This window comes from Scylla paramamosain, chromosome 5 (genome assembly GCF_035594125.1).
Source record: "Scylla paramamosain isolate STU-SP2022 chromosome 5, ASM3559412v1, whole genome shotgun sequence".
In the NCBI taxonomy this organism is placed as follows: Eukaryota; Metazoa; Arthropoda; class Malacostraca; order Decapoda; family Portunidae; genus Scylla; species Scylla paramamosain.
Genome location: NC_087155.1, coordinates 6287088 through 6359176, shown reverse-complemented (window position 1 = coordinate 6359176; position 72089 = coordinate 6287088). Strand labels below are relative to the sequence as shown.

General features: G+C 38.2%; 3 protein-coding genes and 1 long non-coding RNA gene across 7 annotated transcripts in view; 1 reads left to right on the top strand and 3 right to left on the bottom strand.

Moving 5' to 3' along the window:
* The window catches only part of LOC135100461 (uncharacterized), a 291394-nt gene extending 287293 nt beyond the window's left edge, over positions 1-4101 (bottom strand). For both annotated transcript variants that reach the window (XR_010268716.1, XR_010268715.1), the window contains exon 1: positions 3752-4101. This is a non-coding gene — a long non-coding RNA (uncharacterized LOC135100461). The remainder of the gene's footprint in view (positions 1-3751) is intronic.
* Positions 4102-5597: 1496 nt separating this feature from the next.
* Positions 5598-7450, top strand: LOC135100458 (uncharacterized). Its single transcript, XM_064003376.1, has one exon. It carries the CDS (start codon positions 5734-5736, stop codon positions 7303-7305), a length of 1572 nt encoding a protein of 523 aa, XP_063859446.1. The 5' UTR covers positions 5598-5733; the 3' UTR covers positions 7306-7450.
* A 6122-nt stretch (positions 7451-13572) lies between these two features.
* Positions 13573-37813, bottom strand: LOC135100457 (zinc finger CCCH domain-containing protein 14-like). Of its 2 annotated transcripts, none has more exons than XM_064003373.1 (17): positions 37665-37813; positions 34724-34766; positions 34254-34454; positions 28989-29582; positions 28138-28436; positions 27615-27818; positions 27079-27258; positions 25394-25462; positions 22855-23019; positions 22270-22642; positions 21519-21633; positions 19643-19778; positions 18578-18728; positions 18394-18478; positions 16049-16179; positions 14778-14884; positions 13573-14382 (listed from the first exon to the last, which is right to left on the bottom strand). In XM_064003373.1, exons 1-17 carry the CDS (start codon positions 37701-37703, stop codon positions 14188-14190), a joined length of 3087 nt encoding a protein of 1028 aa, XP_063859443.1. In that variant the 5' UTR covers positions 37704-37813; the 3' UTR covers positions 13573-14187. The 2 variants fall into 2 exon arrangements, with proteins under 2 accessions (XP_063859443.1, XP_063859444.1); XM_064003374.1 differs by having other exon boundaries at positions 22864-23019.
* A 5934-nt stretch (positions 37814-43747) lies between these two features.
* LOC135100456 (dnaJ homolog subfamily C member 21-like) lies at positions 43748-62107 on the bottom strand. Of its 2 annotated transcripts, none has more exons than XM_064003371.1 (12): positions 61959-62107; positions 58914-59038; positions 57859-57990; positions 56952-57060; positions 54568-54670; positions 54235-54348; positions 51663-51779; positions 50895-51038; positions 50307-50494; positions 48840-48964; positions 46796-47277; positions 43748-44142 (listed from the first exon to the last, which is right to left on the bottom strand). In XM_064003371.1, the coding sequence occupies exons 1-12, from the start codon at positions 62090-62092 to the stop codon at positions 43987-43989; spliced, it is 1929 nt and encodes a 642-aa protein (XP_063859441.1). In that variant the 5' UTR covers positions 62093-62107; the 3' UTR covers positions 43748-43986. The 2 variants fall into 2 exon arrangements, with proteins under 2 accessions (XP_063859441.1, XP_063859442.1); XM_064003372.1 differs by having other exon boundaries at positions 61978-62105.
* Positions 62108-72089: the final 9982 nt, after the last annotated feature.

Sequence of the window (72089 nt, the reverse complement as noted above, 5' to 3'; positions counted from 1 at the left end):
TATAAAATTAAGTTCTAATCATCTATCACAAAAATAATGAAGCAGCGCGCCAAAGATCGTTCAGCATTCTACATCAAATACTGGCCCCCCCCCCCAGCCAGTCTTCCTCTCTTCATAGTAAAACAACTCACGGCTTGAACATCTAGAAACTGCTTGGCCACCAGAACAATAAGTTGGTGGGTAGTGCTGGCGTGTTACTTGTTGATATATTTATTTATTTATTTATTATCTAGTTTTACTTACGTCTTGTCAGGGATCACCACAAGGGGGATCATTTTCCTGACAAGCTTTTTTATTATACTTTCCTTTGTTGCTATATGTATACTGTATTTCATAACCAGACATTGGCATGCAGGGTTTAGTAAAATTACTGAAGACAAGACACTAGATTAGCGGTGTCAAACTCAAACAATTTCGAGGGCCAATTGTACACTTGGTTATGGTCTCGAGAGGCATCAATGATTTAGCAAGTGTTGTAATAGATCAAAAGGAACAGCAAAAAACGAGTACACCCACGGCGACGGCGATGACGAAAACAATAACAACAACAACAACAACAACTACTACTACTACTACTACTACTACTACTACTACTACTACTACTACTACAAGCGCAAAAGCAAAAGGAGGAAAAGTTTTATGGTGACAATACCACACAACACCAAACTACATCACACATCACATCCAGCCACACCATACGCCACAATTACATCGCAAAACACACCAGACTAGCCACACAACAACCCATATCACACTCAAGTCAACCACACGAAACCACACCACACCCAGCCACACCACAACCAACATTACATTTCACAGCCCACATCTCACCCTCCACACCACATCACACATAACACAAAGCCACATCATGCCACACATCACAGCACCCACACAACAGCCCATACCACACCCAATGACACAGCAAGTCATATCACTCCAGTGACATACCACTTGCATCACATGAGCCACACAGCAACCCATTTCACAGTCACAACATGCAAACTGCACATTACACCAAGCCACATAACAACCGATGACACAGCCATGCAGAAAAAAAAAAAAACAGCCACAAAATCCATATCCCTCCCAGCCAAAGTGCATAACCACATCATTTTTTTTTTTCGCCTTAAAAGTTTCGTAGTTTCCTCAGATGTAACAATTACAGAATCGAGTTGAAAAATCACATATCACCTCGCGGGCCACTTCAGATCATCCCGCGGTCACGAGTCTAACATTCCTACATTTGATAAACGAATGCGCTGCTCATTTGCTACTGACACATGACGTCGCAGATCAGCAATACCTACTTCAGTACACAGGTACAGTCATACATTAAAATTGGCGGGGATCAGTGTGTGTGTGTGTGTGTGTGTGTGTGTAAGCCTGTGCATCCCATCCCCTTTCTATATGGCGAGTGTGTCCTAACGATGTGACAACGCACAGACCCATACACGCGCCGGAACTGTAACTTGATAAAGTAAGAAATGATTGTTTGTTAATCATATTTTATCGGTAGTCATAATCAGTTACATATTCACCATCGTATGATATAATAAGAAGATTAGAGCCCTCTCGATATCTAAGTTTTCATTAGGCAAGTGAGCAGTGAAGACGGTAGTGCAGGTCGAGATGCAGTCGAATCATTTCGGAAATACGTTTCGTATCCACATCAGTAATGGTATAAGCCAATAAGAACTAAACGCACAAAATATCTAATATATATATTGTATCGCATATATCTGTCATATACAGTATGCCTCCATATATCCAATGAAAACACATCTGAAAAATAGGTAATAAAACATTGTATGTTGACCAAGACCTGAAGCAGTGAGCAATGAAGCACTCTGCATCTATGCGTCGTCACATCGATTCATTAGACAGACTTGCCGTATAGAAAGGGGAAGGGAATGAACAAGCCCACACACATAGACCCCCACCAACTTTTATGAGTGACTGTAACCAATGAAGAAATGGTTCTCACGATCTTCCACAGTGATGGTGAAGCACGTGGAGATACCACACACCTCAAGAACCTGAAGCTGGTGGAGGTCTTGGATTTTATTGTGCCATCACCGATTTGGAATCCAGTCCGCACTCACCAAGGACCCACCGGGATAAGGGTGATCACGAGAAACAAATAATCGCACACGCCAGCCACTCACGCAGGGAAACAGGCTAAAATACAATCATGTACGAATGAAACAACGTATCATTATTTACTGGGACGAGAAGGAAAGAAGGCACCCATCTTTCACTGCACTAACATGATGGTAGATCGCCATGCAGTTATAAATACCAAACAGTGAACTGCCGAGCCTCCGCACACATCCTCCCCTAATTAACTAAGGGAAGTGATGCTCATCACTGATCGCGACACGAGGTCCATGACATTTTCTGATCACTAATACACTAAATTGCTTCTTCTACATGCTACACGCCAGTTCCGATTGTCAGTAGTTGTTAGCTGACCGATCCTTTCGTTAACTGAGCAGTTAACTAGTTACGGTCAAATAAAGTCTTTCTGGGGCAAGTACGTACTTGTACCAATAGGCATCTAAATACACCCGAGTTAACAGACTACAGGTAGCAGGCTCGGCAGCGAATGAGCACGGTAAGGTGTGTCCTGCTTATCTATCACTGTGGCAGATGGCTCCTGGTGGGAAAAGCCTACTTAACAGCCAGAGGGCTTGAGAGACTCCAGATATCATCACAGCATAAAGAGAATACTCATAATAGGAAGACTCGTATAGTTGACTTCCTGTAGATATGACGTCGCCGCCACCTGCCACGTCACAGCTAACCATCTACCCAGCAGTGTAATTTAATAGCATCTTGTTACCTATCAATCTTGCAAAGGCGTCAGTACAATTATTTACAATATATTTTTTTTTCTTCGTCCTTGTCTTCTTGGTCTTAGAATAAAGAGAACATTTATTAATCCTTGCATCTTCAAACGTAAGGAAAAGTAATTTGTGTAATTGCAATTTTATATTGGCATAATACAATTTGTGTCCATTTCTTGGATTTAACGACCTGTAGGCTAAATCACCACTTAACGCAAGCCAACAGTATGCTGTGTTAGGAGACATAATACACAGGTATCAATATTATTTATCAGCCTCTTCAAAATCATATATAAATGGGACAGTAAATAGATCAGACAACTTATACATGAAGAAAATAAACAAAATAGACGAGGAAAGACCAGTTTGCGCTAATAAGTGGTGAGTGTGTTTGTGTGATGTGGTAATGGCAGGCAGTTCAGACACGCCAACACAGCGACACTCAGACACTCACCTCACACAACTCCAGCCTGCATTTACCTAGAAGCCTGATATCCGTGTCTCAATGAAGATCTTGAGCAGTAAGTAATGAATCACACACACACACGCACGGTGAGGGGTGAGTGACACACACCCCACATACACACACGCCGAGACTCTTCTCATAATTTTGGTTAATTTTACTGTATTCTTTGAGGAACAACATCTTCAGTGGGCCTTTATTCCTGCTTTTATGTTGCCCTTGATCAGAGGCCCTCTTACATAGAGATGTAAATAAATTAAATTAAATAGATCAGTAGGATAAACATAATATCGGAGGAAGTTGCATGTCTCATTCACAGTTCAAAAGAAAACATTATTTAACAATATAAAAAGCTGGGCATAGATCCTTGACTGAAAAGAATAAATGCAGTGAGAAAAGAACACCTAAGCAAACCATAAGCTACCAACACTTTCCTACATACCATGGCTTCCTGTCAGGCTTGCTACTCTCTTTCTTTCGTTGCTTCATGATCCTCGGGTACTTTGGTGCTGTCACAAAACATAAATTAATCTGCAATTTTGAGTACCTTCAGTATCTCACTCCACCTTAGCTAGCCACAGTCCTCTCACGTGACGTGGCTGGACCTCGACTGATGGCTTTCAACAGTACTAGTTCTAAGATTCTCGTCCACCATTCAGTTATATTATTTTTCTTTATTTATAATAACGAAAATAAAAGTTGAGATGCAATATTGTCATCCTCAGCACACTTATATTTGTTGCAACAATACTAGAAAGATTCTACATTCTAGTGTCAGTACCCGCATGCGAAAGAAAAAACGCTGATGGTAAACTATTGTTGATCACGAGTGATTTTCATTTCGTTTTGTATTATTTTATTTATTTATTTATTCTATTGCTTATTTATTGATTTATTGACTGATTTACCTTATTTATTTATTTTTATTTTATTTGTTTTTTTATTATATATATATATATATATATATATATATATATATATATATATATATATATATATATATATATATATATATATATATATATATATATATATATATATATATATTTTTTTTTTTTTTTTTTTTTTTTTTTTTTTTTTTTTTTTCCACATGGTACAGGTACAATGCTATTATTTCCCATTAATCTAGTTTCATACCTGCATGTATCCACTTGGGTTAACACTTCCCAAGAGCCAAAACCAAGATCATGTTGCACCATCTGTTCCTGTTTAACAGTATTTGACCATAGAATATTTATGACTTACAATGACCTGATCTTTCATTTCTGGGAATATATGACTCCTGGAACACCCAGTGTGTGTGTGTGTGTGTGTGTGTGTATAATATATATATATATATATATATATATATATATATATATATATATATATATATATATATATATATATATATATATATATATATATATATATATATATATATATATATATATATATATATATATATATATATATATATATATATATATATGTAAGAAGTTGAAGTGGGCGCGCCTGCGAGAGGCTCACAGACTAGTCAGCGAGTCCCACCAAAACGAGTCTTAAGGCCCTGAAGGTTTGTTGTTGTGGGGATTTTGGCGGGAGAGGCGAGCGAGAGAGAGACAGGGTGCAGAGTAGTGGTGGATTTGCCATTTGATTTGCAGGTATGTTATTGGGATTTGTTGTATTCTTTCATGGTGAAAACAGTGTACATTGGGGGACATTATTGGGAGATAGGGTGGTGATTTGTACGCTTGGTTGGCAGGAGTTTGGTCTTGGCAGTGTGCTGTGGGACGTCAGTGAGGTGGCACCGTAGCAGATACTGTGAACTAAGGAGGCTGCAGTGAGGAACTTGCTGTCCCTGGCTGCTATGGTGTTAGTACCGCCGTGCATGGAGGAAGAGCTGCAGTACTTCAGGGTAGTGGTAGTGGTGTACCTTCAGCGCGTTGGGTCGGTGTGCGGTTGGGCCTATAGGGTGTGAGGGTCCTGGGGGTACTGGTTAGGGTGGGACAGTGTCAGTGGCATATAACATTTCTTGTGTTGGTGCGTGAAGTGTTTATTTCTCCTGTTTATTTGTATGTGGATTTACCCATTTTCTCATGGGATCAGGTATTTTGGAGTGCCAGCAGTGTGGCCTCTAAGAGTGTTAAGCACTCATATTTTATTTGTGTTTTCTTTATTATGTACTCAACCATTAAATTTTTAAATTGTGGCCCAGGTTTCTGTGAACCTAAGTAGTAGGTTTAAATTAATCAGTGGGTTCTTGTGGTGAGTGCTTGGTGAGCCTAATTAAGGTAGGTTAACTGTGCCCTAGTTCTGCACTCATTACAATTGGTAGCAGAGCGTAGTTCTATGCCCTTTTGGGGAAATTGTTTCAAACTCCTGCTTGGTCCAGTGCTTTTGGCAAAATCCACTTAAGTGTTAGTGTGGCACTACTCCTGCACAATGGAGGATTTGTTGTGTTTGGGTGATGTTGATGGCCAAGGTGTAGCTGGGGTTAAAGTTGAGTGTAAGGAGGAGAGCAGGGAGGTGGAAGTGACCCCAGAGGTAGTTGATAACTTAATCAGTACCAATGCTCAGTTATCTCAAGCAGTGGCACAACTGTGTAATAAGTTTGACCAAATGGGGCACATGCAAAACATGGTGTGGTCACGTCCTGTCCCCACTATTGGAAAATTCTCTGGAAGGGTACGGAGGGCCAGTGAGTTGGATGACTGGATAGAGGATGCCACAGAGAAAATAAAGCAGCTGGGATTACAGGGCTCTGAGGGAGTGTCATACCTGTGTGGGTTCTTGGAAGGCCCAGCCCGTCGAAGGGTCCGCAACAGTACTGTGAAGACTGTGTCTGACCTTTTTGATTGTTTGAGGTCTGCTTTTGGACCAGAGCTGAATTATACAGACTTAGAAAAACAGCTGCATGCTCGGGTTCAACAGCCGGGTGAAGGAGTGTGGGAATTTGCTGATTCTCTGGGTGTTATTGTGGATAAAATGTACAAAGTGAGAGACAAGGGAGATAAAGAACGGCAATGGCTGCTAACTACATGGTTCTGTAGGAATTTGAGAGACAGAAAAGTAGGAGTGAAGTTGGGAAAATGGTGGGAAAAGCACCAGCCTGTGAAGTGGGAGGACATGGTTCAGCAGCAGCAGCAGCCACCGACACAGCCGTCCAAGCCAGCTGATCCTTTTGCTGAGCTGGGTAACCTGGCTGGCATGGGAGGCTGGGGAGGATCCAAGCCCACCACACCCAAAGGAGGCACTCCTGCTGGTGGCACTCCCATGGGGGGCAGCACCCCCGTCATGGGCTCCCCCCAGCACCGGCCCCAAGCACCAGGGACCTGGCAGGGACACATGCCAGGCACAATGGGAGGCCAGGCTGGAGGCTGGCAGCAACAACAACAGCAACAACAACAACAACAACAAAAACAACAACCTCCAAGACCCCCCTACACACCACAGCCACAGCCACAGTTCCAGACCCCCACAGGCAAAACCCCCACTGGCACCCCCCACCACCAGATGAAGTCTCCGTCACAGCCCAACTACGGCCGAGCCAACTTTGATGCCGACAAGAATTCTGGCGGTGCGGGCAAGGGCAGAGTGGGAGAGGATGCCTTTGGTGACCTTCTTGGCTCTCAGGGCTTCAGCTTCAGTAGTGGGAAGGACACTGGCCCACGCACCATGGCACAGATGAAGAAGGTGGAGTTGGCCAAGAACATGGACCCAGAAAAGCTCAAGGTAATGGAATGGACGGAAGGGAAGAAGAAGAACATCCGGGCGCTGATCTGCTCACTGCACACCATCATCTGGGACGGGTGTAAGTGGAATGAGTGTGGCATGCACCAGATGGTCCAGCCCAACGATGTCAAGAAGATGTATCGCAAGGCTTGTCTGGCTGTGCATCCTGATAAGTGTACGGGGACAGAACATGAATCTCTGGCCAAACTAATCTTTATGGAGCTTAATGACGCATATTCTGAATTTGAAAATGACCCGAGCCAGCAGCAGATATTCAAGTGAGGAGGAGGAGGAGAAGGAAGAGGAGGTAAGACAGGTGATCCAGAGAGAGTAGCTGTGAGGCTTTACCACTGTGCATGTGTGGGCAGTGATACAACCTTGCCTGGCACATCCCTGGCTTGTACTCTGCCTGCCACCATCACAGTGCTGGTTATTCAGATCTTCCTTGTGTTGTAGAGAAGTGTCCAGGTGTGTGTGAGAGAGTGTAAGAGAGAGAGAGAGAGAGAGAGAGAGAGAGAGAGAGAGTTGAGTGTATAATGCTATTTGATTATTCTCATTATTCATGTTATAGTGGGCATGTCTAAAGGTTGATAGTAGGTGTGTCAATCTAGCAGGTGCACTGTCAACCATTAAAACTGTGTGTTATATAAGTGTGTGTGTGTGTGTGTGTGTGTGTGTGTGCGTACACCAAACCTACCCTCACAAGTGACATGATGTGAACAGCTGTTTGTGGCTGTATGCTTAGTTTCCGTTATGTTTAGTAGCTGCCAGTTTTAGTTGTGTGCCTGAGTCCCTCTTAGGATGGTGGGCATCTGACCTGGGTCATGTCGAAGAGATTGGCTCCCTGTGCATACATTTGGTGGCTCGGGGAGGTGGACAGATGGCGTTGCTAAGGATTGGAAGTGTTCTTTGTTCTGTGACAGTTGCTTGAAGTCAGTGTGAGTGTGTCGGCAAGCGGATGGATTGTCGAGGAGGCCCCAGGAATTGATTGAGGGAGGGGAGGAAGAGAAGGAGATATGGGAAACCAGTCCTAACACCTCGGTGAAAGGGGTGGCTGTGATGCAGGTATGGCGTGGTGCCAGTAAGGAGCAGCTTAGGGATATGCAACAGTCTTGTCCAGTTGTAGGGAAGTTGTGGAGACAAATGATTGGTAGAGTGAGGCCAGCAGAACTAAGGCAGTTGCTACAAGTAGAGGAGTTTAGGCAATGGTGGAGAGTGAGAGGGTCCCTCATTATGAGGCATGGGGTGATCTACTGGCGTGGAAGGGAGACAGATTCTAGGAAGTGGAAAGTGGTGTTGCCAGTGAATCAGAGACAAGAAGTGCTTAAAGCCGCTCATGATCAGTGGGGTCATCAAGGGGTTGCTAGAACAACGTCACTAGTGAAGGATAGGTTTGCTTGGCCAGGACTACATGAAGACATCAAATTGTATGTGGCAAAGTGCAAAGTCTGTGTCATGGGGAAGGAGGAGGGTGTGCGGGCCAAGACTAAGTTGGGTACGTTGGAAGCCAACCGCCCCTGGGAAGTGTTGGCTGTTGACTTCACTTTGCTGGATCCGGCCAGGGATGGCAAGGAAAATGTATTGGTGGTGACGGATGTGTTTAGCAAGTTTGCCCTGGCCTTTCCTACTAAAAACCAAAAGGCAAGCACAGTAGCCAAGATCTTGGTGGAGGAGATTTTTCACCATTTTGGTTGCCCAGAAAGGGTACATAGTGACCAGGGTAGGAATTTTGAGGGAAAGTTAGTGCAGGAACTATGCAAGTATTACCATGTAGCCAAGTCTCGTACCACCCCGTATCACCCTCAAGGAAATGGGATCTGTGAGAGGTTTAACCGCACCTTACATGGGATGTTAGTTACCCTTGGTCAGGAACAGCGGGAGCATTGGCCTAGGCACTTGTCAAGCCTCACTGCCATCTATAATACCACACCCCATGCTGTCACTGGTTTTTCACCCCATTATTTGTTGTTTGGTGTGGACCCCCATTAACCTTTGGATAGGTTCTGTGAGGAAACTGATTGTGAGCCTACTAACCATAGCATGTGAATTAGGAAGCTCAAAGAGACACAGGAGGCTGCTTGGAAAGCAGCTAAGTTGAACATCAAAAGTTACCACAATACCAATAGGTGGAAGCGTCAGGAGCAAGGAAAAGCAGAGCCATTGAGGGTGGGACAAAGAGTGTTGCTAAGGGACAATGCAGTACTAGGTAGGAGGAAGATTCAGCCTAAGTTTGCAGCTGAGGTGTGGGAAGTTGAGGAGGTGTTGGATGGGGTGAGTGGGGTGTATAGGGTCAGACCAGAAGGTGAGTCCGGCTGTAGTAAGGTGTTACATCGCAGTAACTTGCGTCCTTGGAATGGCAGTAAGGGCCATGCAGGGACAAGTAAAGAAGGGCCACCAGAGGAGGAAGAAGTAGAAATGCCAGATATGACAGAAGTGTTAAAGCGCTTTGGGTTTCCAGAACCGGACTCAGAGGAACAAGTGGACTCAGTGGTTGAGCAGGAGGGAGGGGATGCCCTAGGGCCTGGTGAAGAGCCAGATGAACAGAGTGGTGAAGGCTGAGAGCAGGTTAAAGGGGTTCAGGCCCCTCAACTCAGGAGGTCTAGTAGGATTGCTGAAAAGAGTGCAACGGGTTCGTCTTGTGTTGGCTGTGGGGATTGTGCATGAGGGCATGCACAAAGTTCAGGGGGGGTGAGTGTAAGAAGTTGAAGTGGGGGCGCCTGTGAGAGGCTCACAGACTAGTCAGCGAGTCCTGCCAAAACGAGTCTTAAGGCCCTGAAGGTTTGTTGTTGTGGGGATTTTGGCGGGAGAGGCGAGCGAGAGAGAGACAGGGTGCAGAGTAGTGGTGGATTTGCCATTTGATTTGCAGGTATGTTATTGGGATTTGTTGTATTCTTTCATGGTGAAAACAGTGTACATTGGGGGACATTATTGGGAGATAGGGTGGTGATTTGTACGCTTGGTTGGCAGGAGTTTGGTCTTGGCAGTGTGCTGTGGGACGTCAGTGAGGTGGCACCGTAGCAGATACTGTGAACTAAGGAGGCTGCAGTGAGGAACTTGCTGTCCCTGGCTGCTATGGTGTTAGTACCACCGTGCATGGAGGAAGAGCTGCAGTACTTCAGGGTAGTGGTAGTGGTGTACCTTCAGCGCGTTGGGTCGGTGTGCGGTTGGGCCTATAGGGTGTGAGGGTCCTGGGGGTACTGGTTAGGGTGGGACAGTGTCAGTGGCATATAACATTTCTTGTGTTGGTGCGTGAAGTGTTTATTTCTCCTGTTTATTTGTATGTGGATTTACCCATTTTCTCATGGGATCAGGTATTTTGGAGTGCCAGCAGTGTGGCCTCTAAGAGTGTTAAGCACTCATATTTTATTTGTGTTTTCTTTATTATGTACTCATTTGTGTTTTCTTTATTATGTACTCAACCATTAAATTTTTAAATTGTGGCCCGGGTTTCTGTGAACCTAAGCAGGAGGTTTAAATTAATCAGTGGGTTCTTGTGGTGAGTGCTTGGTGAGCCTAATTAAGGTAGGTTAACTGTGCCCTAGTTATGCACTCATTACATATATATATATATATATATATCATTATGCAGCAATCTTTCTCAATAATTCATGAAATGGTAAGTTGATGGGATGAGCATATAAGTTAGAGAAAATCCGACATTTACCCTATTCTTGTTGTGCTTCTATTGAGATTAGATAATTGTGGTTTGAGAGAACACAAAGAAACCACTGATTCACACAGATCTTAGAAAGAAATAACCAGTTGCAGACAGAGAATATGCAGTTCAAAAGATAAACAATAACTTGACAAGGGAAAATTATAATAGAGCAAGAAACAACTTAAGAAGGAAAAAGAACTACAATGAAACAAATAAAGTAATGTTTTCATAGCACTATAGTGGCAAGATAATTAAGTCTGACTGGCACTCACTAAGGCTTTGGTAGTCACATGATTTGATTGGCAAGGCAAGGAGTCAGTCATGAACTTTAAGTGGCCTCTCAGGGTTCCATCCTCAGCTGCTTACTATACATGGGATTTTCAATGTCATGTGCATTTAATCAACAATAAATACTATCTATATTGCTGTGTAGGATCCATTTTTAAAAGATTATGAAAAATTAACAAAATTATTTGGAAAGAAATGACACAAACTTCTGAGAAATTGACTGTACATTTTAGAAATTAAATCCAAGACCATAAAGTTCTAAGAGCATTACTAACCACTCAAAAATGACATTGCCAATACCTACTCCACTAGGCAGACTTGACTTACATACAACCCACTCATCACACTGGCCTATCCTTTCCTGAGAGTAATTTGTTAAGTTCCTCAATCATGCATACATTTTAATACTATGGCCCGATTTTCTTAACGTGTTAGTATTTACTAATACCAATGTAGCTGATTCTCAATACATCCCGTTTTTAAACCACTTTCAGCCATGGAGTTTGTGTCAACTCCTTGGAGACACCACAGGTTTCTCAAATAAATGTTGGTGTGTCCTACCCCTCCCCAACAATAAACACCAATGATATTCATGATTCATAAGCAATTGAAAGTTATATTAAAAATATGATAATATATATCAATATACTTCTGTGCAAATAGAAAATAGTATCCATCATCATAAGGAAAAGATTAAGGTGTTTATAAATGTGCGCATTTGGGTGCCTTCACCCATGTGAGTTATATTGGTTCATTACATTGTGCGGATCACCCACCAGATCGAAAAACCTGTTTATTTCCATCACCTCTCCAAGGTTTATGGCATCTTCACATGATACTTACAACATTAAAGTATTTTTAATGCATAAAACATGATTTTAGTTATTTTCGGTCAGAAACATGTTATATGCTCTAACTAGGCTTTATCAAGCTTGGGCTAGCAGATAGAAACCTAGATGGAAAAAATTGTAGCTATTGAGAATCTGAGATTTTGGACAGGATTGGCAAATAAAAGAAAGACAGGCTATATATGATACAGGTGTAGGAGATTGTAGGCTACGTGGTGACTGGCAAGTTGGTTATTAATAGCTGGTACATATGTTTATCTCACCAATTTCAATATGAAGCCACTATGGTAATACTCTAGAGACCTTTCCCACCGTTATTACCGATTGTTTTAGTTCCATTCTTTCACAGACACACTTGAAGAGTTTTTTGGGGGTTACAGGGAGGTGACGTTTCCCCCACTCTTTTATGTTTCACATCTATTCAAGTGTGTTTGCAAAAAAATGGAACTAAAACAACCAATAATAATGGTTGGAAAGGACACTAAAATATTACCACTATTTCCAGAATTATTTTGATACTCGTCAATTAATCTCGTAACCACAAATACAAGAACTCCATAACATAGGCTGTTTAATAACATGATTCTAAACAAACTATAGTAGTTGGCAGCTAAGAAACATTTCTAGTATAGTTTTGAAAATTTTTGTAAACAATTATTCCACTGCAGACATTTGCAGCATATCTAAAACTCCTTGATTTTATGCATCAAGCTGAGGAGTTGATGCTTCCCAGAGTTGTTCACAGAGACCGGCAAAATCCATTCACATGCCTCTCTGAGGAGTAGGTCTCACCTGCTTGTACACTCCAACTACTAGAGAATGTACAGCCCCAACTAGCAACACCACCACATGGAAGAGGTCAAAATAAATAGAAAAATTATAAATAAATAACTATATATATATATATATATATATATATATATATATATATATATATATATATATATATATATATATATATATATATATATATATATATGCATTGCTCAATGTAGACTATTCAGGCAGGAAACCTGTAAAGCATTGATCAGCTGATCACTTTGGCAGGCACATGAGACTCTTTAGAGCTGCCAATCTGTGTGGAGAGTGCTGTTGGTGTTGGATTATTCTAATACCAAGTCGTGTCTCCTTCCCTGAGTTTAAAAATTCATTTGAAAAGTTAGCAAGACAAGATACGATGTGGGATTTACTGTTGGGATTTATTAACACCAACGTTTAAAAAATCAGGCCTATATCTTAATGACCAAAATATTTCCTTTCACAAGAACATGGATGACAAGTCACCATATATGTAACATTGAGTTTCATCCTTATGCAACCAATCCTATTGCTTCCACCAATATAAAGTTAGTTTTTGAGATACTTTGACAAAATCAGTCAAAATGAAAGCCATATGTAGTGCGAAGCTGAAGCTACACATAACAGGAATCAAACCTGAGACAATAACTTGCAGGCACAGTACTTTAACCACTCAGCTAAAGGTAACACCAACAACCATTGCCCATGACCTTATGTACAAACATCAGTACAGTTGCTTAACATTTCCTTTCACCTAAAACATTCTTTAATTAATATATCAGTGGATGCTAAAGATACATCAAAACAGGTACTTATCTAATTCCAGTTTGTCATCCTACTGTCTGGTATGCACCAACACTTTGTAACTATAACAAGAACAATGTGTCGGGAACAAGGGTACTATTGATAAGAAACAATGACTTACAAACCATGGCCTGAGAAAATAAACAATACATAAAAATTTTCTTCTTTAGTTTACTTATTTATTACTATATTTTTACACGTCAATACATTAATGTTCTTAGTGCACAACAAAAACACTGATTCAAATCAAGTTTAATATTACATGAGTAAATCTTGTAGTAACATCCTAAGGCATCTGTGACTGTAACACACTTCCAGTTAAAGTGAGAATAAAAAAAAAATATTGACATTTCATTCTTAAAGCTCACAGCCTTCCCTTAGACATGCCCTACCAAAGGGCTATGGCCAGTGCATTAAAATTTATATAGTTACTAAATATTTTCTTTAAAAAGGAGCAAATACTTTTCACAGAATTCATCTTCTAAATACTTGTTGGAGCTCATACTGGTATGCCATTTCTATAACAAAAATAAAGGATCCAAAAGGAACTATATTTATACAGAAAGGCTTTACTTTCTGACAAAGGTCAACTGTAGTTTTGCAAACAATAAAGTCCCTAATTTTCACACTTCATATGTGACTGACAAGCACTTTGAGTGATTTCCGAAGCTCCTAAATCATCTGCTAGATTATAACTTAACAGAGTCTATAAGAGGCTTCTTACACAGGTTTTGTTTTCAATATATGCAAAAATTACTTGAAAAAACATTATTTATTAATTAAATTCTCCTCATTTTTCCCTATTTCCTTACTATCTGCAGTAGTGGTGGTAGTGGTGGTGGAAGCTGTAGTCTGAGAGGTGGAGACCTTTGGTGCAATCCACTTGAGCTTGGCACCCATGGGCACTGCAGGGTGTGTAAAGGGGCAATTTGCCTGCTTGCATGCTGCACCATAGTAACATGCCTGGAAAATTCCCAAAAGCTGAGGTTAAAATCTAAAATCAATAGTTTGTAATTATTTATTTATCTATCTATATATTTTTTAATAAACCTTAATCTTAAAGGCTACTAATGGAAAGTTGTCAAGTTACTTACCTATACCTCTTAAATTTCATCTCATCTTCAAAAATTTTCTTGAGGATGTGAAAATGGCACTTTATTCATTTTAGAAGTATTCAAGAGTATTATAGTCACAACAACACATTCCATACAGACCTTCCCACAAGCAGAATCAGTGTTCTTTGTGGTAGCATACACATTATTTCACATTGTTCCTTCACATACTTCAGCATCTTATCTTTCAGATACTGAGTCAATGGAAATACACAAAATAAAATTTTCCCTCCAGAGCAAACTTACTTTTGGGTGAAGGAAAGGACATGACAAATTGGTGCACTTTGGGAAGAACTTGCACTTCACCTTTGTTGTCCTTGTTGGGGGCACAGCTTTGTGTTTTTGAGCTGCAGCTGGAAGTGGGAAAAATAAAGCTGAAATTAACAATCTGCATATAAACCACATCTCTTCAACTTCAACTCCTCCAAAGAATTTTGTGAAGCAGAATGCCAAAATACAGCAATGCAGTTATTGTCTTTGGCTCTTCCTAGATACACTTCCACTTCACATTCCTGTATTTACAGATCACAGACATGTAAATGTAATACTTGTATACCAAAGTTAGTTTGTTCTTGAACATCTTTTCATTCAATACATACTTTATAAAAGGGATGCCTATAGAGCAATGACTGACCTGGATGAAGAACAACTGTAGATGCATAAATGATACATCCTATAGGGCCTCTATGAGAGCTTTACCCAAATGTGGTTGAATTACGGCTTTATCAGATATGGAAACTTTTCTCTATGCACAACAAAAAAATAAATAAATAAAAAGATAAAATTTTACTAAACACAAACTAAGAAATCTACAGCTGGTAATATGAAAAAAAAAAAAAAAAAGAAAGTAGCACCATCATAGGTTTGGAAGTAATACTAGCATAGCTGAGTGTGATAACAAAAACATTTGTCATGATAACCAATAATTGATAACTGGTGATAAATCACACAATAACTGATAACCGATAAATCAAAAATTCCAATACTAGCAAAAGTGATATTGATGTTTTAAATAAAAAAATTGATAAATCCAAATCTTTATTTTTATCTCTATCTTAGAAAATTTTAAATCTTAGGAAAACTTCAAATTCAATGTTTATCCTGTCTCTTCACTAATGAAAAGTACTTTTTAAGTAAAATAACTACATTTGATTTTGAAAGTTTAAAACTTCAACATGCTCATATTCCAAAAACCAAAATTATTGATTATCACTAGTTTGGAACCAAAAGTATCGGTGATACCAATGAATCGATAACGTGGGAAAAATAATTATCGGATAACTGATAACCTGATATCATTATCACAATAATCTACTGCAATAACGCCCTCCTATTAATACTAAGTCTAACGTCCAGCCAGGTGATGATTTCTAAATCAGCAAGCAAAGCACTTATATATATATACTTAAAATACACTAATGTAAACAACAGTGACATGTTAGAAAAGGACCAGCATCACAATATCTGTCTCCTGGAATTTGAAATATCATTATGTGTCACAATTTAAATAAACATACCTGAGACCATAGCAAAGTTGCGGGAACTGGCATGGGTGTATGGGCAGCCTATGCGGGTACATGCTCCATCATAAAGGCAGTTGGGATGAATGAAGAGACACTTGTCACCAAACTTACAGGCTGGGAAGGATCTGCAATGTTCAATCCCAAATGAATATAAGTAACTATGATGGGGCTAAGTAGGCCTCAAAATGGCAGAGTAAAATAAAAATAGGACACCATCTTAGTTAGAATTAATGCTTGTGACATTTAATTCTTATTTCAAACAGGACTTTTTTTATAAATAAAATTATCTTAGAAGAACTCTTCAAATAATTTTGCAAAACTATAAAGACAAGATGCTCAAAAAATGACTTGAAGATCGAAATCTGAACAGGTATTTTGTCAGGTACAACCAATAACACATGCATGGCTGACTGTATTGGAACAGTGATTCTTACACTTTCTAAAGCAATGGATCTCTCTTATTAAAACTTCATAATGTGTATCCTTAATTGTTTGTTGCTTTTCTTTCTACCCTATCTCTTGAGTTTCAAAGAATTAGTAGGACATAATATATTAAAAATGTTACTGAATAATTTATTAATGACTCCTTAATAATAATTTCAATATTCTTTCCAACATAATATGCATCATACTCAAAGGCTAAGAGGAAGCAAAGCTGTAAAGAATGTAGGAGGTTTTGGCCACAGATGTTTGAGCCATGAATGTTTTGACCAAAAATTTATCTGAAACTCAAAATTAGCCAATACATGCCTTGGAACATTACAAAGACCACTGCATGTCCACATATCATATTCTGAGAAACACTTTACTACTAGAAATATGATGCTTTATGGTAAAGATTTTATGGTAAGAGTTGGGAACCCAGTAATTAGAGGTGTGTTGACCCAATTGACTTTAGCCACCAGTCCCATATTTTTCATGTAAAACTGCATGAAGGCATGAACTGTAAACTGAATGGAGGAAATGAGTCCTTACAAGAGGTCAGTGTAGCAGCTCTAACCACCTCATATCTTCTCTATTCCCTCAAAAAAAAAAAAATAAATAAATAAAAATAATAAACAAAAATAATATATAAATTAAAAATAATGTTGTGTGACAAGAGGTGGTTGAGAGTGGATGTTACAAACAGAAAAATGACATGGCAGAGGAGATGGTGATATAGTGCTCAATGGAGGAAAAACTGGGAAGCATATGGAAAAAAAAAGGGATCTGTCTGTAGAAGCAAAAATAATAATGCTTGAAGTGACAGCTACAACAACTGTTTTGTATGGTTGCAAGGCATAGATCAAAGTAATGCCAACAAAATGACAGTGTAAAAAATTAAGTGATTGAAAAGCATTATTGGTGTGCGATGCAGTAATAGCCAAAAGCAAGAGTTAAGAGAGATATGTGTAAACTGGACTGCTTGTTAGAGAGGACAGACTAAACTGATACCCAGGACCCTAAGTACTTTGAAGTGTCTTGGGTAAGCTTGCATTCATACCCACAGCCTTTAACTTCAGATTTTTCCACTATATAGTTAAGACTATTGTGACTCTTATTCAGTTTATACGTGATGTGCATCTCTCACTCCCTTTGACTATGCAAAATTCTTTATAAGTTGAACTTAAAAAAAATGAAGCACATTTGAGTTAATTTCCTTTTTACAAAGATTTCCAAGCTTAGGGATTTCATCCATCACTTTCTCAGTACCAAAATATGCTCTTCAGTTGGACAGAACAGGAATCAATTTCTCTAATTTTGAGAGAGAATCTTCTGAACTGATTCACATAATTCAAAAAGATTGCCATGGTACGACTCCAATAACATTGCAACCTGAGAAAAATATCATAACACTTCTTGCAGAAGAAATTCACTCGTATGGAGGATGTGACAACTGAATTCAAAACTATTTGCTAATTCTAGTGGTGGAACAGTGAAACTAGATTTTAAACTTTGATCTATACTTGCTCTGTTTCATCTTTTCAAATCCAGTTCTACATGGTGTGTTTTCCGTTTAAGGAAAAGATTACTGTTCATTTTTACTTTTCATTCTTATTATTTTTTAGTTACTTTCAGCATGACCAGTGCAAATGGATGAGCTAAATATACATAAATACAAAGCAAGTGAATTAGGAGGCAATTTGTTCCAAACCCTATACAGGTGGGAGAAATGATGCCCCCACCTTACCTGCACAATATGACATGGAAACAAGCCAGAAATTATCCACTACTGTACATGGAGATCTAAAAATTCACATTTCAGCTATTTTGAGTGTCTTAGAACATGAATCAAATCCAGTCATAAAAGTAACTACAGATATTCAAAGCTTCATTACATGGGATTATATTGTACTTACTTGCAAGTTACAGTTGGGTGGTGATAAATACAGGCCTCTCCTGCCTTACACAAAGGCCAATACTTGCACCGCTCCTTAGTACCGCCTGGAAGAGAATAAGATGATAAAGAAAATAACCATGTATAATCTGAGTGCTCTTCATACATATATTCTCAATTAAATGAATATGCCAACATTCACTTACCAGGTTGCAGTGGCAAGGCTGGGGTGGCAGCTGCCTTGAGACGAGCCTTCACACCAGTCACAAGCCCACCTACAGGCACGCCTGATGTTACACTTAGCTCCTCAGGTACCTCCTCCTCTTCTTCCCATTCTTCAACTTCTTCAATGTATTCCTGGTTAAATTAATTTACTACTTAAAATTCATGTAAAAAAATTATTTGTGAATTTTAACTTCTGGTTGTAAAGGGATTATAGCACTATACATAAGCTACATAAGGCTGGATTCACACGAGCTACCTTTTGTAGTCAGTGGCCACCACAAAAATTTGCCACCACAAAAAATTGTCACCACGAAAAAATGGTGAGTAGGAGCACCAAGCACACAACCCACTCAGTGCTGGCCACAAATGAGGTCACTATCATTATGGACCTTATGGAGGTAGCAACTTCATCTTTGTCAAGATGAAGTAAAAAAGGCGCAGAAAATACTGGGTGCACCTCATACATAGTTAAAGACTATTGTGTAGAACATTCCACACACTATTTTTCTTTAATAATCTTGTCACTGTATTCCATCAGATTTCTATCATAAAGTGCTGGTCTCTTCTCCACCTCAGCAATCAATATTTCACAGTCAAACAACTCTAGCCATTCTTCCCACTCACAGAAAGAAGTACTTGATGCTGTGACAGGCAGGACAAGACAGCACAAAAGTAACAGGAGACAGGATGGTGGTAGCCAATAGTGGCTTGTGTATATACTGCCATTTGAGAACAATTTCTATCGCTGGCCACTGTGGCTGAACACAGTGGTGTGATCAGAAAAATGGCTCCACCCACCACGACTCACAACTTTGTGGCTGCCACAAAAAAGTTGCCAGTGTGAATGGAGCCATACAGATGTGTGTGTTCTATGTTTGACCATTTATTTGTAGTGGTCACTGACCACAAAAAGTGGCTTGTGTGAATCCAGCCTAAGAAAAAAGGTGACACACATAAGATGTGATAGGGGGGACAGTACAGAAGATTATTCCTGCTAACAAGAATGACAACAGACATTCACAGAATCATTCACTAGCTATTCTCACCTCCACTTGATCCTCAGTGTCTGCGGGTGGTGGACGCACACCTAGACGGGACCTGATGCTCAAGGGCTCCTCCTTCTCAGCAAACACCTCATTATCCACACCCTCAAGGGTCACTATGAACTTGGTGTTTTCCCCACTGAAATATAATTTTGTTGCCATATTGATAAAAGTAAAGAAGCTCTGTTGTTGGGTCTTGGTGATGATACACTGCATAACAGACTCTCAAGCTGCGAGAGCAGTGAGGATCAGTCCAAAGGCTAAGATGTGAAGGAATGCTTATAAATGTGATTGTGAATGTCTTAAGTGTTCACTTTCTATGAAATGCTGCCTCAGTATTGTGGCTTACTGTATAAAGATAAAAAGAGATATATTTTTTGTCACATGACTTACATGAATTTTAATGTTTCCTCACATCAAAGCTCACCAAAAATAGAATTCAAAATATCAACAAATAGCATACTACTTTATACTCTATCATATTTTCCTAACTTAGAGGAATTCAAATGAAGCTCGGGACTCATGAAACTTCACACTGATCACAGTGGGCCCCACAGTAACAAAAAGTTCGGATTATGTACAAATCAAATAACAAACTGCTTTGCTTAGAAAATCACCAATTGCATAACGAATAACCAACTTGGTAACGAACTCCCCCTGCTAGTCCTGTTGCAACTGCGAGCCACCCATGCAAGACAATGCTCACCAACCCATGCACACCAGTGCCACTAAACACAAACACCTACAGCAGCTGGCACCACTTGCACTGCATTCCTCAATTTTTCTCATCATCCGTCATCCCTTACCATGCATCACTATCCCCCACACTAGGCATGAACTAGGAAAAGGACAGGACAGAAAAGAACAGATAGTCAATCACAATTGTTATGGAGATAATTGAAAAATACAGTTGTGGTTGTACTATCATGCAGCTGAGCAGCCTGTATGGCAAACCCAAAAGTGCAATTGCAACCATAATGAAGGATAAGAAATTCCAGGAAGGAAAGGCAATACAGGGATCACCAAGTTAGTGGAATTAAGAAACAGTACAGTAGAGGAGGAGGAGTTATTGATGGTGTGGATGAAGGCAAGAGAATGCACAGGTGACTTTCACTGAGGCTTTTATCTGTGAAAAGGTTAGGATGATTTACAGAACATTGCAAAAAAAAGCCTCCAGAACCAGTGAACAAAGTGTATTCCTTGCATACAAGGAGTGGTTTTCCAGATTTCGTCATGGCATGGTGAGGCTGCTGGTGCCGGTGTTACTATGGCCAAGGAGTATTTTGATGTTTTAGATATTATAATGACTAGAGGGTATGTGCCACAACAGGTATTTAATTGAAATGAAACTGGTCTATTGTAGAAAAAGAATTATCTTATTTTCATTAATTTTTTAAGTCGGTTTTTTGTCCCTAGGAGCCAATAATTTTTCCTATAAATTTTGAAGTCTGAACAAATGTTCAACTGGAGTCAATTAAGTTCGTTACTGTGGGGTCCACTGTACATTAATCATATAAAAATGATAAAAAAAAAACTGTTTATTCCAATTATTTATAAAGAGTAACTGTCTTGTGATAGTCAATTTTTAACAATGAGCTGCGAATTTCATTTTCTTTCAATAAATTATGTCTATCTATTTATACAACAGGCCAGCAATCCCACATGGGGTGGCCCAGACAAAGCATTACACACTCATACAAATCATTCACACTCTTAACCCCACTGCCCCCTGGTGAAAAAGAATAGTCTCATGAACCACCTTAAGACATCCCAGGAGCTTAAGTAGAGCATAGCTGGCCACATATATACACATCTGCTATTAACAATTCTATTTTTACTCTAAAATAACAACAGTAACTAAAAATACTATCCACCTTACCTGGTCACAATAGGTGGTGGAAGAGAGTGCTGGATGGGTGGCTGGTCCTCCTCAATGCCTTCATCTACCACCTCTTCCTCCACCTCCTCCACTTCCTCCATACCATAATCATTATCTGATGGAAATAGCATTTTTCTCAATTCTGCTTCTCCTGAATAGAGCATCCCTTTTTTTTATAGTTACAATTTATCTCAGTCAGTATTTTTAACAATTCAAAGAAAGTGGTCATGAAAGAAGTCTGTATATTTTTAACAATTCAAAGAAAGTGGTCATGTCTGTATATTTTTAACAATTCAAAGAAAGTGGTCATGAAAGAAGTCTGCATATTTTTAACAATTCAAAGAAAGTGGTCATGAAAGAAGTCTGTACATGCTACATTTTTCAGTACAGTATCAACTTCCACATTCTTTCCTTTCCTCTTTCACATTTCTGTCTTACATATTTTTCTGTCTCTGCACTTTACATATATTTCCTTTAAATCCACTCCTTCAGTATGATTATAAAATACATCTTTTTACTAGTATCTCTCTTGTCTTTCTTTCCCTAACTTGTAACCATCTTTGTATTTATGAGCGCATGTTTTTACTTAGTAGCCTTATGAATGTGTAATCCCATGAAGTGTATGGCAACAATGTTTATGAGATGCTCATACAGAGCATAACACTTCAAAAACCTGTATATCTTTTACCTTCTTTGTTAACTTTTGACCTAAAATTATTGGTGAAATTCCAGTAGTAAAATAAAAAAATACCTGAAACTTGTGCTTTGTCCTCTTCATGAGTATCCATTGCCTCTTCTTTAGTATTTTTCTTGGAAGCTTCTATTTGTGCTTCAGGAACATGTGGCCTCATAGCAACTGAAACTGCAACTTTAACCTCCTCTTCTTCCTCCTCCTCCTCCTCCTCCTCCTCCTCCTCTTCCTCTTCCATTGCCTCCTCTTCATCTTCCTCCTTTTTCTTCTCTTGCTTAGCCTGCTTCTCACTCTCTTTATGCGTGGCATTGGGAACTGTGATTGCTATTTTGCGAATTGTGACTGCCTCTTGTGTCTCCACATGTGAGTCAGAGCTGCCTTTCTGTCTTGCAGCCTCCTCTCTCTGCCTGTAGCTGCGACTGAAAAGTTCACCCTGAAAAGAATAGATAATATTACCACTTCACATGGTGGACATTATGAAAAGCCATAATAACTGGTTTCTAATTCTAAGACATAGTACTCCTTCAATTCCAGCAAGTATATTAGTGAATACAAAATATATATAGTGCTGTAGATCAGTATGCAACTTTTTAAATGATCTTACTGATGAGACAACATTGACAGAAAACATTGAAATAAACAAACCTTGCTGACCTTATGCTTTTTCCTTGGTTTCTGTTTTTCCACCTTTTCTCTTTCTCTTGAGTGATGTGATGGCCTGTTGACAGACTTGTGTGCATCAGCCATGGCCCGCAGAATGAGAGCTGTGTTGGCCTGGATGGCTCGAGGCCGCCTGGGACGTGGGGTCACCTGACAATACAAGGAGAAAGCATCATTAGAAGCTACATTAAACTACAAAAGGCACTCTTCTATTAAACATTATCAAAAACTTTCTGCCTTATAAGAATAAATTAAAAAAAGCATTTGTGTATATTATATTTACTTGGTATAATTTTTTTCCTTCAGATGTTTTTTTCAAACAACCACAAGCAATACCATGTCACAACCACACAAGCAATACCATGTCTCAACCAAACTTACTGGCCAGCCAACAATTCCTGGCTTGCATATTTTCATAACTGCTGAATATTAAAGAATGAGAAAGTTTCATATGATTGCAAGTATCTACAAATGTAAATGATACATTTGGTGAGGATTAAGAGTGTGAAGTGTAAGAATCAACAAGTACTTTAAAACAGAATAAACATGCATTCCAGCTACTAAGCTCATCAAAATACAGTGTGACTAGTGAATTGGTTCTTGTATAATAGGGTGATTTTTTTTTCTTAATTTTTATTGTTATTGTTAATATCAGGTATAAGTATTAATATTACATTTTTTTTTTTTATATGTATCAACTTAAGTGTTTTGTTGTTATCGTCACAATTTTGTTTAAGGAATTTATTGTTTGGTGGTTCCATCATTTATATAGTTGTGTGCCCATAGCAGTCTAGGCAGAAGGCCCAGCTGGAGCAGTTCCACTAGTCCACACTATGTGCTTATCCTCCCCATTTTGGGGTAAGTTGACACATAATATGTATCTTTCTTGGCAGTGTATGTGTAGTAGGTGTGGCTAGGCTAACTCTGAAATATTATTGTTGATTATTATGAAATTATGGGCATGAATCCCAATGGTTCAGTTGCATGTGACACCACCCACATAACATATGTTATGTCATCTTGTTTCATATGTACACAATAGGTGAAATTTTGAATTTATAAGTAGACATGTTAAACACAGTATGAGAAATGAAGGAAAGAAACTGTGGTTACAATGTAAACATTTCACAGGTGTCAGTCTGGGGCTGGGGAATAAAAGAACAGACTACTGGGTTTCCATGTCATCTATGGCTTAAGGCTGGACGTTTCAGGGCCCACAATAGCATATGGTTCAGGTAACATACAAATTCAATAAATAGTAAATATAAATAAATCAATATTTGAATAGTGAATGAAATTCCCAATAATAATTCCCCATTTCAGGCCCCACAAGCATCTCCCTCCAGGCCCCATGAATATTTACTCCACCTACACAATTCGAAGCTCACCCACACACACACACACACACACACACACACACACACACACACACACACACACCGTGTAGTGTAGTGGTTAGCATGCCCGACTCACAACCAAGAAGGTCCGGGTTTGAATCCTGGGCACAGCGAGGCAAATGGGCAAGCCTCTTAATGTGTAGCCCCTGTTCACCTAGTAGCAAGTAGGTACAGGATGTAACCTGAGGAGTTGTGACCTCGCTGTCCTGGTGTGTGTTGTGTAAGTGGTCTCAGTCCTACCCCAAGATCAGTCACTATGAGCTCTGAGCTCTTTCCGTATGGTAACAGCTGGCTGGGTAACAAGCAGACGACCATAGGTGAATCACACACACACACACACACACACACACACACACACACACACACACACACACACACACACACACACACTACTAACCATCAACTATCACAATATACAGCTGGTGTGCTATTAGTAAACTGTTCTACATCCTTCATGTTTCAGTGTTTTTGTAATGTTTTTTTTATATACCTCACCATCCCCTACCCTGGCCCTAGATCATCAGAAGACTAAGATGAAAAACAGGCAGTCAGTTGCAATTGGAAAAATAGGAAATGAATAATAAGTACTAAAATGGTGCTACCATCAGCTGGTTGTTTTCCTTTTTTATAGATATTTTACTCCACTTTGAGTTATTTTTATGTTCTTCAGAGCATGATGAATTTTTTTCATATGTTCTTTGTTTTGAATGGTGAAAAAATTGCACTACAAAGAGCTAATTAGTAATCTGCAAGAATTTAATTTTTTAAGGATCTTATTGTATTACAGATGTTACCACATATTTGGTAAATACAAGTATAATGTAGTGTTATTACTGATATGTAAAATAAATAATGAAATTTCAGGGTAAGCAGCAACTTTGTTTCTTGCCGAAGTAACAATACATTTTGGTTTTAATTGTTTTCCCAAAACAAGGATATGTCATACACAATGTGGCATTCTGATAAGCATAAAATATGGTATGTTACTAAATAACTGAAAATCTGTAAAAATCATCATACTGATTTATTGTGCTTTAATTTCCTTAGTTTCATAAAGTAAAAAAATAGATAATAATAAAAAAAATATTATGCAACAAAAATGTGACAATGATGATTTAATTACTTACCTCAACTTTGCTGGCCACACCACTCAAGCCCGGCTTCTTAGGATCATACTCCTCATCATCAGAGTCAGCCTGACAAGAAGCAGAGGTAATGCTGTTACTGACATCACTAATATGCTGTCATATCAAGTGAGTAAAAGTGAAAAAATTTTGCTGTCATCCTTTGACAGCAGAACTAGAATATATATGGCAGAAGTAGGTTGTTCTTAAACACCGTAAATATTCACAAATTGTAACACGGGCCAAATCAAAGACACAGGAGAAACCAAAAAATATATTGCTAATGAAAAAAAAGGCATCTAATCATATGCAAGCTATTTCCATGGCAATAGCTTGCTCTAGCATAGTACCAGAAATTCATCCATAGGATTGATATTTTTTGAGTGGCAAGATGGTAATCTACCAACCACCATTCAGCATAAAATATCATGTTCTTGTTTCCACATATAATCAGTTTGACCTTGTTTATAAAACCAAAGTCAGTTGTTAGACATGGAGAAGTCTACAGGCACTCAAAGCTTTTGTTGTTTCATCCAGGATTATAAGTAAATTATAAGTTTATGTTTTGCAAAGAGAGAGAGAGAGAGAGAGAGAGAGAGAGAGAGAGAGAGAGAGAGAGAGAGAGAGAGAGAGAGAGAGAGAGAGAGAGAGAGAGAGAGAGAGAGAGAGAGAGAGAGAGAGAGAGAGAGAGAGATACATTTCATTTTTAATGAAAAGAAAAGAGAGTGGTAGAATACATAAAAGGAAGAATAGAGAGGAAATTGAAAGGATTACTTCAGGACTGAGATGCAAATGTGGCCATCCTCTTGGAGGAGTTCTTAAGCCCAGGTATCAAATATAAGCAAGTAGATATACAGTAAAATCCCTCTTATCCGGCATCAACGGGACCACCAACATGTCGGATACTTGAATATTGCCGGATACTTGAATAGAAGTGAAATTATGTCCACAATCACCACCCTACACTCACGCATCTTACCATAACAAAGATCAGCTGATCGCCGTGCCGCACGTCGCCACCCGTGCTGCCACCTCACACTCACCAACACACAGTTGTAGCATTGGGCCTGTAATTGTGACTCCTTCTGATCTTTTCAAGCTGAACCACTCGTATAACACTTGTCCATCATTTCACCATGATGATACTGCAGTGTGTGACGATTTTCCACTGCCTTTGGGTTGTCGGTGGCTTTCATGTAATCCCACAACTTTTTCGTTTGGGATTTAATGTCATAAATAGTTGATGAGCCCACACCATATTCCGCCATTAGTTGCTGTCTGCTTTCACCTCTCTCTAATCGTCGACAAATGTCTACCTTCTGCTTAAGTGTAAGCACAACACGCTTACACTTACGCTATTTTCTACAACTTTAGGCATGATGAAGGCGTCAGGCGATAAACAGTGCACATGCGGGACTGAGTCACTGAGTAAACACAGTGCAGTGGGCCGCGGGTGGCGCAAAGCTGTGCACTCTGGTGGTGAGGGGACAAAGTATGCCTCGCACGAGAATTTTAATCGATTTTATGAGTACACATTGATTTTTTATTGATTTTAAGGCTCGGGGAAAAATGTGCCAGATACTTGAAGCTGTCGGATACTCAAATGACGGATGAGAGGGATTTTACTATACATAAAAGCAAATGCAAAAGATAGTCAAATACTGCTTCTCAGAAACATCAGCACCCACCTGAGAGTGTGGTCGCTTCAAGACTGCTCCTACAGCTGAGACCACTCTGCCCGAGGGGCGGCTGATACTCTCTCTCACATGTTCATCACTATTGGCTGTGGCTTCTTCTCCTGACACTCCTCTGCTTACACCAACATGACTAGATTCTATTTGCCTTGACATGAGAGGTCTCACTCGTGCCTGGATAAATATCCCATGTTAGAAAAGTTTCCATGCAGAATCCTACTACATTTATTTTCATTTCAATTCAGTTAAAAAATATCACTGAAAAGACACATCTGCAGAGTTGGAAACCAACTACTACAATTTTCCATTTTCTACATCTTCCTAAAGTGGCAATACATGTGGGGCATGAAAGAGTGCAAAACTGAACATTTGTCAAGCAGCAGTCACCCCATTGATGGAGCATTCTCAGCTATCCTCTTTGACATGATCACATGCAGGTATGTGGATTCCCACCCTAGTTAATGATGAAGATGAATACTAATGGTAATGTGGAGCTTTGAAGATGGCAGTCCCTTGTTATTTTCACTAACCTCTAATTTCTTGCCAGACGAATTTGAAGAAGGCAGCACACACACAGATCTATGGGCTGATGTGATGGCACTCGACACAACTCTTGCCACTCCTTGGCTGTGTGCACCAGATGACTCAGAGCGCACAGGAGCACTACACTCTTCCCGTAAATTAATTATATGCTTTCCACTGGTGCTGCTGCCCAGGCGATCTAACACAGAAGGCTGAAAAAATAATAAATGACATACAGTCTTTATTTTCATGTGGCATGAGATTACTGACACAAGCTACAGTCTTTATTTTCATGTGGCATGAGATTACTGACATGAAGTTTTCATTTTTACATGATAGGAGATTTAATTTTAGTAATATGATCCTGAAAAACATATGGTGAATCTGCACTTGATCATTTAACTTCATTTCCTTTTGTAGAAAGAACATAGTAATTATGAAATAAGATCTTTTGCAAAGTAAATATGCAGTAGATTGCACAGCAAACAAACAATAAACAGAAAGAAGTGTCTTGCCTCAGAGCAGCCATACCTTGTCCCGAGATGCCCCAGATCTGGGAGCAACTATGCCTCCCAATCTTTCTTTGGCAGAGATTCGAGGGGCAGCAGGTTCAGATTTTGGCTTTGTCTTTTCTTTGTAGTCTGCTTTTTCTCTTAATTCTATTTTCTCCCTGTGGTCAGCCTTTTCCTTTGCCTCTACCTTTGCAGGCACCTTTGCCTCTACTTTGCTGTCCTGCTTCCCATCTACTCTGAGCTGGATTGCCCTGTGAATCTGCTCTTGTTTACTCTTTCTAGGGGTGGGCTCATCCTCCAGCTCCAGACCCAATTCATCTGTGTGCATGTTCATTATAATCAATATCATTACTTTAACATGATGATTTTCCCTTATTCTTAAAATCTAACAATAATACATTACATACTTCTACAATATTTCTCATAGCTTTATTAATTTATTTTCCAAAAAGCTACACAAATAAATTCCTTTTTTTGAAATACTCATATACATTTTACAAGAAATACCCAACAGCTTCCCAAAATGCATTCCATTCCTCTTCCATTTCTATTTTCACACTATCTACTGCCCTACTCCATTCTTTGTGAAGTTCACTAACCCTCCCTATATTTTTCTATTTCCTTTTTTGTCTTTAATCTTAATTTTTATAACTACCAAGTGATGATCAGAAAGTCTTACATGATTTTAAAAAAATTACTATACTCTAATAGCCTCTTCTAATACTCTTAAAAATATTTCTATATCTTGTAAAGCAAATCCAAATCTTTAAATACTATTACCTGCATACAATAAGTACTGTATCTCATATTGCCATAACAACTAATGCTACAGTAAGAGAAAAAAGTAAGACAGGCCAGAACCACACTTACCAACATCTGCTCTGAGCACCAGCAGGTCTTCCTCCAACTCTTCTTCTTCCTCTTCCTTCTTCTGCTCAGCCTGGCTCTCTGCTCGGAAGATATCTGCAGAGGAAATCTTTCCCCTTACCAAAGGCTTAATCTTCTTGAGGGACACATCAAGGCTTGACTGCACTGGGGCCACCTCTGCTGCAGCTGGAGTAGTCTTCTCAAAACTGAGTGGCTCCTCTCTTGGTGGTGGAGGTTTGGGCTTTTCTTTTTCCTTTTCCTTCTCCTTTGGCACCTCCTTAAGCTTAATAGGCTTGACTACCTCACTTACAAGTCTCTTATCCTTTGTGTTCTTTTCTGGTGATGTTGGTGATTCTGACTTTTTCAGTTTCTTCTCTTTCTTCTCACCTGATTTTCTCTCACTTGATTTCCTCTTACGTTCTGTTTTCTCCTTCTCTTTACCTTTTCTTTTTTCCTCTTCTTTCAGTTTCTTTGTCTCTTCTGCTTTTTGTCGTTTCTTCTCTTCTTCACGTTCTTTTCTCTTTTCCTCCTCTTTCTCTTTCTCTTTCCTCTTCTCATCCTCAGATTCTTTCCTCTTGGCTTCTTCTTGCAAAGTAACTGTGGTAAAAGAAGCATTAAAACAAGGCACAACATTTAACAAGAGAAAACTTTAGATAGAAATCCAATAAATTGTTGTCTTTGAGTGTTTATTTTATCTACAATAACAAAAATGCTTCCAAAGATGAGATAAGCAGTGTTTTGTAACTTTTCAACTTTGCAGCATATGAGTGGGATGTGTTGGGTGATTGGAATTGGAAAATGCCTATGTGATGCTAGTTTGTGTGTGTGTACATCCTTCTTATTTACCTAGCTTATCTATGTAGTATATATGTCTGAGGCATACTTGATTAGTCTTTCCATTACATCTATATAGACCCAGTTTTTCCTTTAATTAATATACACTCATAGTCTCTATCACTTCTTCTTTTAATCTATTCCTGAAGACTACATCTCTTATGGAAAGGGTGTATTTTTCATGCCATTCAAAAAATCTCCCATTCCTTTATGTTTCCTTGTGTCCTCTCAAATATCTACCTCTTTTTTTTTTGTTTCCATAATAATAGATCTTCTCAATCTATTTTTTCCTTTTTTTATTCATGAAGTTATATACTGCATTGAAATTCAAGCTTCCCCTCTTTCTTCATCTTTAAGTGCTTGTATTTTTTTTCTGCTGATTTTTCATCATGTTTTTTGGTTTTCTAACTCTGGCACAATCTTAGTTGTCACTGTGTGTGTGTGTGTGTGTGTGTGTGTGTGTGTGTGTGTGTGTGTGTGTTTACCTAGTTGTGACATACAGGAGAGGAGCTAAGCTCGTACTGTCCCATCTCCATAACTGTTTTTATCCAACTTTTCCTTAAAGTCATGAATATTTGTAGCACACACCACTTCCCCTTCCAGTCCATTCCATACCTCTATGCTTCTATGAGGAAAGCTAAACTTCCTTATGTCCCTTCTGCAGGTGGTTACTTTTAGTTTTCTTCCATGTCCTCTTGTTTCTCTTTTATTCATTATAAAGAGATGTTCCCTATCTAGTTTTTCCATCCCACTCAGCAATCTGTACAATGCAATCAAGTCACCTCTCTCTCGTCTCTTTTCCAAGGTTGGGAGTTGCATTCTAGCTAGTTGCTCCTCATATGACAAATCTTGCAATTCTGTTATCATCTTTGTTGCTGCTCTCTGTATTCCTTCCAACTTTCTTATGTGCTTTTTTTCATGTGGTGACCAAATTACTGCTGCGTATTCTAATCTTGGACGTATCATTGTGGTGATTATTTTCCTCATCATTTTCATATCCAGATAAGCAAAGGCAACTCTTATGTTTCTTAGTGAGCTGAGAGTTTCACCTGTTATCTTATTAATATGTTTTTCTGGTGATAAATTCTCTGAGAAAATCACTCCCAGATCTTTTTCTCTTGTTGTCTTATTTATTGTTTCATTTTCCATCTTATAGTTATAGCTACACATTCTGTTATTTTTTCCAAATTCCATCTTTTTTACACTTACCAGAGTTAAATTCCATTTGCCATCTGTTGCTCCACTCCCACACCTTGTCTATATCTCTTTGTAATTCTTCACAATCTTCCGTTCCCTTTCCTCTTCTCATAAGTTTTGCATCATCAGCAAAAAGACTCACACAGCTGGATACATTCTCCACCATATCACTTATATACACCACAAACATTATTGGTGCCAACAATGACCCTTGGGGGACCCCATTTAATACTGGGCTCCACACTGATGTCTGGTCCCTAATTACTGTTCACATCTCTCTGTTTTTAAGGAAATCGTCCATCCATTTCAGCATTTTTCCATTTACACCACCTATCTTTTCCAGCTTCCACAGTAGTCTATTATGTGGCACTTTAACAAAAGGTTTGCTTAAATCTAGATAAATACAGTCTGCCCAACCATCTCTCTCCTGTATGATATCAATCACTCTTGAATAATAGCATAGTAAATTAGTGACACAAGATCTCCCTTTTCTAAAGCCAAGTTGTAAGAATGTCCTTATCTTCCATAAACTTTGTTTTTTTTATTATCCTTTCACATATTTTTGCAACCACACTTATCCGCAAAACCGGTCTATAATTTAGTGGGTCTTGTGTGTCTCCTCCTTTAAATATGGGTATGACGTTTTCCCTTTTCCAATCCTGTGGAACTATTCCTTCATTAATAGAGGTACAAATGATGGTATGTAATTTATCACTAAGCTGGTTACTGCATTCTTTTATTACCCATCCTGACACTCCATCCAGTCCTGTGGCCTTTCTCACTTCTAACGTTTTGATGATTTCATCAACTTCCTCTTTTGTTACTTGAAATTCCTCTATTTTTCCATTTTCAGGTGTGCACAATGGCCTTATAAATTCCTTTTCCTTTGTAAAAACTTCCTTAAAGCTCTTATTCATCACTTCTGCCATCTCTTTCGGGTCTTCATAAACCACTCCATCTACCATTAGCTTTCCTATACTCACTTTGCTTTTCAGTTTACCATTCACATATCTATAGAAGAGTTTTGGCTCATGTTTATACCTGTCTATTATATTTTTTTCAAACTGTCTTTGTTCATCCCTCAGGAACTTCAAGTAATCATTTCTTGCTTGTCTGTAATTATTCCACAGGTTAATTCTTTTACTTTTCCTCCATTTTTTCCATGTATCCTCTTTTGTCCTTCTTTCTGCTTCGCATCTTTTATTAAACCACTCTTTTTTACCAGCTATTACTGTCTGCTTTTTAGGCACAAACTTTTTTTCACCTTCTTTATATATTTTAAGAAATTCATCCCACTTCTCTTGGACCCCTGTAGCCTTATGGAACCTATCCCATCTCTCCTCTTGAAAAAAAAACTTCCTCATGTTATCAGTCTGCCTTACAGTAGTTTAATCTCCCAGCATGGTATTCTTCATTCCTTTATTTCCTCATTTATATTGAATCTTATGGTAGCGTGGTCACTTTTGGCTAACGGACACCCTATGTGAACATTCTCAATTCCTTCTGATTCCTTACTAAATAACAGATCTAGTCTTGATGTTTCTCCATCTTTTCCAAATCTTGTATCTCCTTTTATCCATTGAATTATTATATTAGCCATTGCCAGCTGTAATAATTTATTTCCCCAAGATGATTCTGTTCCCTCCATGTATCACTGTTCCCAACACACCTCCATACAGTTAAAGTCTACCATCATGATCAATTTATCGCCCCTTCGCACTTTCTCTGTCCAGTTCACTGTGTCTTTTATCCTTATTTCATATTCTTCATTTGACCAGGCACTGTTTTTTGGTGATACATACATCACAATGTATTGCTTCTTTTTACCTTGTGTATTTTCCTCTCCAATTTTTATTGCCTCAACTAATTTGTTGCCGTATTCTATTTCAACCACCTTTAAGCTTTTCTTAACTAGAAACATCACTCCTCCTCCTTCCTTATATGTTCTACCTCTTTTCCATAAATTATACTGATTTTTGCCCAATGTTCTTCACCTCTAGCTCATCATATAATTTTATTTCTGTGAGGCCCATTATATCAGGACTTTTCTCATTTAAATAAACATTTAATTCCCTTAATCCCGAGATGAGTCCATTAATGTTTGTGTAAGCTACCTTCAAAATGCCGTTTTTTCTCCTTAGCTTGTTTCCCTGTTCTCCCTCCTGTTCAGGTACCACTTCCTCACTTTCATGTCCAACACCCTCCAATAGAATATCTCCTTCTGCTCTTCCGATCTCTCCTCGTTTTTTTGCCTTTACTTCCTCCCTCATTTTAATTAGCTCTTTTCTTTCCTTTTCATTTAAGTCTCTTCTCAGCCATATGTTTTTTGTTACCTCATCTTTAGCTAATCTCCAAGCCCCTGTCAGAGCCTCCTCAGCTTCCTTCTGCGATTTAAATTTTATTCTTATGGGTCTGTGCCCTTCACCTGTAAATTTCCCAACTCTGTGGTATTCTTCCACTTCATCAACCAGACCTCATCTTGTACCTTTCCCACCACTTTGTTTACTTTCTCTTTCAGCTCTTTCTCTCTTGCAGCTTTGTTGATTTCCTTAATTTCCTTAACACCAAAGACAATTATACATTTCTTTTTGTCAACTGTCTCTCTTACAAGAGACTCATTTGTCTTGATAACATTTACCACCTTTTGTGTTATTTTGGCCTCATTTAATTGTTCTTCTATTATTTTCTCAAGGTTTACAGCCTCTCATTGTATGATCTCTTGCTAACTCATTTGTTTCTCCGACTTATCTACTTTCCTCTCAAACTTTACCTTATCTCCTTCTTGGAGCTTTTTCCATGCATCTTGCCTTTCACTTAATTGCACTACAGTTTTGGCACTTCCTTCCACTTTATTACTGCATTCCTTAATTTCTATCTCCAGAGCGTTGCACCGATTTCTTAGCTCTATGTTTTTGGCTCTCAATCCCTTTAGTTCTTTAATTTGGTTTACCTGGGTGTGTCTGTATGTGTGTGTGTGTGTGTGTGTGTGTGTGTGTGTGTGTGTGTGTGTGTGTGTGTGTGTGTGTGTGTGTGTGTGTGTGTGTGTGTGTGTGTGTGTGTGCGTGTGTGTGTGTGTAACATACATAACTATAGAATTGTAACACTGCATTACAATTGCTTTCCCTTTCAAGGTCAAGTATTGTGCAAGATTCCAGGGGAAAAATCTATCAAGCCTTGATAAAGTTCAGTAATATGAAGGAAAATATTTAGCTATTTTTCCAAACTGAAATATCTCACCTTTACTTCTTCCCATCTCTGTAGTAGAAGTTCCAGTACCTTGTAGAAGGGCAGCAGCATTGAGTTTCTGCAGGACGTGGTGTAGCCAAGAAGTAAAGCGTTCTGTGTTGTGCCCCAAAAACAAACTCAGGTCGTCATCCATCTGGTCTTTTGTTTTCTTATTGGCCACCAGCACCATGATGTAGTCTGGCAGTTCTTCATCTAAAATGTAGGGTACAAAATTAGCCTTAATTATCAACATGTCACAAAGAAGACAATTCTAATGCCATCATAAAAGTAATAAGGGAAATGCCATGACTAACTCAAGTTAAAGGGTAAGATCAATACACATAATTCTTTCCTCTACTCCTGAGGTTTCTTTCTTTTCTAATATGACAAATATGAATGAGAACTAAAATTAGCCCAATGAAAATATAATGCAAAGTATGCAATGAATTAAGTACTAAACAGACATGACCATAAGTACTTACCTACATAAGTTCCCAGTTCAACAAGCTTGGCTTTGATTGCAGACTGGAATTTAAAGAGAAAAAATTAAAGCATTTACCATCCAGTAATATAAAGGAAAACTGTCACCAAACCCAATGTGTAATATGTTCCTTACAACTTTATGTAGTAAAAATCTGAATGAAATCAATAAATAATATACTCAAATTTTATATGTGAAAGGAGAAAAAACCCAAATTGAACCAGTCATGAACTAGTTGGGATGGGACTGACTGATGGGAAGTTGAATATAAGTAGAGATCAATCAACACAATTAAATCCAGAATTAAAGTAGATTTTTAAATTCATCTGATGACAGTTACTGAGGCACCATACTTCAGCACTTCCGGGTATTCTTTTGTTATACAGGTTCCATAGACAAGTACAGTATCACCAAGATGAATGTTGTAAAACAGTAACTAAACTGCATAAAGCCATGTCATGTATGACAAAATTCATTATATATTTAATCAAAATTCTATTGCAGCACCTTTGGCTTAAAACCTCTACCACCTAGTTTTCAAACCAGCAAATGATTAATCTGTCCATTTCTAAATGAAGATAGAAGAAAGTAAGTAGTGATAAGACAACGTAAGCTGGCCACTAATCACTCATGATTAGTGGTCATGATGGGAGTGCATAAATTTATAGTTTTGCTTGACAACTAGAAATTAATGAGAATTTACTGAAATGTAGGGAAATCATAAATATTATTTATCCTAATCCTAAGGTAGATATAGTATAAAGTAAGTCCATCAAATTAGTTTGTATTTGGGTATGTTACTGATTCTTCCTCTTAAGGCGGATTTACATGGGATAATTTGCTGCTGCTTGCAGCCGGGATTGTGCAGCCAGAATTTGCTGAATTGCTGGGCCAACCAGGAAACCACTCTGTCAATCTGATCAACTGCCTTGCCAGCAATTTTCCAGGTTCAAATGAGAACAACTATCAATATAAAATTGAAAATAGAAGGAATATTGTTGGAAAGTGTTTTAGTATTAACCACTGACTGAACCATTATAAACAAAAAATAAATAAAATACTTACTTATTTATTTATTTATTTTTTTTTTTTTACAGACACATAATTGGTTTATTTACATTGTCACTGAGGAAGCCAGCATGCGTGTACCAGAAGGCATCATGAGCACCACAGCCTGTAAGGCTGACCAGGAATGACTCCACAATCATTTCTTCATTTGCATTTTCTTCAAGCACAGCAAAATTGCAACTAAAGCAACCATCTTGATTATTTGTTTTGATGCAGCAGCAAGCAAGCCAGCGGCTGCTCTTAACCATATGAATGCTTTTGGGTGGAACCTGCCAGATGCTCCAGGTGGCTGCAAGCAGCCAGGTGAAAAAACAACCCTGTGCAAACCCACCTTTATAGTAGCAATGAGTAGAAATATTGCCATTATCTTCTCAATGTTATGCTAACAAAGAGGCCATATGAAAAAAAAAATGTGATATGGATGACTGAATCCTGCATCTTAAACCAAATTATCTGAATCTTGGCATTTATCACCTAATTTTTACCTGTTCAGATTATCTCTACTGGATCCAAGGTTTGAACTCGGAACCTCTTAGCTATGACCTAAGTGCTAGCCCCTACACCACTGAGCCACTAAATATATATATAGGTATATACATTTTGTACAGAAAAATTCTTTTGAATGCTCACACTGTAAGTTCATTTGTCATAAATAAGCAAGGCAGCCATTTATAAAGCCATTTCATTTTTTTTTCTAAGCCCAAATTTTTTTTATGGCAGATTCATGACAATCAAGAGAGGATCAAAGAGACATGAGCCCTTAAATGATAAAATCTTGGTATATAATAGGACCACATGCAATTTAAGAGTAACATTTTGTAGTAACTATCAAAAATATATGCATGAAGGAAATAACTGTCAGAAAGCAATATCATGGTTAAAAATTCAGTACATTTATACTTTTCACCCATCTAACATTTTCAGACAAGACTACATTTTTCTGAAACATTTTGATGTGCTCTGAATGAATCTAGTAACTGTTTCCATCACAAATATTTTTTTCTTACATACCCCTCCCCCCCACACACACACATAAACAAGCAGAAATTCATTAAAGAAAACATGAACTAAACCTAACTTAATTAAACCTAATCTAACATACCTTAACAGTAAATTTGATGAAAACTAATATCTCAGGAATTAACAATTTGCGATGGTAATGAACATTTGAACATTTGAACATTTATTTATAGCCATTACATACATTGTATATTTATATTCCATAAATTTTTTATTATGGCTAGCCTTTTTTTAAGCGTAAGCTTTTCAGGCAAAAAATGATAAACACTACTGTGGTATATGTGATCCAAGTACTTCACAGAAAACGATTTTTTTTTCTTTTGCCATGAGATGAGTGAATACCAAAAATTCTTTAAATCTCAGTTTGTGTAGCAGTTAATGTGATAAGCTGTGTTGCATTTAGAAATGAAGTCAGATCAAGTAGTACGTCATGATTTTGAAACCTTTTGGGCAACTACAAAAGTCAGCAGTCAGGGCTTTAAATCAGAATGATGCAGTCCTCTTGTCTAGAATTACCTGCTTCATGACGACTACCTTAAAAACTATTGAAGTTATGGTGTTAATATGTTAACGAAACGAGTGGAGTGCAGCAGGGTTTGACTATTTACTCAAACGACTGTCACTATTACTATTACTGAAAAAGCTCTTCACACAAATGTCTGCAGCAGTCAGTGTATTTCTTACCAGTCAAGCCAATCATAAGTAACTGTCTACCTGGCCATCACACGTCACTAGTGCACCAGTTCACGGGCTCATTATCCAACCACGACTATCTACACCTGACTATACTGAAACATCTCATAGCTCAAGGTTCCATACTGGGCTGTCATTAGTGAGGTACACAGCATACTCACCCGTATTTTCAGGCTGACCTCGGATGCTACACCCTCCATGGTTGCTCTTGCCTTACGTCCTCGTCCCTCACCGTAAACAAGCCGCTACTGACGTCACATATGCCGGCCAACAGCTGGCTCCTCCCCTCTCGCTCGGGGTGACAATACAAACGTTTCTTAGCTCTGTTAATAATTTATAGGTTTAGTGTTGTCCATATAAGTACAACAGATAAAGGAGACACGTTTGATTTATCTAATTATCAACAACAACGACGACGGCGACGAAGATGACAAAATCTTGAAACATAATTAATGTCAAACATGTCTTTTTTAACACTGTATTGAACATCGTTTTTCTTTCTTTCTATTATTTTAGTCTGATATAGTGCTGTACTCTGAGAAATTTAGCTCGGCAATGTAGTTAAAGCTCAGTTTACTGTATAGTTTTGCCTGTGAATGCTGGGAGACGTCGATGAGACGCAGGAATATTTTAGAGACTAGCTTTATTTATTTTATTCCTATGAAGACTCATATCACAGGCAATATATCAACACTATTTTGGTAATATAACGCCATACACATGGTGAAAATAAGTAGAATAAATTCAGATAAGATTTTGGAAATATTTCATGGTGCAACTTTTGTATATGAAACGTTTCGGAGTTTCATCTCGAATACTTTTTAACGGAATAGCGTAAGCCGGGTCTTATAGGTGTTTTCATATTTTTGGTGATAATTTAATATGGATTCTGCACTGTCAGGAGAAAAGACACCCATGAGAATGTGACTAATCATTTCATAGCCTTTAAAATAGTCATTACGATAGACGAAAACGTTTAAGAATGGGGAGGTTCAGTATTTTGCACAAGACCGGCGCTTGGGAACACCACGAGAAGTGCTGTTGAATGCATCATAAAAAATCATGTGAAATACTGTGATGAGTAGTATGAAAATATAATGGGAATGTTGTGAGGTCTCAAGTATTAAATCAGGGGGTGCTATGAACTTATCTACGACCCAGCTGTGATCTCCCTGAACGTTTCTCTTTGTGACTCACAACACAAGGGGGCAGTCACAGTCTGCCCTCTAAAGACAACTTTTCCTTTACACGACTCTACATGCATCTAATATTTACGAGTACATGTATACGCTTCACTCAAAAAAAATAAATAAATAAATAAATAAATAAAATAAAAAAAATAAATAAATGAAATAAAAAAATAATTAAAAATAAATAAATAAATAATAATAACAATAATAATAATAATAATAATAATAATAATAATAATAATAATAATAATAATAATAATACATGAATAAATAAATAAATAAGTAAATAAATAAATAAACAAATAAATAAAATGAATGAATAAACAAATAAAATAAAAAATAAATAAACAATGATAATATGGCGACTCCTACACCAGCTTCGGAGTCCACAAAGTCCCTAGTTCGGACTGTTCTCTGGTATCGAGCTAAATATTTTTATTTATTTATTTATTTATTTATTTGTTTATTTATTATTATTATTGTTTTTTTTTCATTAACGTGTGCAACAATCACGGCCATTGATCTAATTTTCTGTCTGTGGAACACCACCTCTCCTCTACTAAAGTATATTTTCTTTTTCCCACCACAGGTATCTGAGACAGCTGATAGCAACCCCTTCTCTGTTCCCTCTTACTTTCTCTATCCTCATTTTCAATTCAAGGCTGGATGTTGCATTTATGTGCTCATTGACATAACTTGCTCTTGTGCCCACGCTCTTGAATCTCATAGCATCTGGCTACGACTACAGAGTCACACTCAAACTAAATTAATCTGTGCTGTATACCTCTCACCTAACTCCTCTAACCACAAAAAAAAAACTTTTGACTTTTTAACTTCTGAAATAGAGCACATCCTGACTCTCATCCCTTTAGCGTAGATCTCCATTCTTGGAGACTTCACTGTTCACCACCAGCTTTGGATTTCCTCTCCCTTCATTGTTTAACCTGGTGAACTAGCCCTTAACTTTACTATCCCACATGACCTACAACAACTAGCACACTATTTGTATTCTCGACCGTCTTGGAGATATGCCCAACATTCTTGATCTTTTTCTAACCTCTAATCCTTCTGCTTCTCCACTGGGCTCCTCCAGTCATATCTGTATCTTGTCCTATTACTCCACTTCCTTCTCAGGATTCTCCAACTGGAGATACCTCTGCTAATTGGGGGGAAATGAGGAGGTATTATTCTGTTTTTCCTTGGAATGACTACTGCTTCTGTGTTAAAGACCCATTTCTGTGTGCTGAACACAAAACAAAGGTGATAATGTTTTGGCATGGAGGCATACATTCCTCACTCTTTCTCTCACCCTAAACCATGGTTTAACTTAGCCTTTTCTCATGCTGTACATGATAGAGAGACAGCCCAAAAATAATACATGAGCCTATTATCACTATCTTGTGCATTTTGTATTTATGCCTGAAATTCCTGAAATTGTGCCAAGACCATTCTCCAACTGGCCAAAACTCATTCATCAAAAGAAAATTTCAAATTCTTTCATGATCTAACTCCCCTTGTGACTTCTGGCACCTTGACAAAAACATCTCCAGTAACTTTTGCTTTTTCATCTTTCCCTCAACCTAATGGCACCACTGCCATCTCATCTATTTCTAAAGCTGAACCCTTTCCTCAAACCTTTGCTAAAAACTCTACCTTGGATGATTCAGGGCTTGTTCATCCCTCTCCTCCATCCATCAACTACTTCATGCGTTGCATTAAGGTCTTTCTCAGTGATGTTTTCCATGCCCTTGCTGGCCTTAACCTCCAGAAGACTTATGGACCTAATGGGGTTCCTCCTGTTGTTCCTTGAAACTGCCTCCGTGCTTGCACCTTGCCTAGTCAAACTCTTCCAACTCTGTCTATCCACACCTATCTTTCCTTCCTGCTTGAAGTTTGTGTACATTCAGCCTGTTCCTAAAAAGGGTGACTGTTCTAATCCCTCAAACTACTGTCCTATTGCTTTGATTTCCTGCCTCTCTAAAGATTTTGAATCTATTCTTAGCAGGAAGATTTTTAAACATCTATCACTTCACAATATTATATCTGATTGCCAACATAGGTTTTGTTGTGGCCACTCTGCTGGTGGTCTTCTTTACTGAGCCTTGGTCATCCTCTTCTAGGGATTTTGGTGAAACTTTCACTTCTGCCTTATACATATCAAAAAGCATTTGATAGAGCCTGGCTACTTACCATGTATGGACTAAGGCTAGGTTATAAATATTTACCTTGGGTTAGCTAAGTACCTATCAGCACAGACCTGCGACTAAACAGAATACTTAGCTACAGTATGGCTGGAATGTCTATCAGGATGGTAGAGAGTCGAGGAGTGTGGATGTAAATTGATTGTTGGCTGGAGTCAAACTTGGATGAAAGAGCGGGTATGTTTATCCAACCACTGCTCGAATGTGACTGACTCCCCGCCTACTGAGAAGATTGATATTAGTTTGCTCCAGGATGGTAAATCTGCTCAACCTAGATCCTCACTGTTTCGTCCACTTGTCATGGTGGATTGCTGTACTCCAATTGAACTAATTCTCATCACCATTAATTTCCTTGTTGTAATGATAGTTCTGACAAAGTTTTGATTTCCAAAGTATCCTCCTACGGCTTCTGTCCTCTCTACGACTTCATCTTGTTTCCTTTCTGAGTGTTTCATTGCTGTTTTGGTAGATGGTCATTGTTCTTCTCCTAAGTGGTGTTCCTCAAGGTTCTGTCCTACCACCCACTCTCTGTTACATGTATTCATTGTTGTGAGGATAATAATAGTTGGTCTTCCTTAACGTAAGGCTTTAGTCAGTGACACAACAGCAGAGGAGTTACTTGAATGAACTTAGAATTTGATCTAACTGAAGTAGGCAGAGCAGGTTTATATAACACTTAAGAATAAGATAATGAAACAATTTAATGAAGCCTTGAAGATAAAGGTAAAGGTAATGAACCCCTTAAGAGACCAAGTGCTTCGATACCATAGTGCTTCCCTAAATACAAATCACCACATTCATCAATGATCTTCTAAGCCAAATTTCTTGTCCTATCCACTCCTAAGCTGATGATACCACCATGCACTTTCCAAGTCTTTTCATAGACACCCAACCCTTCAGGAATTGAACAGCTCATGCAATGACAAAGTTAATTGATTGGTTCAGAAAACACACTTATAATATGATTTATCTTTGGCTTGTGTTATTGAGGAACATATTCTTCACAGGGAAATAAACAAGTTTTAGGAAGAATGGTGTGAGTATTTTGTACTTTAAATAGAAATACATAAAGAAAGCAAAGGTTATAATCTTTCATAAAGAATGCTACGGTTCATACTAAAATAGCTATTTTCCAGTGGCTTTTGATATGGTTTTGAACAAAGTGGAAATACAAAGCAGAATAAGATTATACATACATGGGAAACAATTAATGTGTTGCTGCTCCACATGTTGTTAATGACAATAATGATGTCGCATAAGTAAAACATTACGGTTCAAAGTCATGGTTCTATATTACTCAACTCACTTACCATTATATCATATAAAACGAATGCAAAATTATCTAACTATACCATGTAGTCTCCTAACAGGTTTCTTATTTTATTCAAAGTTTATCACTTGGTAAATGAAAAAAAATGTCTTTTAAGTTTTAATTAATAATCCAGAGAAGTATAATTCAAATAACCATGCCAATGTTGCAACAGTCAGCATAAAAATGTTTAAAACTTGAGACCTGAATTTTAAGCTCCCTTTAATTAAACAACGTTTTAAGGTAAACTTCAGATTTAAACTACTGCAAAACACGGTGTCATATATAAATATACAATATACAATATACAATATACAACTTTATGGCAGTTAATAGTTGTATAAATCCATCTATATACCTGGTTGATGTCCTTGCAAAAGGGAAGTAGGGAGTAGCTGGGTCTAAGCACCCACACACACACAACCTTATGGATCCTGTGAGGATTAGCTGCAGGCACAAGGCAGTTTGACAGCCACAGCCATGCTGATGCACTGCCAGTAGCACATCAAGTCTGTCTCTGTAGTAGCAGATTTACAATGGTGTTGCTTATAATGTTAAGGTAACAGTGAGGAATCTTGGATTACTCCAAGTATCTTCAGCCTCTCTCTCATTGCTGCATTGTTGGACCTCTAGCAATCTTCTACTACTATTTTCATGCTAACTGCTCTTCTGATCTTGCTAACTGCATGCCTCCCCTCCTCCTACGGCCTCACTGCACAAGACCTTCTTTCTCTCACCCCTGTTCTGTCCACCTCTCTAATGCAAGAGGTAGCCAGTATTCTCAGTCATTCATTCCTTTCTCTGGTAAACTTTGGAACTCCCTGCCTGTGTCTGTATTTCCATTTCCTATGACTTGAATTCCTTCAAGAGGGAGGTTTCAAGACACTTATCCTTCAATTTTTGACTACTGGTTTGGACCCTTTTCTGGTACTGGCATCTCAGTGGGCTTTTTTTTTTTATTGGATTTTTGTTGCCCTTGACCAGTGTCCCTCCTACAAAAAAATAAATAAATAAAAATAAAGATAAATAAATAAATAAATAAATAAATAAATAAATAAATAAATAAAAATAAATAAACAAATAAATAAATAAATAAAATAAATAAATAAATAAAAATAAATCTCAAGCATTATTCAGAGAAATTTTAAAAATGTAATTAAAATTTTTCAAGACTATCTTGATTAATTTGAGTCATATAAAATGATGAGATGCAGGACCTTTTTTGCCATTGTGTCTCGATTGGTGGCCTCTCTGTCATTCCTCCTTACATATTTCTGAATTCATATGTTCCAAACTTTGCCCCTACATGTATTCCTCCATATGCAGCAACATGTGATCCTAGACACTTACAATAATCTTCCTACATTCTATTTCCTTCATGCACTTCATTGCTTTACTCAATTTCCTCCTTTCAAACACTTCTCCAAATTCACTCACTAATCTTCCCCTTGTAAAAATACCTTATGTACAATGTGCAGTTCATGAAGATAATCAATATTTCAGATGTATAGTAGCTAAAAATGTCAAGGAACAATTGATAATCATTCTCTTTCTCCAAAAAATTTGATAGGCAAAGGTTTTGTTAGTGAAAATTTTTTACTACAGGAGGAAACTTCACAAAACATCCATCATTAAGAGTATACGAGTATCTTATTATCACATTTTGTTTTGCACGGGATTAGTAACTGATATATTTTGCCAACAAAATAAAGCTATTTGACCAAGTCATCATAAAAACATTTCAAGATAAGCAAGAAAGTGAACACACTACTTTAACAATTGATTAATTTCCTTTGACTTTTCTCCTGGTTTCTTTCCCCGCTGCTTTGGCCTCCTTCCCCACTGTTTTGAGGGCTGCATGACCTTCCTTCTTGATGTGCTGGAAAAGCTTGTTCTTGGAAGGAAACACACCGCCACACACAGTGCACTGGGTTGTCTCCTGTGAGAAACACAAGGGTTAAATTTCGTACTATATCCTGCCATGGCAGGGTGGCTTGTAGTTGAAATAAAATAAAAATCCTCCCATGGTAGGGTAGTTTGTGGCTAAAATCAAATCAAAATCTATTGTATACAGTGGCTGTGAATGAAAATTCATAAAAAATGAAAAAACAACTTAGATACATTTGAATATGAGTAGATTTATGTTGTATATTCACCACCTTTATGTTGGGAGAGAGAGCTATTATAAATAAGGCAACTAACAAGTGCAATACACAAGCCAGTAAACCTCTCAGATCCTATAAATGCTCATGGAACTCTCAATGTGACTGCTTGTGCATCTAGTTGTATCTGCCACTTTAATACATCTTTGAAGTCCACAACTTCAGTAGTATTTTGCATTTAGTATTTAGCATTTACATTGCCAACTTTGTGAGCAGTGTGGATTCAAGTGTTTTGTAATATTGTTAAGTGGATTCAGTGGCTTCCTTCAGTTAACACACCTAATGCCAACACCATAAATTTATGTCTCACATACCCACACTCAGTGCCAGTGCCGTGAATTAACAGCAGCAGTTTAAAAAAAAAGTCTAGAATGTTCACTTGTCAACTGAAATTAACAGACAACAGACTGTGTGTACTCCAGACCTTACTCTAGCCTGTGGATATGTAAGTATCCGCATGACAAAATGCCCTTGGAAGTGCACTGACTCCTGATTTCAGAGTAATGAGTGTGATATAGGGTTGTGCCTGGAGTGCTGCTTCAGAGAGTACTACACACATCACTTCTAAAATAATTCAGTACTGCTTGTGAATCATATATTTCTTTTCTTCAAGTGCAACCACACACTCAATCACATGCAAATTCCATTAGCCTACTAATCATTCAGTGAGGTGAATAATGTAATGTCAACCCTCATTCCCTCACTTACTACAAGTAGCCTACCAATCATATATACATTGGCATGGTGATTTACCATTATTGGGGTTACATAACACCATTCATAAGCATTGGTGGTGGCCACAAATTGCTAGCACCACGAACACCACTGGCATTACTGTTCGTCACATTATATGCACCCACGTCAAGCAACTTATAATGTGGGTTTAAGATTTTTTTCACTTTGCTAAACCCCCTTTTTACATATTTTCCCACTATCTTTACATCATTTAGGATTTTTCAGTGCATAAATAAAATAAATAAAATAAATTAATAAATAAAAAAAATTGTCTGACATCACAGGCAGATCCACAGTTAAACAGGTTGGCACTCCGTGGGTTAAAAGGGTGGGGAGATATGCGACATGAAATTATTTGTATGTGTTTTCAAGTGCAATCTTTTTTCTATGTCTAAATTTATTCTGCAGTCAATTTAACTTTCTCTTTCTCTCCTGCATTCTCTCTCTCTCTCTCTCTCTCTCTCTCTCTCTATATATATATATATATACAGCCCACAGATGTATATGCAGTATAAATTAAGAAACCACAGCCACTTATATCTCTCACCAAAACCCTAATTCCTCTTTATCTCACAACAGCTCAAAATATTCTTCCCCTCAACATAGCCCTAGTTCCTCTCTCTTTCCTTCTAACAACAGTCCTCATTATAGTCGCAGGACTTGTGGAATGCTGTTCACCTCCACTACATAACAGAATCAAGCATGGCACTATTTCCTGTCCTTATAATACAAGAGAAGTTAATAAATGCTGCTGCCAACACACACACACACACAGTGTGTATATATATATATATATATATATATATATATATATATATATATATATATATATATATATATATATATATATATATATATATATATATATATATATATATATATATATATATATATATATATATATATATATATATATATATATATATATATATATGAGAAACAATACATACCTATACTATAATATATATGTTCACAAGAAAACTTTCCCTATTTTCCCTCATATACTTCCTCTAAATTTATGAATGCCCAGAACATGTCCTTACATTTAGCCAAATACATGTCTATGTCTCCACAGATGCCTGGTGAATGCATCCCTTCTCTCTTCTAAAGCCGTACTGTTTCTTACATAGTATTCCCTCAGTAGCCTTTCTTACTGGTCTCAAGACTTGATCCCTAAAACTGCCACATTCATACTTATCACCCTTATCCTTGTTAAAAGAAATCATAATCATGCATGCACTCACCTTGTCAAGTGGCACCATCTTGCTAATAAAGTAAACATTTAATAAGCTTTCTAACCAACCAACATCAGTCACACTGCTATTCTTCAAACCGCTGACTACACATCCATCCACACCTGCAGCTTTCTCAGTTTTTATCCCCTTTACTTTTTATAACATTTCTAAACACAACAAGCCTTTCATCCTCTTTACTCTCACCAAAATCCAATTATAATTATTTCTTAAACAGAGTATTTCTAAACACAATTCTTACTCAACGCACAGCCTGATAATTCTTCCTCCATTTCTTGTTTCTTCCAAGCAAACCATGTATACCAACTACACCTCCAACTGTTACATTCCATACTCTAGCATTCAGATCTACCACCAATACCACATATATTATTTTCCCAAAGAAAAGAAAATTATGCTAGGTTTGAATATCACTTGACTGTACAGTACAAGCTGCACTGACCTTTACTTCCGCAGCACCATTAGCCTCCTTGGCTCGTTTCCTGGCATCCTTAGCTTTTTTGCCTTTCAATTTTGGCTTTGCCTCTTGTATCTCTTCATCATCCTCCTGATCTTTTTTCTCTTGGTCTTCCTTAACACATGAAGTAGATTTCACTGAACTGGAGTGTTCATTTAAAACTTCCTCAGAATCACTACATCTGTCACAGTTTAAGGTATTACTGCTTACATTATTGTCAGTTTCCAAAGGAGTACCATTTGCATCTAAACCTTTATTTACATCCATAAGCTTCACTTCTGTTTCCTCGTCACTCTCCTCTGATGAAAATCCATTAAATACTGGGTTGCTCAAATCTTTCCTCCTGTTTTCCTTTTTACGACCAATGGAGTCTGTGGTAAGAAGAACAGATGGGCTTTCCTGTGAGGATTTCTTCTTCTTTTTCTTCTTTTTTGAGGATTTTTGAGCTGGTGTAGCACCTTCCTCACCTAAAAGGGAAAGGAAGTTGGAATTTGATATTTGGATGCGGACACTGAGGCAAAGATGTACTACTGGGTGGAAGAAGGAACTAGGGTTTAGGGAATATTGAAAAAGGTTTGGAATTCAAGTGTTCTGTCTGTAAAAGCAAATATAAGAATGTCTGACAGAATTATAGTACTAATTATTTTATATACTATGAGGCATGAGGGAACTTTAAAAACTGAGGCAAATTTGTGAATAGGGATGATAAGTCCATATAGGTAGGTATATTTTATACAGGAAATGCTACTTTTTTTTTATGTAAGGGTGTCATTGGCCAAGGGAAACAAAAAGAGAGGAAAAAAAAAAAAATCTCACTGAGGTACATGGAGACCTGTTGGATTCATGCAGTTTCTATTATGTTCTTTTGTTCTTATAGGTGCTGAATGCAAGGTCAAATAAAAAGACAGAAGTGTTGCTGAGCTATTTCATGTGAGAGTGTGGGAAATTGGCTAACTTGAGGGAGAGAGAACAGATCAGGGAGTGCTGAAATGGCACGGTCTTTTATGAAGAATGGAGGAAAGGTAGAGCATGAAAAAGCATAAATCTTGAGTAAGTGACAATCATGGGAAGACCAAGAAAGGGAGAGGGAGATGGAGTCAATGAAGCACTGAGTCAAAGAGGCTTAAGTTAGAAAGTGGTAAGCCTTTGAATGAAGTGTTCTAAATTGCTGTACAACTGATGATCACTTATCTCTCTTGATAAGGTCAAGGCATTCAGACAAACAGATAACCACAAGCCATCATGAGTTATAAACCAGGGGAGTGTTTGTTAAACAGTAATTTGTAACTGACACTTGTACTTAACCATTTTTGAGAGCCAATCCTAATCAAATGATTAAAGGCATCTAATTCAAACAAGGCTTAATACTTCATTCAAGCATCTTGCCTCCTTACAATTTGTTTTGTGCTATTATCATCCTTGTACTGAATGCAGATATAGGAGATCTCTCCTGTAGGTTATGGTTTACATTTAATTTCTGTATTCATGAAACTGTTTCACAATGTCATGTTTAATTTTGATGAAAGAGATGCTCTATTGGGGAGATGTTGGTTTAGTAAAGATGTTTACTTTAAATGTTTGTGAGCACTCTTTTCTTTATGTGCCTCTCTATCTGTACAAGAGAAAGCCAACAGTATAAGCAAACATATAAATACATGGTTCCCTGTGACTAAAACTGAATAATTTAAAATCTATAAATCAATGGTGTTTATTAATAATGCCTTGATGTTTCTTTAAATTAAGGACATTAATTAGCTGTATTCTTTGCTGTTCTACTGAAACTTTGCAGTTCAAGACATGCAGGTTACTCCCATGATCTAAAACATATAAAGTAATCAATCAACAAAATAATACCTGCTATTTTTATAACTTTTTAGATTTTCCAATAGACTTTGGTAATTATCATTCTATTTAAACTATTCTCTTTGTAGTGTTTTTTCTGTGAATGTTTGTTAGTAAGTGCTACTGTGTTTGACAGAAATTATGCTGTCCAGATCTGAATGTGTAATAAAAAATCTAATGTACTCACTTTGTTGCTCAGCTTCATTGTCAAAAGTACTGGAGTTGAAGAATGCTCTATCCTCTGCATTCATAGCAGCTTTCAATGCCTCCAAGTTCTCTTTGTGTTTCTTAGATCGTTGGTGATTTTCCATACTGAAATACAACACATTAACTTATAAATAATAGCAGTAAAATGCCTGGAAGGCAATTGATGAGGGCAGCTGTCAGTAACGAAACAGTAGAAGCACCCCACACATTGAGCACTTGGCTACTATTCAAATCACTCTAGCGAAAAACTTTGCAAGAGATCAAATGATTGTGCTATATACTGTTGGATAGGAAATTTAATTCTGTGTTCAATGGTGTGTCTGCCTTTGTTGAGACAAACAAAAGTTGGTTAAAAATTGCAGAAAACTGACGTTTAATTTATAAAATAACATTTTCAAGAACCTTCTACTTTTTGCAAGTTGCACATTAACTTCAGTAAATAGAAGAGATGAAATATATATCATATAAAAATTGATAGAGTTATGCTATCATATAATGTAAATTTAGTTATGATCAGCTGGGTAGTTCAGGAGATATTAGCATTTGAAAAAGTGTTACAGTTGGGTCAGGCCAGGCCAGACTGCTCAAAATGTAACAACCTCCATAGAAAAACTCTGCTTCACTTGTAATTTCATAACATCTATATAATGAAAAAAATAGTAAGAAATCACAAAATATATGCAAGTTATAATAAGATTTGCAGAAGAAAGTGAGAGAAATGTAATAAAATGTGAGGTCAAACTCAAAATTTTTACCTAAATTAGTATCTGGAAGTCATAGCAACAGACTGGATATTTTGTATCTATATCATAACTTAAATTATGCAGCAAATACAGACTTGGCATATTAATTTTTATTTTAATCAAGCTAATGGTTAAAGCCCCCTTCATCCAATCCCCACTAAGCTCTTTTAGATGACACTAGAATGGTAGCGTATTAATTTTTCTGGGCTCCACATGCTCAGCTACACACAAAAATACTTTGCTTTGCCACCACAAATTTGCATGTGCTGCCAGATGTAGTGGCACAGCCATGTCTGAACGGTTATATTTAAATTACTGAAAACTTAACATGGCATCATATAAAAGGGACTTAAGCTGTCCAATTTCTGAGGCTGCTGCCCTGTACAATCCTATTATGGACAAGTTCAAGGGAGGATATTTCAGGAAGTGGCATCAACATAAAGAATAACAGATAAATACATGTATAAAACTGCAGAACTGATGTTCATAATTTGTTTCATTACCTAAATGATCAATACCATCAGTGAGGAACATATAAGCTTGTTTATATACAACTTTGAATCTGTTGTAATTGTACAAAATGTCAATTTTCATAACTTTTTAAAGTTAAAGTTGTGTTGTGTTACTTAAAGTTCAATCCTAAGTGATAACTTGACTTTGAAGTATATTGTATAGTGATATAAACCTTGCCAAAAGAACCTTACGCTTTTTCTGTTTTGAACGATTTGTTGCAGGCAACACAATAAAGATCATCCAGCAGCAGCTCCCCCTCTCCAATCTCTTGGTTCTCTGCAACTCCTTCAGTCTCCTCCTGGGCCTCTCCCTCCTCACTGTGGTAACTGTCTTCACTGTCTGTCAGTCCCCATTCACGAGCAAATTGTCCCTCTAGTTGCTGGAAGAGAAAAAGCAAATGAAGATGAAAACTTTGTATACTGCATCTAGGGGAGAAAATTTATAATAAGTGGTACCAATGAGAGCCCAACAGTCTGCAGATGAATGATGTAATGCAAAGCTGGGTGGTGAGGTGACAGTGAAAAGCTGTTCCTTTTACCAACTTCTCTCATTTTATTCAGAAATTTTCCCAGGTTAGTTGCTTCACATGATCAACAGTGTTCAATCCATCGCAGCACTTTCTCCATTTTGATTTTTATTATGTCACTGATATCTATAAAGTTCAGCATCCCTTACTGATTAACATTAATAAGAATAAAGAAGTATCAATGTTCAAATGACTATTGGAGCACCCTAACACTCCTACCATTAGAGGAGGTATCTTCAAACTTAAAACGAACCTTGAGCTGTTCTTCATAAGCTGCAAGATTTGCTCTCTCCTGCTCCACATCTTCCTTCATTGACTTTTGCCGCTCCTCTCTCTGCCTCTGCTGACATGCTAGCTGCTTCTGGGCATTTTCTGCGATCTTGGCATTAATTTGTTTCTGTTTTAAAAGAAAATATTCAAGATATCTGTAATGATGACCATTACTAAGAAATAAAATACAGAAAGAAATGTAACTGGAAATTAGTGATGTTCATCCTTCCAATCCTTCACTGAATTAAATTCACACTTATAAGAGATGAGCACTCTGTGTATGTTGAAGGTGAAAGAATATATCTACAAAGGAAAAAAAATATACAAAAATCATGAAATTGCTATATGGATAAAATAATTAGGATTTAAATGTATTTAGTGGCAGATACGATATGATAATCTATAAAAGATGTCAGGTGAATGATATAATAGAAAGATAGATAAAGAATGAAATGTAGATAAGGGACTAAGAATCAAGGTATAGACTATGAAAAGGTACCAAAAGACAGATAAGGAACTGTAAGAATCAAGGACCAAAGTATGGAAAGGTACTGAAAGGCAGACAGGGGCCTGTAAGACCAGAGAATGGGAATTTAACTCATATTCCTCCCTAGAAGGGATTTACAAAGGAAGCAGTGCCAGAGACAAATAAAAGAAAGAAAATTATCAAGTGGGGGGTTATGTCTCAGCTAGAGAGAATAGATACAGATACTGATTTAAAGGCAAACACATGAAAGAATGGTTGGCTCACTTTTCGTTCCAGCCATCGCTTGTCTCTCTTCCGGACATATGCCACAAGAGCTCTGACTTCTTCGTTGAACTGTCTCCGAGCTTTCTGACGAGCCTTGTTGTTGTCCTTCTCAATTTTCTGGTAAAAAGGGGAAAATTATCTTACCTTTTCTTTTCATGCTTCACATGTTTAATATTTAAAAGGCAATTACTTTGCTTGGTACCACTGATTTGTATTTTGTAAAACTAATAAGTACATACAAGCCTGACAGTAGAACAAGTTTACATCTACTTCACCACAATACACCTACTACCTTTCCTGCACCTGATAAGACTAGTTAATTAGATCAGATGTGAATGAATCTCTTTGAGAGGCTCTTAAGGCTACATCACTGCAAGGTGCTGTGCAGAGGAATGGTATAAGCAACATTTTTTTAAATATCAGAAAACAAATCCTAAGTCTGCATAACTTCAGTCTGCAACAATTTAACTGTCATAACTAGATGCTTCAATTAAAAAAGCACAAAAATCTCTATTTAACCCACTCTATATCAGCATCACTACATGAGTGTGGGGTCACAACATGTCCTCCATCACATGTTGTGATATAAATCCCTTGAATATGTGTGTTTGAAACTCTCATGTTAAAACATGCTGTTATATCATGCAAAAATATGAAGACAAGTCCACTATATTGTCTTGTGGGATGAAAAAAGATACACAACATTCACCATTCACTCATGTGTCCTATAATGCCCTGCACATCATTCCACTCATGAGTAACACTTGCACATTCTGTAATAAAATGAGAGTATCTCCAGGGAAACCCTTCAGGAAGTAAACATTTCACACAGGGAAGCCATAGAACGCTTGACTTCTGATCTTTCTAAAATTTCTGATTGGGGCAGAGCAAACTTGGTATTGTTCAATGCCTCAAAAACTCAATTCCTCCATCTATCAACTCGACACAACCTTCCAGACAACTATCCCCTCTTCTTCAATGACACTCAACTGTCCCCCTCTTCTACACTGAACATCCTCGGTCTGTCCTTTACTTATACTCTGAACTGGAAACTTCACATCTCATCTCTAGCTAAAACAGCTTCTATGAAGTTAGGCGTTCTGAGACGTCTCCGCCAGTTTTTCTCATCCCCCCAGCTGCTAACTCTGTACAAGGGCCTTATCCGTCCATGTATGGAGTATGCTTCACATGTCTGGGGGCTTCCACTCATACTGCTCTTCTAGACAGGGTGGAATCAAAAGCTTTTTGTCTCATCAACTCCTCTCCTCTAACTGACTGTCTTCAGCCTCTCTCTCATCGCTGCAATGCTGCATCTCTAGCTGTCTTCTACTGCTATTTTCATGCTAACTGCTCTTCTGATCTTACTAACTGCATGCCTCCCCTCCTCCCGCGGCCTCGCTGCACAAGACTTTCTTCTTTCTCTCACCCCCTATTCTGTCCACCTCTCTAATGCAAGAGTTAACCAGTATTCTCAATCATTCATCCCTTTCTCTGGTAAACTCTGGAACTCCCTGCCTGTTTCTGTATTTCCACCTTCCTATGACTTGAACTCCTTCAACAGGGAGGTTTCAAGGCACTTATCCTTCAATTTTTGACTACTGCTCTGGACCCTTTTATGGGACTGGCATTTCAGTGGCCATTTTTTTCTGTTGGATTTTTGTTGCCCTTGGCCCTTGTCCCTCCTATATCATAAAAAAAAAAAAAAAAAAAAAAAAAATTATGTGGTCACATAGAGAGAAAGTCTTCGGTATTTCATCAAAACATTTCATTTACAGCCCAAGATTCAACCAGTCAGTCAAATTTTAAACTTTTTTTAAGACATCTGAATACATCTCAGCCATTTGTTGAAATGACAATTAGCTAGCACTAAATTGTATTATGGGGATTAAAGTAGCTGGCAAATGGAGTGGTTAAAGAAACCATCCCATTTGTGGTCTTTCCCTTAATCTTCCATCTCTCATACCTAATCCAGTTATCCAGTAAACAAGAGGTGAGCAAGATATGGACCACAGGCCAAACTTAGCCCATAGGATATTTTCTGTGGACCACCAAATTTGAGACAATTTCTGTCTTTGTCTAAGAAACAATCTTTATTATGAGGGAACTGATTGGCCACAGCAGTACAACTATCTGCCCAATATCTGTTGATCCACAATTGCCTACATTAGACCTCAAATGTGCCCAGATAATTTAGAGATTTAGAGTATGTGAAACCAGGGATGCTCAACCCAATTTCCACTAAACAGGGCTAACCCTCACTCAGACAACTTTGAGTGCTACCCACTACTGCACTCAACTACAGTTGAGCTGAGCTTAATGCCAGTCACTACTCATTCATGGAAATTCAACTGTCCCTGTGGAACAAGATGAGATCACATGTGAATCATCATCATCAGTTTGAGATCAAGAAAAACAGACCAAAGGAGTAAGTCCCAAACAGAGGCTAACTCTTGGGTAGAATATAAGACAGAGAAATACATGGGATGCTATTTATGACTGAGGACACCAACCCTCATTTCTGGAAAATACAAACCATGTGCTCTGAATTGGCCTTCCACAAACACGCACTTACCTTCTCTACCCACCGGCCCATGCGCTGAGCTTCTCGAATATCATATTCATCGGCCCAACGGAAGTCCATGGAAGAACAATAACTTGACCAGTAGGCATAAAATCTCCCAACATCCTGAAAAAATTAAAATTAAAATAATTAATAAGGAAAAAGTAACACTGTACAAACTACAAAACAATTCACACTGTTCCCATAAGGATGGCCCTAAAGGAGACCAATCATGATGAAGTATCCATTTTCACATATGTCTTGCCAACCACATAGTAACACTTCTCATTCTTCTTCCATATACTCTTTCTATTTCACTCATGCAGGATTGAAATGGTTACTTGCCTCTAAATCGGTGTCACTTTGACCAAAGCTTGGTATGATTATTTCTTCCTCTTCATCATCCATGTACTGCATGTCCAATACTGCCAATTTTTCAAACACTTGCCTGGCAAAAAGATAAGTTCAAGGATAATTTTTATGATAAATCTCTAATAAAATGTAAGTGAGGAATAAAATGCAAAGAAGAATAATTTGCATCATGATAATTTTTCAAGAAAAAGTAAACCACTGGGACTTTTGGATACTAAACATCAGAAGAAGGTATTCTGTAAATATCTGCCTAAACTATCATGGCACTAAAGCTTACCATAAGAATTACAAGGTGGACACTGAAGCATATTTCAATAAAATATATAAGTTTTTATAATACCTAAAAGCAATAAACAATTTTGATGGTTAATCAAATAAATGATGAATTACAAAATTTGGACACCTTTTATATGCCTACTGCACCAAACTCCCAGCTATAAGCAACCATAGGTATTTTAGTTTGTCAGTAACTTTTTACTAGCTACACATTACTTTATTTTATAATTTACCTAAGATCACATTAAACCTAACCAGTGAGTGTGAATGGAGGTATCAGAGCAAAATTACTGACCATAAAATGTTTAGAATGTGGTCAGACTCTGTATAAAGTTCACAATGGGAGTAAAGCACTCCCTGCCTGCTTCTTTATTACTTTCTTACTTGAACTCTTTCAAGAGGCAGATTTCAAGACACTTATCCTGCAAATTTTTTATGATCATTTTTGACCTCTCTTTAGGAACTGGCACCCTAAGGGACCACTGCCTCTCTTACATGAGAAAAAAATAAATAAATAAATAAAAAAAATAAAATAAATAAATAAATAAATAAATAAAAAAAATGAAAAAAGAAAAAAAAAAATGCACAGTTACAACATTGCTATCTGTTTAGTCACTAGGAGAAAAGGCTCACAACTAGAGGTATTTCTCTCAGTGGCAATATTTCATTCCCTCTCCACCTTCACCAGGCTTCCATTGTTACAACATTCAAGATGGAAATGATGGAATAGGATGCATCAAGTGCTATAAGTTAGTTTTTTGTTTTTTAGCATCACACAGTGGGATCCTGCTCCCAGGATAATACTGCAATGGACTAATCAACAGTAAGTGGATTCTTGCTGGTGGCAATATTTAGAGAGACACTGAATACAAAAATTGTCTTTATGCATGCAGTTACTGCTGACCACAGGATTACACCACAAAATAGTTACACTGCATATATGTCAGGATTTAACATCATCTATATTATATAGACTCCACTGCAATAAGGAACAAATAATGTATGCTGATCACAATTTTGTAGGCAAATATAGTTCTAGCATTTGGATGAACTAAGCAGGATTATATAAATATACAATCACACCTGCATGATTCTAAGGACAATAAAAATCCTGAAGATATTACAAAGTGATAATCAGTAACAATATCATTTCCATGCAATGCAAATTAGCACAATATAAAAGATAAGCTGGTAGTAAACTTTTATGGTATAAATAAAGAATATAAAATAAAATATTAAATTTATGTATTTAGGGTGTTTAGAAACAGAGATTCCAAGCTGTTGCTTGTGCTGCTTGCACCTAAAACTGGCTCTGATTATAATGCCTAATGTTCATAGTCAATAATGTATAAATAAGGCAAATGGTTACAACTACTACTAGAGTTGTGTCTACCACTTATGAGCTGGATATCATGATTAGTTAATTCTCCAAATTCTCAAAGAGAACAAGTCTTATTCCCTCATCTACAGTGTCTGGTCTTGCATGCATGATTATATCTACATGAGGTACAAATATATGAAATCTGGAAGCAGAATGAGTGAGTACAAAGGAGTTTTAAGTAAGCCACTGCTACTGACAAGTTGTTAGTAATAATTTTTCTGACTCTGGAGCATTCACCTACTGCAAATAATAGCCTGCAATAGAAATGAGTTGGGAGATGAAAGAAATACAATAACTGTTGCTTAAAATTGTTTGAAGGGGAGATTATATGTTTTAGGTCAAACGGAACATTTCTGAGTTGTCACAATACATCAAATACAAATTCAGATATACCCATTCAGAATGTGGTAACTTTTATCATAGGTATGTTACTGGCAATCAAAAATAACATTTGCTCAGACACAGCATGAAATACTACTTATATTTGAGTACAGGACTGCTACTCAGGTTAAGTAATATAGGGTGACTCTTCTTGCATTTTCTTTAATTCCTTAATTTGTTTCTTTTAGCTGATGCTTGAGGATACCTAACACTAGTAAAAATAACACTAGCATTAGTAAACTAAGAGTTTACTAATGCATCTCAAAATAATTGTATGTATTCCTGTGATTACAAAATTGGTAAGCCATGCTGCCATTACCTGTAGACCGTGTAGAAACCCTTCTCTGAATCATTGAAGCCAGAATAGCATTGGGATGAGAAGTATTTGAACAAGTCAAGGGTTTCTGGTTTTGAACCTCCCTCTGATGCTGAAAAAGAAAATTTAAATGAGAACCACTGTCTATCTGACCCCTTCTTTCCTCCGGGAGTGTTTCCCAGGAGGTTGGCCATGGTACAGGAGCCTTCCCATCACTTTCAATACATGGGAACACTAAAAGAGACAACCACCCCCTCTGATAACAGGCTAAACACTGGCAGGCCATATGATACTCTGAAAACAGTGTAGGAAGCCTAGCAGTATGTCATGCTGACAGTCAATAATCTTCCCTGGGTGTTTACTCTCTAATATATATATGCCTATTTTGGCAAAAAGTCTTGGCCAACACAGGCTGCTCAACCAAGACTTTCCACAAGTACTGTATATTGTCTGAACCACTAAGTAATACTATTGTGAATCTGATATAAGGATGCAATCCTTTATTTTCTATTTTGTCAGAAGGAACAGGAAGGTAGTCAGAAAGCAACCCTTAGTAATTCTGTTGGTTCATCATGGGAAAAGATGAAGATATAGGAAGTGGAACTGCTGTTTGTAACTGTGTGCTGTTGAGAAAAAAATTACTGTGGGAACATCAATTATAAAACACATAAATTACTAAATTCTGATTTAAGAGAAATCAGGAATCAGAGTGAAATGTGAGAATGGTGAAGCTTGAGTACCACATGCCATAATACTGTGCTGTATGCTGAATCCATTATGAATTTAGTGATTTTCAACAATGCCAGAAACCCAGTATATTTTCTTCATATAACACAAAACACCATTACTCATTCAAATAAACCAGAAGTAAATTTGCAGAAATGGCTGTAGTTTGTATATCTCGACTGACCTTTTCCCCGCAAGATGCTATCCCGGTTGCGGTCATAGAAGGCTCTCTCTTGAGGATCGGAGAGTGTGTCATAGGCTGCCTGGATCAGCTGGAATTGAGTCTTGGCTTCCTCCATCCGATCTGGATTCTTATCTTTAGGGAAGAAATTGCGTCTTTCATACCTTGTTACGTGAGAGATTAATAAATATAGAAGTGCAGTATTAGCAGTACAAAGCATTTTTACAACTCCAAAGTCATGTAATACTACTATTGCTTTTACAGATCTGGATTCATGGAAAATTGTTTGAAGGGATTGTTGTGCTATTCTGCAGGACTATGAGATATTTACATGCTTCACATCTAAGGGTAAGAAAGTGTGTAAATATACTGATTATGAAAGGCATTATAATAATCATGGGTGAGAGGAGGATTTGACAAAGTGAAAAATTACAGAACGAAAGTAAGAAAATAGCCGAAACCTCTTACAGTTGGCAGATTAGGTGCTAAAGCAGTCTGGATATGTGGAAAGAATAGGAGAATAATAAGATGATAGGAAAAAAAATAAATAAATCACAGACCTAAAGAGGAGGATGACAATGAATTTTGAAACTTTTGAGGTATAACCATCTATGAAGGTAAAAGCCATGTATGTTATGGAGCATGTTTGAAACACACTTTACAGGAGTATTAGTGATTATAATACAGCTACAGAAATAATCTGTCACACAAGAACAAAAAAAAAAAATAAATAAATAAATAAAAAAAAAATAAAATAAAATAAAATAAAATAAAATAAATAAATAAATAAATAAAAATAAAATATAAATAAATAAATAAATAAAATACTAGCTAAATGGAACACTAGAAGTATGACAATAACAGAAGTAAGTTCTTATATTTGTATGGAGAGAGAGAGAGAGAGAGAGAGAGAGAGAGAGAGAGAGAGAGAGAGAGAGAGAGAGAGAGAGAGAGAGAGAGAGAGAGAGAGAGAGAGAGAGAGAGAGAGAGAGAGAGAGAGAGAGAGAGAGAGAACCGGTGAGTACACAGGCAGAGGAGGCAAGGAGCAACAGACTTACCTGGGTGCCACTGGAGAGCCATCTTATAGTATGCCTTCTTGAGGTCACTGTCGGAAGCATTCTGGGCCACCCCCAGCACCTCATAGTGACACCTCATGGTGGACACTGTTTTATCTTCCTCTTCTCTGGAAAATGAATTAAATCTTCATGATGGAAACATATCCCATCCCAATTCTTGAGCTTTAATGTTTAACTTGATTACAAGAGAAATAATACAATGAATAACAAAACTCATTATGAATTACAATATCCATACAAGCTTAATATTTTTTGGGGGGAAGGAAGGGTTGCCATACATGGTGTGTATTGTGTTCCCATTTTCCATCTGTTCCTCAAAAGCCTGCTGAGAATTAAGGGGGAGAGGTGTGGTCCTCTTGTAAAGTACTGAAGAAGCTTAAATATTCTCCTGGATTTGGCAGGTCACATACATGCATTAACTCACTTTTATTTCATGGTAGTTATCAATTTTCAGATGCCAAAAGAAATTTACAGAACAGCAAATAGATGGTTAAGAAAGCAAGGGACACCCTTCACATTCCAACAAATATTTATTACTGAGGTGGTTCCAATGTGGGAGGCTTCATGTGAATGACACTTTTGTATCTGCCAAAGACAATTCAAATAATCAACCGAATGACAGCTATGTAAAAGAATGAGCACACTATGTGAATTCTGGAAAACATCCTATCAATTTCAAGACAGAAATATTCAATTCTGACATATTTTAATGTATTCTCAATTACCATGACAGCCATTTACCAAGGAAACTGCTTTCCACTTTCAAGAGTATAACAAGCTTAGTTCATGATGGCTGGGTCCACCACATGCAGCAGTATCTCTCCTCAGCTCCATTATGTAATATCTAGCTACCTTCAAGGTTTCAAGACACTTATCCTTCAATTTCTTACTACCACTTTGGATCCTATTCAGGTACCAGCATCTCAGTGGGCTTTATTTTTTTGGCTGGTGTCCCTCCTACATAAAAAAAAAGTTAGCTATGACACTACCACATTTCATGATTGCTTAAGTTTATATGCTCTTGCATAATGATCATGAATGGGCCAAGGAGACAAATATTGCTGCTGACAGATTAGCTGTTGCATATGATGGTGCAATGACCCTTTTAGTGGATTAAGTGGTTGTTACAACAGTGATTGTTCAGCAGATGTTGGTGTCTTTCTTAGCTATATGGATACCTTATAAATAAGGTATCCATATATACCTTACATGTACATACCTTATATATATATATATATATATATATATATATATATATATATATATATATATATATATATATATATATATATATATATATATATATATATATATATATATATATATATATATATATATATATATATATATATATATATATATATATATATATATAAGGTATATATGGATACCTTATTAATAAGGTATCCATATAGCTAAGAAAGACACCAACACCTGCTGAAACAATTGCTGTTGTAACAACCACTTAATCCACCAAAATGGTCATTGCACCATCACATGCAACAGCTAATCTGTCAGCAGCAATATTCGTCTCCTTGGCCCATTCATGATCATTATGCAAGAGCATATAAACTTAAGCAATCATGAAATGTGGTAGTGTCATAGCTAACTTTTTTTTTTTATGTAGGAGGGACAAAAAAAAAAGGCCCACTGAGATGCTGGTACCTGAATAGGGTCCAAAGTGGTAGTAAAAACTGAATGATAAGTGTCTTGAAACCTTGAAGGAGTTCAAGTCATAGGAAGGTGGAAATACAGAAGCAGGCAGGGAGTTCCTGAAAACAATTGCAAAAAAAAGATGAAGTGGTGCATGCCCTTGAATCTTCTTTTCTTTTCCCATCCACAACAAATTTGGGAGGCCTGGTGGGAATCAAGGGTTTTAAGGTGGAGAAGCAAAAATGTCAGATTCAGTTTCCTAACCTAACCCCTAATTTCATGAATTTCACATAATAGCATGGGTCCTGGTGGTTAATATTAATTACTGTGTAAGGACAAGAAAACCACAGACTGGCTGATAAAACACTGCATTACTAAAGAAAATACTTGCCCACAAATTGTTCCAGATGATAGGGAAAGTGGATAATACTGCAATAACATAAGCATTTTCATTTGTGGGTTAAATTAGGTTAAATTTAACTTCATGCAGTTCTTAAATTTCCCAGTTGATCCCTTCACTGTTTACACATCTAAATAATCATTACCAAAATTACTATGATATAGTAATGTCCATAATCTCCTTTGGATAAAACTGAAATAACATCAAGCATTTTTGTCCATAGGTTAGGTTAGTCTCACTTAAATGTAGTTCTTTAATTTCACAATTGATTCCCATAACTCCCAGGAAAGACATAAACAAAGGCCAGTTAGTGAGGTCCTGTGGGGTTAAGTTACATTTAGCATCATGCAGTTCTTTAATTTCACAGTTGATCCTTTCATTGTGTAGATCGTGACTATACAAGGCACTATACCTTACCCAGAGGGTCAGTCCTGAAATCAGTAAGCAAAGGATATTTCCATAATCCCCGGGAAAGAAATCAACAAAGGTCAGTTGGCGAGGCCTTATGCACCTGCTGGTTGTGTGACACATTGCTCCTCACTATAACTCGCTTCCAGGCTTTGCATAAAATATCATACAAGGTCTCTAGGTCAATAAGATGGTAATTTTCTTTATTTACACCATAATCCCCCTAACCTAACTTTGGGGGCCTGCGCCCCCTGGCCCCCCCTGCAGGGATACTAATCTAACCTAACCTAACCGGGGGGGTTCCGCCTTCCTCGACCTCCCTCAGGTTCACTAAATTAACCTAACCTATCCAACAGGATCGGGTCTAGGAAAGATTTTTGGGGAAGTGCCTGTGTCTGTTTTGAAAGTTCTAGATTTCCCACGGAAACTCATATAAAGTTTCTTTGAATCCAGTAAGGTATGCAGAAATCACATTCCCAATGTTGTAGAATATGATGGTATAAATCTAAAATAATACCAATAAGAGTACTGCTTCACGTCCTTGTCTGATATAAGTAAACACACACTTTCCAGAATAGCCCTCACCGTCTGGTGTCTTATAGCATCCCCGCCGCACGTCCAGCTGACCTCGCGTGGTTTGTGTACACGTGTGGGGAGGATTTGGCGCGGCGTCACTCGGGACCCAGGGCCGAGCACGCATCCTCTAAATTGATTTTTTGAAACTGTCCTCTCTCGATCTCGTTATCATTGTTAACTGTATTTTTTTTTTTCTTTTGCAAACGAATTCTCTCTCTCTCTCTCTCTCTCTCTCTCTCTCTCTCTCTCTCTCTCTCTCTCTCTCTCTCTCTCTCTCTCTCTCTCTCTCTCTCTCTCTCTCTCGTAGTGAGAGTGAAAGTGGTTATTGAGACTTTATCAGTGAAGAAATTCGAGTTTATTCCTGGGCACCTAAGGGTATGCTGCTGTCACATGTTTGAGGGTATTGCAAGGAAAAATAACATATTTATTGCGACGGCTCAGTGAGTGGAGATGGCCGAGCTGGGTGTAGTATATTGATATGGGAATACAATGAATATGAGGGAAAATAATATATATATATATATATATATATATATATATATATATATATATATATATATATATATATATATATATATATATATATATATATATATATATAATATCTTTTTATCCTCACAAAGACAGGTGCCTGAGACAACTGACATTAGCCCCTTTTCTGTCCCCTCCTACTTTCTCTATCCACATTTTCAATCCAAAGGTGTATGCTGCTTCTATGTCCGCAACGATTTAACCTGCTCTCGTGCCCACGCCCTTGAATCTTCCGAGTTTTCCGCCATCTGGCTGCGACTAGAGTCAATCTCAAACTGAATTTATCTGTGCTGTATACCTCTCACCTAACTCCTCTGACTATAAGAAATTCTTTGACTACTTAACTTCCAAAGTGGAGCACATTCTGACTGTTCCCTTTTGCAGAGATCTCCATTCTTGAAGACGTCACTGTTCACCACCAGCCTTGTCTTTCCTCTCCCTTCATTGACCATCCTGGTGAAGTAGCTTTTAACTTTGTTATCCTCCACGAGCTTGAGCAACTGGTGCAACACTCTACTCGTATTCCTGACCGTCTTGGAGATACGCCCAACATTCTTTACGTTTTCCTAACCTCTAATCCTGCTTATGCTGTCACCCTCTCTTCTCCACTGGGCTCCTCCGATCACAATCTCATATCTGTACCTTGTCCTATCGCTCCAGTCCCTCCTCAGGATCCCCCAAAACGGAGGTGTCTCTGGAGTTTTGCATCTGCTAACTGGGGGGACCTAAGGAGGTGTTATTCCGATTTTCCTTGGAATGACTACTGCTTTCGTGTCAGAGACCCGTCTCTGTGTGCCGAGCGCATAACAGAGGTGATAGTGTCTGGCATGGGGGTGTACATTCCTCACTCTTTTTTTCTTGACCTAAACCTTCCAAACCTTGGTTTAACACAGCCTGTTCTCGTGCTATACATGATAGAGAGGTGGCCCACAAAAGATACTCGAGCCTTCCATCATCTGAATCTCATGTGCTTTATATTTCTGCCCAGAATCATGCCAAGTCTGTTCTCCAACTAACCAAAAACTCCTTCATTAATAGAAAGTGTCAAAATCTTTCAAGATCTAACTCCCCTCGTGACTTCTGGCATCTAGCCAAAAAACATCTCCAATAACTTTGCTTCTTCATCTTTCCCTCCTCTTCATTTCAATCTGATGGTATTACTGCCATCTCATAAGTTTATAAAGCTGAACTCCTAACTCAAACCTTTGCTAAAAACTTTACCTTGGATGATTGAGGGCTTGTTCCTCCTTCTCTATCCTTTGACTACTTCATGCTATCCATTAAAATCCTTCGCAATAATATTTTTCCATGCCCTCGCTGGCCTAAACCCTCGAAGGCTTATGGACCTGATGGGGTCCCTCCTATTGGTCTCCGAAACTGTGCCTCCGTGCTTGCACCTTGCCTAGCCAAACTCTTTCAACTCTGCCTATCAATCTCCCCCTTTCCTTCTTCCTGGAAGTTTGCCTACATTCAGCCTGTTCCTAAAAAGGGTGACAGTTCTAATCCTTCAAACTACCATCCTATTGCTTTAATTTTCTGCCTATCTAAAGTTTTTGAATCTATTCTCTGCAGAAAGATTTTTAAACATCTATTACTTCACAACCTTATCTGATCGCCAGCATGGGTTCTGTTGTGGGCGTTCTACTGGTGATCTTCCGGCTTTTCTTACTGAGTCTTGGTCATCCTCTCTTAGAGGAATTTTTGCTGTTGCCTTAGACATATCAAAAACTTTTGATAGAGTCTGGCACAAAGCTTTGATTTCGAAACTACCTTCCTACGTCTTCTATCCTTCTCCCTGCAATTTCATCTCAAGTGTCCTTTCTGACTGTTCCATTGCTACTATGATAGACGGTCACTGTTCTCCTAAAAGCTATTAACAGTGGTGTTCCTCAGGGCTCTGCCTGTCACTCACTCTCTTCCTATTATTCATCAATGATCTTCTAAGCTAAACTTCTTGTCTTGTCTGTCTTTCGCTGATATCACCCTGCAATTTTCCACGTCTTTTCGTAGACGTCCAACCCTTCAGGAAGTAAACAATTCACGCAGGGAAGCCACAGAACGCCTGACTTCTGATCTCTCTAAAATTTCTGATTGGGGCAGAGCAAACTTAGTATTATTCAATGCCTCAAAAACTCAATTCCTCCATTCGTCAACTCGACTTCCAGATAACTATCCCCTCTTCTTCAGTGACACTCAGCTATCCCTTTCTTCTACGCTGAACATCCTCAGTCTGTCTTTTACTTATAATGTAAACTAGAAACTTCACATCTCTCTAGCTAAAACAGCTTCTGTGAAGTTAGGTGTTCTGAGTCGTGTCTGCCAGTTTCTCTCATCCCCCCCAGCTGCTAACTCTGTACAGGGGCCTTATCCATCCATGTATGAGATATGCTTCACATGAGGTAGGGGGGAGGTTCACTCATACCGCTCTTTTGGACAGAGTGGAATCAAAAGCTTTTCGTCTTATCAACTCCTCTACTCTAGCTGATTGTCTTCAGCCTCTCTCTCATCGCCGCAATGTTGCATCTCTTGCTATATTCTACCGGTGTTTTCGTGCCAACTGCTCTTCTGATCTTGCTAGCTACATGCCTCCCCTCCTCTTGCGGCCTCCCTGTACAAGACCTTCTTTCTCTCACCCCTATTCTGTCCACCTCTCTAATGCAAGAGTTAACCAGTAATCTCATTCATTCATCTCTTTTCAGGTAAACTCTGGAACTCCTTAACTGTTTCTGTATTTCCACTTCCTATGACTTGAACTCTTTCAAGAGGGAGGTTTCAAGACACTTATCCTATCCTGTAATTTTTGACTAACGCTTTCGACTCTGCTCGGGGACCAGCTCCTCAGTGGGTCTTTTTTTGTTGCAGTTTTGTTTTCCTTGGCCGGGGCCACTTCTACATAAAAAAGAAAAAAAATTCAAGCTGACATATATGGCATCTATTCTACTCTTCGTCATGTACAAGATGAAAATTAGGAAGCGTGTATTTTTGTTGATAATAGAGCTGCACTAGATTCCCTGAAAAGCAGAAGTCCTGTGTATGAAGGGCTAGAAATTTCCTGGTGCCTTAAGTCTCCACTATAGTTATGTCAAAGTATGTCGTGGTTTTCTATGTGATTTTTAAGTTTCACGTGTTTATTTCGTGTTTGATTAAAATATGTGAAACGGTAATTGCTGTGGTCCTTCGTATACAGTGACCCTGTGTTTTATTATCAATTGTACTATGTTAAGATATTTTCTTTGATTTATCACATGTTGTGACCAAAATATTTTATGTTGTGTGTGTTCATACATGTGTTTAGTGATGGAGAGTGAGCGTTACCGCATTACCTGATGGACCAGGTTGTGTGTGACTTTAAATGAGTTCTCCATATTAATTGAAACAATGTGTAGCTAATTGGTTAGTGTAGGGCTTGAATCTATTTACCTGAGTTGACCTTAAGACTGGGATAAGTTATGGAATGAAGTTATTGCTTTGGCCTGGATGTGCTGTTGGAATAATGATTTACTGGTTAATAAATAATTATAGAACTTTTAGGGCTGCGTTTTATGGCATACCCCATTCAAACCCACTCCCTAAACACTCGGTAATTTGACTTGAGTAACGAGAGTGAAGTAGTAGTACTTGGTGAGTAGAAAGACTTGGCAGCTTTAAGTAACTCATAAACAGGGAGAAGCTGGGTTACAACATCTTGGATAAGGTGTGGGTTGTGCCGTAAACAGGTACAGACAAGAATAGGAAGTGCCTATCTAGGTAACGGAAATATTTTAAACACTTGTAAAAGTAATACGACACCTATGGCATATGCCGCGCCCGATACATCGGGAAGGACGTCTCCTCTAACCATTGATGTTGTTCTGCCACAAGGTGACTTTGAAGCATCGCTAGCACGTCACACCCTGAATGGTGATGAAGAACGATATGCTGCTTATCCTAGCCTTCCCTGCCATACAAATCCCCGTGATTTTTTTAATGATTTAGAGTCACGAACTCAGTTAGATTGGAATGATACAGGCAAACTTGAGTTAACCACACAGTATTGTTTGGATAGTGGTCGAGTGTCGCTGGAAAATGTCATCTTAAACAAAGACCTGAATTGTGATATGTTAAAGAAGAGTTTCTCAAATTCTATCCTGATGATGTTAATAAAAAAAAAAAACAAGTCTTGAGGAGTGCGAAGAGGAAACCAAAAGAGACCCTCATAGAATTTTATATCAGACTAGATATAGTATATGAAGGATTGTCACATCTGAAAACTGCTTTTGAGCCACTATATAAAAACTACTTTGCTACCAGATTGCTTAGCAGTTTTCCCTCTTCTTTTGAATATACACTGCAGGAAGATGAACTCAAGGAACCGTTAAGAATATTAAAAAGAGGTTTTGCGTGGGCTAACTCTCACCCTCAGGCTAAATTAACTAATGCAGATGTACTTAGAGAAAGAAGAGGAGGTCCCTCAGTCACTGTTGCTACTGTAGGAGAAGCCAACCCTCCCCGACATTCATATAAACTCAACAATTCAGTCCACCCTCCCCTCCCAAGAAGTTCAAGGCCCATGAGAGGGAAATGCCAGCACCATCTGTACCATCTCGCACAGCTAATATGAGAAATGTTGATTTCTACAAATGCGGCCGCTTGGGCCACATAGCTAGAAACTGTAGGCTGACAAAAGGACGATCTTATCAACCAGCTGCATCCGCGTCATGCCCACCGCCACGACAGCGAGTTTAGAGACACAAATCGTAGACACTTTAGTTGTTGATTGTGAGGCACTGTAGGTCACAAGATAATTGACTCTTCTTACAAAAGGCCACCTGTGTCACGATGTGCTGTAGTATTACCAGACCTGGAAGTAAATGCCTATGATGAGTCAGCTCCTTAGCCTTTTTAGAAAAAAAAAAACGCCGACAGCACAGGATTGTGCACGTTCTATCATAGTCCGACGAGATTATTTTGTTTAAAAGTAATTGTAGGAAAGAATCAGATCCCATAGCAGCAGTATTAGATAGTGGATCGGGTAAAACACTGATAGAGGAAGAACGTTTTAAAGCAGTGGGTGGAACATATACTTCTTCCATGGCGTATCAACTTAGCAGTGTGATACAGAGTCCAGTGCCAACCACAGGAAAAGGTTTTGAGATAGATATTGGGCATGGTGTAGAGAAAGTCTTGCATAATAATCTCTAAGGAAGTTACTCTCCCTACTCGCATAGTGTTAAGGTTACATTTTATGTTCAGAAAAGGAGTTGTATTAAGGCCAGTATGTACCCAAGAAGGTGGTAAGGCACTACAGTCAACTTTTGGTGGGACTAAAGTAGGAGTAGCTCAGGTTCCGGAGAGATGTATAGGTGATTTTTCTGCATGACTAGTCGAGGAGACTCCCAAGGAGTCATGGAAGCAGTACAAGGTAAAAATGGTAAATAATACGTGGCTAGCTCCAGGAATGGTGGGATATATTGATCTAGAGATTGGTGCAAATCGTACTGACGGTGTTTTCCTTCCTATCACTGCCAACAAGAGTAGTCTTTACCCTTACCCAGAAATAGTGAGATGTGAACAGGATCAGAAGGGCAATAAAAGTAAATTCATTATTCCTTATGCTAATCCTAGTACTGAGTATTTAGAGTTTAAAACAGAGACCATTGATGGTCATTTCAGTCTAGGTGAATTCATAGAGTACTAGGTACCAGAATCCCAGATTCCAGTGTGTGGAGTAACAGCAAGTTCGAGCAGCCAGGAAAGCAAAGCCTCACATATGCTAAAATACATAAATTATTAACCGTAGTAGATTCACAGTTCCTTGGAGGTAGTAGGAAAAATGAAGCACTTAAAAAAATCTGGTGCAAAAGTATCTCATAGTATTTGTATTAAAGGGAGAACCTCTCACCATTACGCCATATTATTGCCATAATATCAGACAAAAAAACAGAACAACCTGTCTACTCTAAACCCTATCCTATTCCCCTGAAATTTTATCAACAAACAGAACAATAATTATGGGAACTTCACAGACAAGGCTTGATACGGCCAAGTCACTCAGCCTATAATTCCCCTCTTGTCCCAGTAGCTAAAAAGGTAGCGGTATAAGATTATGCTTGGATTTTCGTAAACTAAATGCTGAGATGATAAATGATAAGCATCCTTTGCCTAACATACATACTATCAAGCAACAGCTCGGTGAGGATAAATTATTCACCCTCCTAGACTTGAGAATGGGGTATCATCAAGTACCGCTGGCGGGAGAAGCCAGAGAAAACACTGCCTTCTGTACTCCTTATGGAATGTGGGAATATACCCGTGTTCCGTTCGGTCTGAAGACTGCGTCTGCAGTGTATCAAAGAATAGTTAATAGTATTTTGCACGGTTTAATAGGCAAATTGCGCAGGTGTATTTAGATGACATCATTGTGTGAGGACAGACCTTTCAAAATCATGTAGAGAATCTAGACACAGTAATGAAGAGCTCAGCGGATGCTGAGATTTCCTTATGCTTGGATAAATGCCAATTCTTTAAGAAGGAAGCTTCCTATTTAGGTCATATTGTGAATGCACAAGGTATCAGACCGCAACCAGAGAAAGTAGCTAGCATTCAAGAAATTCCAATTCCCAAAACTATGATTGATGTGCAAAGCTTTCTCGCCTTATGCAACTACTACAGGCGGTTTGTAAAAGAAAAAAAAAAAAAGCTATGCACATATAGCTGCGCCTCTGGACAAATTACTTGTGGGCCATAAAATGATAAAAGTACAAATAAAAGACTGAGTGCGTTCCTAGACTGGAATGATGAAGCACAAACAGCCTTCACTCTAAGTCAGTCACCCAGTAGGTCCTACTAAGCCAGTCACCCAATAAACCACTATGCCAGTCACCCAATAAGCCCTACAAAGCCAATCATCCAATAAGCACTACTAAGCCAGTTTACAAATAATATACTAAGCCAGTCAGGAAATAAACCGGTAAGCCAATTACTCAATAAGCCCTACTAAGCCAGTCACCCAATAAGCCCCCACCAAACCAATTCACCAAAAAGGCCTACTAAGCCAGTTGAATAATACGTCACTAAGCCAGTTAGGAAATAAGCCACTAAGGAGCAGGAGGAGAAGGAGAGGAAGGGGAAGGATAGAAGGAAAAGGAGGAGGACCAATAACACGAAAACAGGAAGCACATGAACATCCTCAGTCATGAGGTCCTCAAGGAACCCATAGGTTAACATCTGATCAGGATCCCATGGACCAACAACTCATATAGGTTACCATTTGTGAAAGCGTCACGTCGTACTAACGGTAGGACAAGACGAATTACGATGATGATAATAATAATAATAATAATAATAATAATAATGATAATAATAATAATAAATAATAATAATAATAATAATAAATAATAATAATAATGGTGGAAAATAGCTCCTCCCCGCTTTCTTTTAATAATACCAGAACACACACACACACACACACACACACACACACACACACACACACACACACACACACCAGACTTGCATCTGTTCTAGACAAAGCCACAGCCAATACCTCGTGAGGAAACACATCACCAATGCTTTGTGACGGGAGCAGCACTCCTCAAGGCGCGTCGCCCTCTGCAAGACAACCTTCACGCCCTCTGCCTGTCCTGTCTCGCCGGCGTCTCCGCCACGCATGGGCGTGGGGTGCATGCACTCCCCAGCACGGGGGCCGCAGCCAGTCCGCAGACCAGCCAGTGTACGGGCGGCGCGTCCTGCCCGAACACCAACGTGCCCGCAGCCACTGCCAGGTAGCTTGCCACCCCGAGGGCAGCCACCACGCTGTGTGCTAGCCGGCCGAGCTTCCTGGCGCCACACTGTGGGAGAGCCTCCTCCCTCGCCTTCTCAGCCTGCTACCACATCCTCACCTCCGTGGCCCACAGGTAGTGCTCCCGTAGCAGCGGGGAATCGCACAAGCTCCCCAAGGCACTCCACAGCGGCGGGGGCAGGGCCGCCCGTGGAGGGGGCGGGCACGCGGGACGGTGAGGTGGCCTGGGACGGGGCGGAGGTCACTGTGGCAGGTGTACACATCGCCACCAGACATGGGCATGATTATACAAAATTATGATCTGGAATATTTTTTTGATTGTGATTAAATTATGATTAGTTTTGATATTTTTTATTATGATTATTTTTTTGTGCATGATTAGGATTAGATTATTATTATAATCACATTTCACTGTGATTATTTAAAAAAAAAAAAGATAATGATTAGCAATGATTAAGTACAATACTTAAACAGGTAACAAACTACATCTATTAGGTGCACTGTTCCATATTTGAGCACAGTAATATGACCATTTAAATCACTTACTAATGGTATTAAAAACATACATTGTGTGTAAGAGATTATATTTGTTTTTACTTTACATAATACTATGAATTTATTTCAGATCATGATCACAGGATTTCGCAGCAATAATGAAAACAAAGTATTTCTCTTTGAAAAATATAGAACTTGTTATACACATTTCTTATAGGCTAGATTATTTCTCATGTAATGTCTAATTTACTATGTGATGGTTACACTTGATAAACATCAACTCGTCAAAGCGAACATTGGTCATCCTGCATCGTTCAGGACGAAAGACTTTCCCAGTAGTAGAGAAAAGTCTCTCAACTGGAGCTGATGATGCTGGGATACACAGATATCGGAGAGCCAGTATAGTTAGTTGAGGTAATGCTGACTGATTCTGTTCACAGAAGAGAAGGGGATCACTGTCATTCTCTGTTCTTGGCTGACTCAGGTAGGATTCTACTTGTGATACACTTGATGTTAATGTACAGACGGAAGAGCTCGTTGATGCTGATGGTGTCATGAATCTGAACAGCTTGAACTTCTTTGTAGGGGCCTCCTTATTTTCCTGAAGGGAACTCTTTTCTTCAGTAGTAATAGGCATAATTTCATCTACTTTAGACTTCAGTAGGGACTTCATGAACATGACTTCTGGTGAGCACCAGTCATCTTAAAGCGTGGATCTAGGAGTGAAGCCAGCTGAAACATCTCCATGTCTTCATAGAATTTCAATCTTTTCTCAACTGAGGTTTTGAGAGTGGTAATCATCTTTGACTTGTATGTCTGTAACAGCTGTTCAAGGTCATTCAGTCCATGAATGCATGGAATTACTTTGCTTGACATTACAACATTCTCTTCCTGACACTCTAGAGTTGCTACTTCAAATGGTGTCAAGATGCCTGTTATTTCCTTGATGAGATTAAGTTCATATTTGGTTAGGTTTACTGGACAGTTTAACTGATCAAGTTTGGCTGGATCAATATTCAGAAGGGAGCGAAATATCTTGTTACTGCTGTTCCATTGGGTTGCATTTTTTGCCTAAGGTCTGCATTCACCTTTGAGAATGTCAGATGCCAGTGCAGAATGATGAATGTGTGATACTAGACGTGAGGCTTTTCCAATGACTCCTGATACAGGTCATTTAAATCACTTACTAATGGTATTAAAAACATACATTGTGTGTAAGAGCTCTTCGAGCCCATCTTTCACAGTAATTTGTAAAGTATGAACAAAACATCTGACATGCTCATGCAATAGCTCCAGGAACTTCTCATTGTTATCA

What these genes read in the sequence shown, in the direction of transcription:
- LOC135100457 (XM_064003373.1), bottom strand. Translation starts at nt 37,703, where the DNA reads ATGGAGGGTGTAGCATCCGAGGTCAGCCTGAAAATACGG. An exon ending in AAAAGCATAAGGTCAGCAAG is followed by an intron (nt 22,643 to 22,854) that starts GTTTGTTTATTT and finishes TATTCTTTTCAG; the next exon opens with GGTGAACTTTTCAGTCGCAG. An exon ending in AGCCTTGCCACTGCAACCTG is followed by an intron (nt 18,479 to 18,577) that starts GTAAGTGAATGT and finishes ATTCTCTTCCAG; the next exon opens with GCGGTACTAAGGAGCGGTGC.
- LOC135100458 (XM_064003376.1), top strand. Translation starts at nt 5,734, where the DNA reads ATGGAGGATTTGTTGTGTTTGGGTGATGTTGATGGCCAAGGTGTAGCT.
- LOC135100456 (XM_064003371.1), bottom strand. Translation starts at nt 62,092, where the DNA reads ATGCGTGCTCGGCCCTGGGTCCCGAGTGACGCCGCGCCAAATCCTCCC. An exon ending in TAGCATCTTGCGGGGAAAAG is followed by an intron (nt 57,061 to 57,858) that starts GTCAGTCGAGAT and finishes TTTCTTTTTCAG; the next exon opens with CATCAGAGGGAGGTTCAAAA. An exon ending in AAAGTGACACCGATTTAGAG is followed by an intron (nt 54,349 to 54,567) that starts GCAAGTAACCAT and finishes TAATTTTTTCAG; the next exon opens with GATGTTGGGAGATTTTATGC.